The following is a 67,964-nucleotide window of genomic DNA, read 5'->3' as shown; positions in this document are numbered from 1 at the left end:
CCTCTGGTAGCCCAGTCATCGGCATTCCAAAGGCTAGAGTAGATCCTCATGGGCTGGTTCTTAGGAAAAGCAATACCTCTGGATTCCAGGTTTTTGAAGTCTCTAATTGGTGTTCCATCAACCATGAAGCTGCGATGATCAAAAGAACCATGATGAGAAAGAGACCAGGGCATAGATTTTGTATCAGTAAAGCTCTGCTCGGTATGATGTTAGAAGTACTTACATGACGTGTCTTGGATTCCACAGGATGGAGTAGGTGTGAAAGTCCTTGGTCGGATCAAACCACAGCTTGAACTGCATCTCCCGGTTGCCCTTCCCCTGTGCGAAAACGTTGGTATGAAGAGTGTACGGGTCTCCACTGAGATTCCCCAAAAACTCGAAGTCGATTTCATCATGCGTTGGTCCTTGCGAAGATAACTGCAGCAATGCAACAAACACGCCTGGTTAGCTTCTGTATGCTGCAAGAATCGGAAACTATTTTGTTGCGGCTTAGCTTGTGACAAAAACTTACATAGTAGGCAGTGACAGTGCCTGCAGAGTTGCCAGGAACTAGCTTCACCTGCATGTCAATCTTACCGAAGAGGTACTCATTCTTGGACTGAAAGCCAGATCCTGAAGTTTTGTCAAGTGACAAAGTAAGGAGCCGGCCATTGTCGAGGATCTTTGCTCGGCCATCACCCCAAATGATGTCGAAGTCCTGGTAAAAACTGCCGGCAGAAGCAATGTTGAGAAAAGAACAAGCGAGGATAGCAAACAGAAAGCCCTTCATCGGAATAGATGAAGGTGGAGAAGCAGAAGTGGATTGTGATATCTGTAAAACTTTGAGCTGTGAGACAAGGAATGGACTGGAACTGAGTGAGGGAGGCGGATGAACCGATGACACTTTATAGCTGATGAGAATGGCGCTGAATGCAGAGAGTGGGGATTTAGTGATCGCATTGGATGCTTCCCAGCTGAGCTGGCTACAGTTTGCAATCAGAGACATACTGCACGGATCGCCATGGCAACGCGATTTTGAATTTAGTGTGCATGGATGAGGAAGACAGAGCTTAGCTGTCTCCTCCGGGAGCATCTACGTGCCAGCTTGAGCTTTGGGTTACGCGTCGCCATATTTGATTCTCACAAACCTACTTCCTGCTGGGTTCGCCGTACCCGGAAAACGAGTCGCCGGCCGGGTACATTTAAAAATACCCGCAGTGCGGGCTATGGCGCTTGTGATGCTCATGATCTCAGTCATTGATTAATACTTGCGGCGCCCCGATTTCTTAAGTGAAGGAGGTGTCTTTTGTTTTTTAATTTTAGACAAAAATAAAAAAGACATCCAAAATTTTATAAATCATGAAAGGATAATTAAAAATAAATAAATTAAAAGGAACCTCTTTATTAGGCAATTATTACTATATATTTAGAATGAATTTAAAATTTATAATTTACGATATGTAAAAATTATCGGGTAATTGCTACAACAAATTTAGAATGAATTTAGAGTTTAGAATTTAGAATTTACATTGTGTAAAAATTATTCAGTAGCAATTATAATGTATTGCTAGTATAATGTGTTTAGAGTAAATTTAGGATTTAACATTTCTGAATATTATTATATTTAGGATGAGTTCAAAGTTTAGAATTTAGCATTTATACTGTGTAAAAGTTATTTAGTAGCAGTTACAGTGTAGAACCTATTCAATTGATGCTACAATGTGTTTAGGATAAATTTAAGATTTAGTATTTTTGAACACTATTATATTAAAATATTATTTATTAATTTGATAAAAAAAATTAAATTTAATTAAAATTACTTTAAATGGTTGTAGAAGTTATTATATAGTTGGTACAATACTAAATTTTAAATTCTAAATCTTAAACTTACTTTAAATATGTTGTAGTAATGCACATTATAATAGCTACTTGATAGTTTTTACATGATATAAATCATAAATCTTAAATTCACATTAATACATTATAGTAGTTGCTGGGCAAATTCTACATATTGAAACAACTACTTGATAATTTTTATACTTTATAGTAGCTGTTTAATAATTTTTATATATTATAGTAGTAATAGGTAGCTGTTACAATAGAACTAGATCAATAGAGTATTTTTAGATAAAATCCCTATTTATTTATTTTTTTTTTTTTGTAAAATAAGTGTCCATTTGAGGTACCCTTTTTATTTTTGTCCATTAATTTTTGCCCAAGAGAGATTGCTCAGAGAAGGAAAAAAATTCCACAAAACCTTAATTATGTCCCTCGGCCTCAAAAAGTATTTTTTGTTCTGTTCAACAAAAAAAAATTCTTAAAAAAAATATTTATAAATATAATACTTTACGTGAAATAAATAAATCCTAATATTTTACATGATTCATAGATGTTTCACTATTTATTTATATAAAAGAATTAATTTTTTGGTTTATAAATTTCAATCATTTTTTTAATATTTTTGTTGGCGGATCCGGCTTAACTAACCAAAGCTGATTAATCCTGGGATAATTTACTCGACTTAAAAAAAAAAAAGTTTCACACTTATTATCAGACTAAATCGTAAAATACAAGTATACAAATTAACGTTTTCAAGTTAACTATCTATTAAAAAAAATATCTATTAATTTATCACATCTAAAACTCAAATCTTATATCCTTAAAATCTTCCTTAGAAGATGGCCATTGAATCGAAAGACTCACATCATATGTGACATTGGTAAGAATCTTTTCTTAAAATTCTACATGACAAAATGTTTAAGCATCTTGTCAATATATGTACTCTGACTTAGACCAATCAATCGCTTAGATTTATCATATACGTCATATTTTGTATTCACTCAGATGTCTCATATGCATTGAGCATGGTGAATAGATATCAGTCAGATCCATGTGAAGGTCATTGTAAGAAGAAGAATAGAGAGAGAGGAAGGAATAAGATGAAAATAATAAAATCTATTATTCATTGATATTTGCCCTAAGGACAATACAATATATAATGTTCAAAAGTACTTGGTCAAATAACTAATTAATAAATAACAGAATTATTATAAGAATAATTCTGAGAATAATTATAACAGAATTATTAGAATAATTCTGAGAATAATTATAACAGAATTATTAGAATAATCCAAATACTAATATGATTTGATTTGGTAATTTGATCCGGTCAATTTGGATAATTCTGTTATATCTCTTTTACCCCCCGACAAACTCAACGGGAGATCTCTGACGTTGAGTTTGCTTGCTAACTTGTTGAAGTGTTGTCTGGATAGTGGCTTGGTAAAGATATCAGCGATTTGATCTTCAGTAGAAATATAAGAGACGGATAACTGCTGAGTTGCCACACGTTCACGAACAAAATGAAAATCAATTTCCACATGTTTTGTACGAGCATGAAAGACTAGATTTGCTGTGAGATATGTTGTTCCAATATTGTCGCACCAAATTTTTGGTGCAATATTTGATGCAAGATGAAGTTCGGAGAGAAGTGATTGAAGCCAAATAATTTCTGACGTTGTATTTGCTATAGCTTTATATTCTGCCTCAGTGCTTGAACGAGATACCGTAGGTTGCTTTTTCGAATTCCATGAAATAAGATTCCGTCCAAGAAATATTGCATATCCACTAGTAGAGCGTCTATCTTCAGGAGAACTTGCCCAATCCGCATCACTATATGCATGTAAATCTCGAGACGATTGGCGATATAAAAGAAGACCATGTAAAATAGTACCTTTGAGATAGCGCAGTATTCTTTTTACATTATCCCAATTTTGTTCAGTTGGAGCATGCATGAATTGACAAGCACGATTTACCGCAAAAGTAATATCAGGGCGTGTGATAGTGACATATTGTAAGGCCCCAACAATACTTCGATAAATTTGTGGATCAGATAGAGCAGGAGAGGATGAAGTTGGAGAGTTGTTTATAGCAATTGGTGTAGAGACCGGACGTGCTCCATCCATTTTGGCTTTTTGAAGAAGTCCAGTAATGTATTTGCTCTGAGAGAGAAGATAGTCATCCTCATGTGGAATAAGCTCAATACCAAGAAAAAAACGAGCAATACCCAAATCTCTAGTAGGAAATTCTTGATTGAGAAGACTTAATAAAGTCGTGATACCCTTGTGATCATTGCCGGTTATCAGAATGTCATCCACATAAATAAGAAAAAATATCATATTTTCATCATTATATTTGTGAAATAGAGACGAGTCAGTCTTTGATCCAGAAAATCCTTGAGCTTGTAACCATTTAGATAGTCGATGAAACCATGCACGAGGAGCTTGTCGAAGACCATATAAGGATTTCTTGAGTTAGCAAACATGAGATGGAAATTGTGGATGAATGAAACCAGGTGGTTGCTCCATAAATATAGTTTCCTCAAGATGACCATGGAGAAATGCATTTTAAATATCCAATTGTCGTACAAGCCAATTAGAACTAACAGCTATTGATAATAATAGTCTGACAGATGTAATTTTGATGACTGGGCTGAAAGTGTCATTAAAGTCAATACCTGGCTGTTGACTAAATCCTTTAGCTACAAGTCGATCTTTGTATCTTTCAAGAGAACCATCAGCTCGATGCTTAAGACGGAATACCCATTTAGAGCCCACAACATTCATTGAGGGAGTGCGCGGAACTAGAGTCCATGTTCCATTGCGAAGAAGTGCATCAAATTATGTAGCCATTGCACTACGCCAGTTTGGATCCTTATTTGCTTGTGTAAAACAGGTTGGTTCAATAGATTTGGAAGAACCCACTAGAGCTCGTGGAAGGGGATATCGAGTTGCATTTGGTGGGCAACGCTCATAAATATCACTAATGGGAAGCATGCGACGAGGAGCATTATTATCTGAATCACTTGTTGATGACGACGAGGAAGTAGGCTGACATGGTGATGTAGATGACGGACTTGCATTATCCGAGGAACCAGAGAGCATATTATCTTCGATCGGCGAGACTTCTAAGATTGGAGCAGCAACCGGAGGTGATTCTGATGGTATAGGAGAGTTATTAGAGAGCTCCGGAGCATGACCTAGAATTCCATCACTTCTGATAATATTAGGTGGCATTAAGAAGGTGCCACTTGTATCTGGAGGAGAGATTGAAGAAGCTACCGAAAAAGGGAATAAAGACTCATCAAAAGTAACATGTCGTGAAATATAAATTCGTCCTGTTGGTATATGCAAGCAACGATAACCATGGTGCAAATTGCTATAACTAAGAAAAACACATTGTAGTGAACGAGAGTCAAGTTTGTGTTTAGAATAGGGGCGTAACCATGGATAACATGCGTAACCAAAAATTTGAAGGAAAGTGTAATCAGGAGTTTGATTATAAAGTTTTTCAAAAGGACATTTATGATTGAGCAATGGTGTAGGAAGTAGATTTATGAGATATACTGCAGTGCTAACAGCTTCATCCCAAAATTTGCGCGGAACTGATGCATGATGAAGAAGAGCTAAGGCAGTTTCAATTATATGTCTATGTTTTCTCTCAGCAGAGCCATTTTGTTCTGGAGTGTGAGGACAAGAAACTCGATGAACAATTCCACAAGAGACAAAATGACGATGGAGAGCTTGATATTCGCCTCCCCAATCAGAATGAAAAGAGAGTATTTTACGATTAAAAGATCGTTCAACTTGAATTTGAAAATTACAAAATATATCAAATAAATCAGATTTCCTTCTCATAGGATAAAGCCAAGTATATTTACTAAAATGATCAATGAATGTAACATAATATTGGAAACCTTGATTAGACAAAATAGGTGCAGGGCCCCAAACATCAGAATGGATTATTTCAAGTGGAAAATTAGAAACATGATCAGATAAAGAGAAAGGTAGCTTATGACTTTTAGATTCCATGCAGGCCCTACATGAATAAGATGGAGAGGAGGTAATAGAAGTAGGTAAACCATACCTATTGATGATTGACTGAACAATACAAAGGGAAGGATGACCAAGTCGAGCATGCCAAGCTGGTTTATTTGTGCGTTCACCAACAAAAGCTTTGATCGAAGAACTCTGAAGACAATAGAGGCCATTTTTGATTCTCCCATAAAACACAATAGCATTTGTTCCTCTATCCTTTATAAGATAATGATTATGATGAAATTCAAAAATGACATTGTTATCAAGATAAAATTGGCGTGTAGAAAGTAAATTTTTAGTGATAGATGGAACATGAAAGACATTGCGTATGTGAAAAGTTCGATTAGATAAATGAACATATGTGTTTCCAAGATTAGCAATTTGCAAACCTGAACCATCGCCTACTTGCACCGTATCTGAGCCATAATATGGCATTACGTCTGCAAGGATATTATAATCTGATGTGACATGATGAGTTGCTCCAATGTCAATATACCAATCAGTAGATGAGAACTCTGTGTTTTTACCACAAGTAGGCACAGACGAAAGAACTTTAGGATATACTTGTGAAATAGATGGTTGTCTTGAGGCTGTAGGACCACCAATGAAATTTGAATCAAATGGACTAGGACATTGAATATCAAAATGTCCAATTCCAAGACAAATTTGACATTTTACCCTACACCAATCAAGTCTTTTAGGGCATATATTTCCAGTATGACCAACGATGTGACAAATTTGACATCGGTCTGGACTTTGCTTTTGTCCTCTTTGATGTCGTCGAGTATTTGACATTTAAAGTAAAAAATAACTTGTCCGGTGGTAGTGAAAAAAAAAAGAGATTAAGGAAGAAGAAAGAGAAGCAAAGGGGTTGGCAGCGGAAGAAAATAAGTATTTTTCGTTTGTTCTGAAAAATAGAGAAGAATAAGAAAATTAAAACAGGTAGGAGAAAATAAGAGGCTTGAGGGAAAAATTTAAAAATTCGCCGTTTATACGATTTCCGCCTCAAGAAGTTGAGGGAAGATAAAAAAGAGAGATGACTCTGATACCATGTAAGAAGAAGAATAGAGAGAGAGGAAGGAATAAGATGAGAATAATAAAATCTATTGTTCATTGATATTTGCCCTAAGGACAATATAATATATAATGTTCAAAAGTACTTGGTCAAATAACTAATTAATAAATAACAGAATTATTATAAGAATAATTTTGAGAATAATTATAACAGAATTATTAGAATAATTCTGAGAATAATTATAACAGAATTATTAGAATAATCCAAATACTAATATGATTTGATTTGGTAATTTGATCCGGTCAATTTGGATAATTCTGTTATATCTCTTTTAGTCATTGGACAACAGTAAAAAATATTCTTAAGTACTTGAGAAGAACTTAAGATTATTTCTTAATTTTTAGACGTGATAAAGAACTTGTTGTAAAGGGTTACACCAATACTAGCTTCCAAATAGATAAAGATGATTACAAATAGCATTCAAGGTATATATTTTGTTTAAATGGTGATGCTAAGTATTGATACTACAGCGGTTTCATCTTATTCGAGAGATCGTCGATAGATGAGATGTGAGGATATGCATAGTATCGACCAATACTAACATTTCGGATCCCTTGACCAAGACTTTGGTACAGAGGAAGCACAATGGTCATACTAAGTCACTCGGTATTAGATATTTCAGTGATTGGTACTAGTACTAGTGGGAGATTGTTAGTAATAGTCCTAGTACTAATTATGAGATGATTATAAAGGGCAGACTCTATTTGATATGCATAATAGGATAGGATTAGGTTGATTAGGATAGGATTAAAGGTAAGATAAATAATTACTCTTGAGGCCAAAAAATTATGAATCCTATCCTTAATCATCCATAATCCTACCCTTAATCAACTCTATCAAACACTATATTAAAAACTTTTTAAAAACATAATCCTATCCTATCATACATATCAAATATCAAATATCAAATATCAAATATCAAATGGAGCCAAACAAACGTTTTATCACCGCAACCTTGTCAGACCATCAGCCATCAATTTCAATCATCGATCCAAACATGTAAGCTTAGACTAATAATATTGGTCATCTAAAATATAATGTCGTGACCACGTCATATACAACTTTCCACCCAGATTAAATTAGGTGTTACTTAATTTTTAACGTTCTCTTTAATATCTAATTTCTATTTAGAGCGTGCATGGAGTTATCTCGACAGTAAAAGGTGACAGACACCTCAGGACTCCTCCAGATTGGTCCTTTGATAGTGAGACAAGGGAGGTAAATTATTCGGGAGCTTCATCTAGTAATAATAGTGTATGTAAAAAAAAAGATTAAGATAATTAACTAGGTATTTCATACTCATTATTAGTTAGAAATTGAGACAAGACCTATTGACAATACACTCTGGTATCAACTAACTACATTGATACCACATTAGCCCGTGAGGGCTGTGGAGTTATCTCTAATTGATAGTATAGCTAAATGGCATACCATACTTTAGTAATTATTAAAGGACTTGTTAATTTATCTGGTCTTTCCGTTCTACCTCTTCTATCAAGTATCAATCTCATGCAATCTCAATATCTCTCTCCTTGCTCTTTGCACTTCCTCCCTCCCTTCCTCTTTACTCGTGGAAAGCAAATCTTTCTCCATCTCCCTAACATATCAATTTATTTGACTCAAATTCATTTTATTAAAATATCACTATCAAGGAAGACCAAAAATAATAATGGATGATATATTTAAATTCCTTATAATCTAAAAGATTCATAGGACCTCAAATTGGTACAATCGAAAATGCATTGATTGACCTAGAGACCTTCGATTATACCAATTTCAAGTCTTATTGATTTTAATATTGTAAAAAGTTCAAATATGTTATCCATTATTTATTTTTGACTATTTGAAAATATTAAAATATTATTGAAAGAATCAGTTGTTTCATATCAGGTCCAACGTGAGATTTCAACCGATTCTTTCAATAATATTTTAACACATTTGGAGAAATCGAAATAAACAATGGATAACATATTTGAACTCCTTGCTATCTCAGAAATTCACAGAACCTAAAATGGGTACAATTAAAACTCTCTAGGTCAATTAGTGAGTTTCAGTTGAAATCTATTAATTACTTATAGAATTCCGATTGTACTCATTTTAAGTCTTATAAATTTTTAAGTTGTAAAAAGTTCAAATAAATTATTCATTATTTATTCTAATTTCTTTGGAAATATTAAAATATTATTAAAATAATTAATATTAGGTCTATGTTGAACCTAATATAAACTCAACCAGAGCTCTTTTTTGATTGGTTATTTGGATAAAGGAAGAGAGAAAAGGGTGAGAAAAAGGGTAGAAAAGGGACCTCAGTGGAAGATTCAATTTATTATTTTTCCCAAATAATAATTATCCAAATTTAAATAATAGAATGGATAAATGTCTTGATCAAATCACAAAAGATATATGTGGTAAACAAAAAAATGGAAATAAGAACGGACACATGTTTCTATCAACTGTATGTTCTCCCAGGTAGATGCAGCTATTAGCTGTACTGCATAGGTAATATACTCTTCATGTGGTTCCAACACTCACTTAAATGACAAATTGAGCAGGCAAAGTCTTCAATTGGTTCCCTCAAACCATATATGACAATTTAACTTATTTGAGTGAAGTAAGTTCTATAGAATCCCCAACTAAAAGCAAAGTTCACACAATTGCTTAGTCATGAAAAATGTAACTTTTGATGGCTAATGTTGACAAAAAAAAGTAGGTTTAACATCTCTAGTTTAGTGCATTTACTACTGTATTAAATAACTGAATAAAGAAGTCTGACCTCTATTGAATAAAACTTAATTGTTAAATAAGATGTCAAGAACTCAAAGACGATACTAGAGAGCATAAGCATACAATGTCATAGTTGTTTGAAAAGAAAACTGATTTTTGGAGTTTAATGAGGTTATTCAGTTTTGAATAACATTCCTACAAACACAACCCAGGATAGAATTTTGATTTTTTTTTTTTTTCCAATTTGCCAGTTATTTAGACACATTATTTTATTTTCTATCCATGTTTTCTAAGTCTTCTCTCTTACTCTATAATCATGGTACACTTTCATCCATTTAGAGTTTAAAAGCAATTCCAAATCTATAATTTAATTTGTCCAACACAAATTATCATATCTATGGTAGATGGTAAGTTAACCTCACCTCAGTGTTTCTTCAATATACAATCATTGGTATAGGCAAGTCTATTTTTGAAATCATCAGCATGCTTTCTATACATGTACTATTTTTTTTTATTTTTTTTGCTAAAGTATTTTTCATCCCTGAATGTAGGAAGCCTGCCACCAGAACCAATGTTTTAAAAATTGAACTGGACAGCTGGTTCAATTGGGTCAGATAGGAATTGGGGACGAATCAGACCATCACAGTAATATCCAACTTAAAAGAATCAACTAATGAAAACCACTCAAAAGCACAACGGGATTTGTTGGACTTTATCGGAGTTCATATTAGCTTCAATACAAGATTTTAAAATAAACAATGGATAATATATTTGAATTTTTTATAATCTCATAAATGTATACGACCTGAAATAAGTATAATCAAAACTCTATAAGTCAATTAGTGAGTTTTGACCGAAACTTATTGATTGACCTAGAAAGCTTCGATTATATTTATTTTAGATTCCGTTGATTTTTAAGATTATAAAAAGTTCAAATATGTCATCCATTATTATTTTCAGACTTCCATGATGATAGTGTTTTGATAAAATAAATTTGAATTGAATAAATTAATAAGTGAGAGGAATATGCTTTTTGATCAATTTAGAAAGCTGGTGTGCCCTGGTAAATTGTCGAAAAAAATAAAAAAAACTCTAGAATCAAGCTTGAGGGAATCGCTGGAGGTCACTGTAAGGTCACTATAAAAGTTATGGATCATATAATGTTGTTGAACTCCATCTTCTCTTTGACTATGTTCAACCCTCTGTTGTTGTTGGAAGCTGCATTAGAGCATCTCCCATTCAACATTTTTCGAGCAATTTCTCAAATCAAAAGATTGAATAAAAGAGTTCGAATCATTGTGAATTTGATTTTTTGCATCATTTTTCTAGCGATTTAAGGTTTTCAGTTCAAGAATGAAGCCCATAATTAATTAACAATAAAGTTTGAGGTTTGCAAGCAATTTTTATAATTATGGAGAGAGTGGCGCATTTTTATGTAATGATACGAAATATTAAAAATTATATAAAAAAATTATTTAGAACTCTAATAAGACGTCCTTAGGAGCACTGGATGCTCCAACTCAAGCGTCGGCCTTGAAATTTTGATATCATGCCATCAACGATGCATTCGGCCAATCGGTCCACTAGCCCAGTCGTCAGTGCCCCATAGGCTGAATTAGATCCTCACGGGGTTTGCTCTTAGGAAAAGCGAGGCCTCTTATTAAGAGTTCTTGAAGTCTTTAAGGGCATCTTGAGTTGTTAAATCTCTCAATAAATTTTTTTATATTCTCAATATATCACATCATCAATATCAATATCATATTATAAGTATATAATTAAAAAACCTCAATACAATTTTTTATATATTTTACATTACAAATCACATATATTTATTTATTATTATTTTAATTTAGTATCTCTATATAATTTTTATTTAATATTTTAATTAATTATGACCTTTCATTTATGATATATATATATATATATATATATATATATATATATATATATATATGTATTCAAAACAAATACTTTAATTATTACTAACAATTTATGCAAATAAAGTATTATAACCAGTAGAAAAGAAAGTAGTTTTGAAAAAAAAAAATCAAATCGGCTCTAAAACTAAAATCCCTAAACCTCATCTATACAATTATAAAAGCTTTTTAGTTAAGATTTTTTAATTTTACAAACCTTTGATAAAGCTCCCATTGGTCTTAATAAAAAAAATTTAAACTATGGTAGAAAGAAGGTTTGAGATTTATAGTTAAAGAGTAGTATTGAAAACTCAAATATAATTTTTTTCCTTTTGAAGATGGAGATTATGATTAATGATAAAATAGTCTTACATTATGATTTATAATATAGAGAGTTAATTTATAGTGTGGGATCCATAAAAAAGTCATAGAGATTTTTCTCATTGTAGAGAAAAAGTAGAGTTTTTATTTTTGATATGATATATTGGGAGTTAAAAAAAAAATCTCTTTTAAAGATTCATGGTAAGCAAAAGATAATGGAATTAACGATCATGAGATGAAATCTAGTAGCGTGTTGGACCAAACTCACATGTATTGGATTCCAGAGGATGGTATAGGTGTGGAAGTCCTTGGTGGGGTCAAACCTGAGCTCGAACTGCATTTCCCTGTTGCCTTTGCTCTGCGTGAACACATTGGTAGGAAGAGTGTAAGGGAGGCTGCTGAGTAACTCAAAGTCGATCACATCGTACGTGTGTTGGCCCTTGTGAAGAACTGCATTCAAAACTAATTATGATCCCTTAGCATATATCCCTTCGTTCATCTTGGTTTGTTAACATTCCATTTAGCGTTGCGTCAGGTAAAACGCCGTTCCTGATTGTTTATGTTGTGAACTTCAAATGGAGCAACGGCAGAGGAAGGGCCACTCATACGAATATACCCACCCAATTTATCAAATCCGCCGTTAACATCTAGTAACCCAGAAGATCGACGGTGGATACAATGTTACCGCACCATATCGACGTGCGCAGTCGGAAGCATGGGGTCGCGGCCGCTTCGACCTTTGGGTGCCCTTCGCCACCCACTCACCCCATCGAACCCCAAAACCCTACAGAAATTGGATCGTGATTCTGTCGCAGTGTTGGGGATGGATTGAATCGCTTTTTCCATCGTGATTCCGTCGTAGTAATCGAAATCCTAACTGGACTCTAAGGGTATCCACAGTGGTTAGAGTCCATTGAGAGCTCTTTCGTTGCCACGTCTGCGCCACATCAAAAGTTAAAAATCTCATACCTCTTTCCACTATCAAAAAACCTCTCAACAACTCCTTCATGAGTCCAACATTTTTCATTATATATAATTCTCATTTCTCCTTCATATTTTACATTATACACCATTAAATTTTTATAAAATTTAAATTTATAAATTGCTAACATGAAATAACATTAATAATTTTAAAAAATACATAAATATTACAGTGCATCAAAGAAAAAGACATAAATTATAATAATATATAAAAATAAACATAAACTTATCTACACCAAGCCATGTCTCTATTTAATTTTTTCCATCATTGTCTCATGTAAATAAAGTTGTCCTGGTGTCATCTCAGTGGTATCCTTCATAAGAATTTCATAATCCTTATGAAAGATCTCGGCTTCCCGCAAAGTCATTTTTTATATTTGATATTCTTTAATATCTTTCCATTCTTTGTTGATGCTATGTTCCATTGTGTCGCCCTCTTTGACTTTAGATTTGCCCTTTCTCTTCGCTGCCTTTTGTCCTATCGGACGAATGCGGACTTCAGAGTCATCTAAATCAACACTTCTATCTGGATTTGATGTTGAAGTATTTCCTCCTGATTCAGATGTCCTTGTCTTCTTGTTAGAGTAATGAGCAACTGATTGTGGAGTATATTTCTCATATTCTTTGAGAACCCTCCACCCATGTATATACTTAAAATCCTTGCCTTTGTTGTTGGCTTTCCACATATTCAGTGCATTCTCCAACACATTCTTGTCACTCCAACCGTTTTGCCGATGAGTATAAAAATTATTATAAGTTACAAAAAATTTATTTACCATCGGTGCAAACCTATAATAATGTGATTTCAACCGTTGATAACTTCTCGTCATAGATCCAGTGGGACGATGTTTGTTGTAGTAATCAGCTATACATTTCCAAAAAGCTTGATCCTTTTGGTCATTACCAATGATTGCATCAGTGCTTATAGTTGCCCATGACTTCACAAGGACCACATCTTTATCGAGAGACCAAAGTCTTCGTTTCGATTCATTTTCCTCCAACTCAACTTCACGCTCTTCTTGTGATGAATGTGGTGGCAACTGAATTGCTGGAACAGATGATGGTGTTAGAGATTCTTTGTCGCTGATAGATGGATCAATAGTTGCCCTTTTTGATTCATTTGAAAGTATGACAGGTGGTTGAGTAGGAGAAAATATGTAAGGATAAGGTATCTCAAATTGGCTACCCATTGCTGACCAATCTTGGGATGAATACATACCAAATGGAGCTGGGGCGACGTTACTTGAATTCCACGTCTGCAAAAAGTTTAGAGAACTTTGTGAATTTAGAAAATTTGGAGAATATTGTGGAACATATGAAATATTTTGAACATTTGGAGGATATTGTGTGTGAGAGAAAATATGAGGATATTGGATATTTGGAGGAGTGCGAGTATTTTGAGAAGATGCATGTATTTCCTTCCACATTTGAAGAATTCAAAAGATTAGTAAAGGAAGTATTGAGATTTTCATCCATCTCGAATACAAATAGGGAATGAAAGAAAGAAATGAGTTGAGAGCAAAGATGACAATGGAATGAATGAAATAGATCTTATATCTATAGATTTTTTTATATATTAAAAAATTAAATTAAAATGTTGAACAACGGCTAAAAACTAGCCATTATTCAACGGCATACAACGGCTAATGTGTTAGTCGTTGTTCTTTTTTTTTTACAATTATTAAAAAAATATAAATAAAAAAAATAAAAACACAAAGAAGCGGCTCTGTACCCACAAAGCCGCTTCTTCGTGAAAAGGGAAAAACCTCCCTCCACTATGGGAGGGAGGAGGTTTTCCCCTACTGCCACGTCATAGTGGGAGCTCTGAATGTGGATGCTCTAAGTTTCTTTATCTCCTAATTACTTATGTCATTTCACTCTGTCGGTGCTAATTTGTTTCTGGAATGGGTTAAGGAGAGATAGAGTTTCGATTCAGATTGGCCGACACGACGATGGAGTGGGACAGCGAGTCTGAGGGCTCGAGCGGAGGCAAGGAAGAGGAGGGTTTCTTGCTGAGTGGCGGCGGTGGGGGACCGTTCTCGTTCACCCTGGAGGGCATACTAGGGCTAGCGTCATCGTGCGAATTGGTGGTCAGCGATGTTCTTTAGCCTGATTACCCTACAATCTACGTCAATCGAGCATTCGAGGAGGCTTGCCAAGGAGGTGCTGGGTAGGAAGTAGGAACTGGTAAGCCGTTTGTTTTAATATGGAAAAATTGTTGAAATTAAACTTAAGTGTGGATAAAATATGATGAGATGACAATTATTGATGAGAGTTCGTAAGATAGAGAGAATATGATGATGTGATATTTCTTGACAAGAATGAGAGTTTGTGATAAGAAGATATAGATAAAATATGATGAGATGAATATTATTGATAAGAATAAGAGTTCGTGGAAATAGAATATAATGAAGTGGCAAAAGAAAAAGTGTCTTAGATTCAATGTATTTGAGATTAGTGCTTATCCAATAAGCCTAAAAATTTGTAACTTTTCCGATGAATGAAGTTTTTATTCTCGTCTTTCAGGTAGAGTATATTTTTTCCCATAATTCTTTTATTTTTCTTCCATAATTCTTTTTCCAACAAGTAGGGATGACAATGGGGCGGGGCGGGGGCGGGTTTGCCATTCCCATCCCCGCCCCGAATTTCATCCCCGTCCTCATCCCCCGCTCCCATCCCCACTTTTTCGGGTTCGGGGAATCCCCGAACCCGAACCATCGGGGATCAAATCCCCATCCCCAGCCCCATCCCCGCTTTCATCCCCAAATTAATTTAATAATATTATTATTTTACTATTAATATTAATATTAATATTAATATTAATATTTCAAAATATTTTTATATTAATATTATTATCAATATTATTATTAATATTTTTTAAAATGATATTATTATATTAATAATAATATTATTATTATTATTTTCGGGGCGGGTTCGGGGATGGGGACAATATCCCCATACCCGCCCCGAACCTGCCCCATCCCCGAAAAAAATCCTCGAACCCGTCCCCATCCCCGAATAAATCGGGGATCCCCGCCCTCATTTTGGGTTTTCCCCGAGGGACCCCGAACCCGTGGGGAAAATTGTCATCCCTATCAACAAGTGGTATCAGAGCTATGAATGTATGACTTCCTTCCCAGTTTCAATACTCAAGGAGAATGATTATGATAATTGGAGTATCAAGATGAAGGCGCTTCTTAGAGTTCAGGATGTTTGGGAGGTTATAGAAAAAGACTACGTTGAGCCGCATGATGGCTTGGCGCTATCTTTGACTAAAAAAGACAGTTTGAGAGATTTAAAAAGGAGAAACAAGAAGACTCTTTTCCTCATTTATCAAGCTTTAGATGAGGATGGTTTCGAGAAAATCTCAAGTGGTACTTCAGCCAAGCAAGCATGGGAAAAGCTTCAAGTCTCATATCAAGGAGAAGAAAAGGTAAAAAAGGTATGATTTAAGATATTAAGAAGTTAATTTGATGCTCTTCACATGAAAGAAGGTGAGTTTGTATTTGATTATTTTTATAAAATCTCTGCCATTTCCAATCAATTAAAGAGAAATGGTAAGAAACGAAAAGTAACTATCATTAAGAAAATTCTTCGATCACTAGATTCAAAATTTGATAGTATTACAACAATTATCCAAGAGACCAAAGATTTACAAGTCATGATCATAGACCAACTCTTGGGTTCATTACAAGCCCATGAAGAAAAGGAGAAGATAAATGAAGATTGCAACTTCTTCCCATATTTTGAAGAAGAAGATGCGGAACAACTAAGGATGGAGTAAACAAGAGAGGAGCCTACTACTCCACTAGTAACACCAGCATTAGCATCAAGTACTCAAGGAAATTCGTCTGCATCAACTTCAAGTGAAAATTCAAGTGAAAGAGTATCATGCTTTAAAAGCTTACGAGATATTTATGAGATAACTAAAAATCAAGATAATATTATTATATTTTGTCTCTTTGGCGATTGTGAGTCTATAGATTTTCAAGAAGTTATAAAGAGAAAAAAGTGGAAAGATGCGATTGGATGAAAAAATCAATGCGATTAAGAAGAATGATACATGGGAGTTAACTCCACTTCCTGAAGGACATAAGGTAATTGGTGTAAAGTGGGTGTACAAAATAAAGAAGAATGCCAAAGGAGAAGTTGAAAGACAAAGCAAGATTGGTGGCAAAAGGCTACAGTTAAAGATATGACATTTACTATGATGAGGTATTCGCTCTCGTTGCTTGATTAGAAATTGTAAGACTAATTATTTTTTAAGCAGCTCAAAATAAGTGGATAATGCATCAAATTGATGTAAAGTCTATTTTTTTAAATGGAATTCTCGAAGAAGAAGTCTATATTTGGCAGCCATCAGGTTATGAAGTCAAAGGATAAGAAGACAAAGTTCTAAAATTGAAGACGGGTCTCTACGGGCTAAAGCAAGCACTAAGGTCATGGAATAGTCAGATAGACAAGTACTTGCAAGAGAAAGACTTCATCAAATGACCTTATGAACATGCACTATACATTCAGAGTAAGGATAAAGATGTTTTGATTGTATGCCTATATGTTAATGACTTGATATTCACAGGAAGCAATCCAAGTATGTTTGGAGAATTTAAAGAAGCAATGACTTTAGAGTTCGAGATGACTGATATTAGGCTCATGACATATTATCTGGGTATCGAAGTGAACTAAAGGGAAGATGAAATCTTTATCTCACAAGCAGGTTATGCAAGAGGGATATTAAAAAAGTTCAAGATGGATAACATTAAGCCCATAAATACCCCAGTAGAGTCAAGCTATCAAAGCACGATGGAGGAGAAAAAGTTGATTCAACATTTTTCAAGAGCTTGGTTGAAAGTTTACGATACTTAACATGCACAAAGCCTGATATCCTTTATGCTTTTGGACTTGTTAGCCACTATATGGAAGCTCTAACTACCATCCACCTTAAGATTGCTAAGAGAATTTTGCGTTATATCAAAGGTACGACAGATTTTGGATTGTTTTATTCAACATCTAGTCATTTCAAACTTGAAGGATATATCAACAGTGATTGGGGTGGAGATATGGATAATAGAAAGAGCACTACAGGTTTTGTGTTCTTTATTGGAGATACGACTTTCACTTAGATGTCAAAGAAACAACCTATTGTCACACTTTCTACTTGTGAAGCGGAGTATATGACTGTGATTTCATGTATTTGTCATGTTATTTGGCTTAGAAATTTGTTGAAAGAGCTAAGTTTACTACAAGAAGAAGCAACCAAAATTTGAGTTGATAACAAGTCTGCAATAACACTAGCAAAAAATCAGTCTTCTATGAAAGAAGCAAGCACATCAATACGCGCTATCATTATATCAGAGAGTACATTACAAGAAAAGAGGTGCTAATGGAATACATACAGTCTTAAGATTAAGTTGCTGATATTTTTACCAAACTTTTCAAATTTGAAGAGTTTATCAAGATGTGAAATTTGATTGGAGTCACAAAATCAAGTTAAGAGGGTGTGTTGGAAATTAAACTTAATTGTGAATAAAATATGATGAGGTGGCAATTATTGATGAGTGTTCATCTCACTTGGTTACCAGGATTCATAAACTCTAATACTTAAGCCTGGAGGTTTAGAGTTCGAATCCTGGGGGAGGCAAAAATCTACTGACCAGGGGTGGAAAGTCCTAGTGAGTAACGACACGGCCAAGGGTCGTCGGTCGACGACATGAGAGGTCGCCAAATGGGCCGACGACATAAGAGCCGACGGTCGACGACCCGAGGGTCGCCACAAGGGCCGCCCAAGAGGCCAAAAGGGTCGGGTCGTTATGTTCGTAAGATAAAGATAGAATATGATTATGTGACATTTCTTGATAAGAATGAGAGTTCGTGATAAGAAGATAGAGATAGAATATGACGAGGTGGCAATTGTTGATAAGAATAAGAGTTCGTGGAGATAGAATATAATGAGATGGTAAAAGAAAAAATGTCTAGATTTATTATATTTGAGATTAGTGTTTATCCAATAAGGCTATAAATATGTAACTTTTCCAATAAATGAAAGTAAGTTGAGTTCTTATTTTTATTCTCCTCTTCCAATTATTTTTCTCCCATAATTCCTTTTCCAACAAAAATGTCTTATTTCTTTTGATTGTTTATATGATTATGTAATTATTGTCTATTTAGTTGTAGTTCTAAATTTATGCCCCCACAGGGTGGTGGATTGCCACATGGGAGCATATATGATCGAATCCCAAGGGAATAATCCCTTAGAGAATAAAATCCCTCCCAACCATAGAGGTCATTTGTCATCGTGATTTATTCCCTTCATCTCCTTGTGGGACAGGCGGTGAAGGGGCACTTAGGGTGAGCGAGTCATTTTCGCCACATGTAGTTCTAAATTCATTATTTGTTGTGCTTTCATCTATATATTTTAAATTAAAGTTGATCGTTCTTGTTTGGCGCATGCAAATCTGAAATTTGACCTTTAAGGTTACATTTATTTCCCTCAAGTAAAATCGCTATTATGATTCTAGCTAAATTGATGCAGTGTTTCAAAATTTTAATTTATGTTTGCAATATTTTTCTATGTAATGACAAAAACAAAGCCTATATCTGAGGCTTGTTGATCTTTTCGAAAGACCATGACCCCTAAATCCTGTGTTTATGATTTTTAGGATTTATTACTATTATAAAATCTGTGAAAATAAAATAATTATCTTTGGCTAAATGGAAAGCTAATATCCTTTGTTAAAATGAAATAACTCAATTCTAGTGTTAAATTACATCTTCAAACACTTAGTTTGAGTAAGTTTTTCACCATGCTTTAGTAGGTGACATGGTAGCGAAATTTGTAGTTCTAGTAATTTGATGTAGTGCTTTTCTACAAGGGACTTAGTTGTCACTTTATTTGAGGTAGGTTTATTAGGTTTACTAGTGTGAAAAGAGGTAAGAGTGAAGATTTTTCATTTGAAATGATATAGAAATCCATTTAATAGTTGATTGAGTAGTGACATTTTTTGCTATAAGGGATTTTAGGACAATTTGCTTAACCATACAATGGTTCTAAATAGTCTACATAGTATTTGTCTTGTTATGAACCAAGCTAGCTAGGTGCGCTTTAGAATTTCTTTAGAACACTTATTTGCCTTTTTATTCTAAATTGGTTGAACCTGTAGTGGCTGTTTATAATTTTGTGTTTTTGCTGGTGGAGTTTTGATCAATTATCATTGTTAAGGATGAATTACCTTGATTTGAAGTTGAAATTTTGATGGGCCTATCAGTCCTGCCGCCGAGGAATCTGCCAGACCTGATCGCTTAACAGCTGATCATATGTTCCGACCTGTTCCATTTGGACATAGTTATATCTGTCGTGAACTTTCTAGTATGCTGGAGTTGAGTGATGAGGTATTGTGTCAGAAAATCTTTTCAAGGCACTCGCCAAGGGATATTGCATCTGTGGGCCAGTATGCAAGAGGTTGTATCAGTTAACAAAAACTGAGGATATCTGGAAGATGGTTTGTCAGAATGCATGGGGCAGTGAAACCACCCGTGCTTTAGAGACTCTGCCTCGAGCTAAAAGATTTGGGTTGGGAAGACTTGCAAGAGAGCTGACCACCCTTGAAGTTGCTGCCTGGCAGGAACTGACAGTTGGGAGGTTCTGTGGAGCCATCCCGTTGCAAGTTTAGTGCTTGTCCTACTGCAAATCGGGTGGTTCTTTTTTGGAGAGGAAGGTGTTAATATGCAACCAATGAATGATGATCTGAATTCCAGTGACCTAGAGTGGAGGCATGCCAAGGTAATTTCTGCACCTCTGGGTAGATGGGGCCACACACTCTAGTTTAAATGGATCCTCATTGGTTGTGTTTGGTGGTTGTGGAACATAGGGTTTGCTCAATGATGTATTCATACTTGACTTGGATGCCCCAATTTCCAAATATCAGGACTTGCACCTCCCATGCCCAGGCACTTCAACATGCCCTGATCATGAGACAAAGGGATGCATTATTTGATACTTGTTTGAAATCTATAAAACGCCAGATAAATTGGTTACCGAGGCCAACTGAACCAGTTTTAATTTGCATTGTAGTAATCGAATTTCTTAAAATGAACAAAGTCATGTGTCCATTTACTGGACAAGGCCATGCAGATCTTGTGCAGGAATCATGATGTCCGCAAGCTCAGGATTGCAACCATTAATGTTCCCATTGCAATGAAATATGCACCTCTGTTATACAAGCAGAATCATCACCTGCTCAAATTTCAATATACATCTGTGATCTGTCGCTCAAAGATTACCAAACAAGAAACTCAAAAAAAAAATATACTCTAAATTAATGGCCTTTCTAGAACTGAAGACGAATTGCTATCATCAATCCCTGTGCTATCGGTAACTGCCGTGCCGCTCGTGATCCCTGAAACAGAACTCGCAGAGACGGAAGTCATATAGTGAAAAGGGTGTGTAGGCGGCACAATTTCTTGCTCCCCTTCAAGCATCCTCACCACACTGTTCATCGCCGGCCTCTCCTCCGGCTTATACTGAACGCACCACAAGGCCACCTGACACATCCTCTCTGCTTTCTCCCTATCCTTCTCCCCAATCCCACAAGACGATATGATACTCTCCATATTCCCCTCCTCAAACTTTGTCCACACCAACAGCGGGAACCATTCCAATTCCTGGCTCTGCTCCGTTCCCAGAACCGACAGGTTCCTCCTCCTCCCCAGGATCTCAAACAGCAGCATCCCGAAGCTGTAGACGTCGCATTTATGCGTCACGGGAATCGGCATCCATAGTTCAGGCGCTGCGTACCCTGGCGTCCCCCGAGCTCCGGTCAGCGTCGTCACCGAGCTGATCCCCTCCCGGTCGCAGAACTTGGCCAGGCCGAAGTCCGCCACCTTGGGCGTGAAGTTTGCGGTGAGCAGGACGTTGGCCGGTTTTATGTCGTAGTGCACGATCTTGTGTTGGCATTCCTCGTGCAGGTATCGGATTCCCTTCGCCGTGCCCACCGCGATCTCGTGCAGCTTCCCCCACTCGATCCTTTGGTCGTCGTTGAACAAAAACTTGTCCAGCGATCCGTTTTCCATGTACTCGTACACCAGCGCTTTCACTGACGTGTCGAAGCAGAAGCCGTAAAGTTTGACCAAGTTGATGTGGTAAGTTCTGCCAATGGTACCGATTTCCGCCACGAACTGCTCCTCCGCCCGCTTGCTCATGGCGGAGTTGAGGAGCTTGACTGCCATGGGTAGGCCGTTGAGGAACTGACCTTTATAGACGACTCCGAAGCCGCCGGAGCCCAATACTTGGCCGTAGTTCTGGGTGAAATTTTCGAGGTCCTGCGGGGTAAACCTCATGGGTTTCTCCTTCAAGATGTCTTTGAGAAACTTTTCTACTGGTTCGGTTCCGATTCTGGAGTCCAGAGTGGTGGCAGGGACTGTCGCAGTAGGTTGCTCTGGATCTCCCGATGCTCGCCGTCCATCCTCGTATCTCAATCTCATCCTGATCAGCATGCATCTCACGATGAAGTAAGTTACTGCGATCACTACTATGGCACCAACGATTGATGTTACTGAAATAAGCATGTCAAAACAGAGAATTATAGTCCAGAACTCAAGTATTTATGGTAATTAGAAAATGCTAGCTTTCAAAGAAAAAAATGGGGATTTTTAGCTTACCTATAGCCACGGCTGGTGATGAGTCTCCATTTGAGCTAGGACTAGGAGTGCTCGACATACCTGCCAATTTTGAGAAATATGATTTGGTGTTCGTGGAACAAAAATACTTATAAATCTAGTGAGGTTTCTTTAAGGTTAATTTAATGGCCAGTGTAGCATGAATAACATAAAGATTTACGCAGGTGATCATTATTGTGATCTGATGCAGCTTCTGTATCTCTGTTTAAAGATTCAAAAAAAAGAACAAACAAAAAAGATTCATTTCTTAAATCTAAACTCTCCTTTTTAATCTCAAGAAATATCACAATTCCTTCGGCTCTCTCTTTTTCATCCGTACTAGCTTAAGCAAATACGTGCAGAGCTTAAAAAAAACCAGAGGAAAGAGAAACCATCTGGTAGAGGAGGAGGAAAGCAAGAATAATCTGTTACTTTTTCTTTAACCTCTGCTTTAAATATTGCTCAAGTTTTCCTATCGCCCCAACATAAAACTAATTTTTGATGCTTTCAGGAAGCAGAAAATTTGTTGTTTGTGGGGAAAATTCTAAAGAGAAAGCAAAAGTTGCTGAAAATTTCAAGAAAACATTAGAAGATCGCTTAAAGCCTTGGAGTAGGGAGGAGGAATACCTGTTTTTTTCTCCTCGGTTCTCAATCCAACTCAAATGCTTCTGACAGCTTCATAGCGCCAGAGTCAATTCTCCAATTTCTAGGAAGATGGTGATGATTAAACTTATTAACCATTCTTTTGCCTGTAGTAGAGAATTAGTTAAATCTCCCTCAGGAAGGAAGGTGCGATGATTAAATCAAAGGCTATTATCATATAAAATCTTAGGTTGAAACTAAACGTGTAATAAAAACTTATCCCATGTGCCTGTTTTAACCGCATACTTGTCAACTATAAGCGAAAGGCCAATCACCTTTTTTATATAAAGAATTCATAAATGCCACCTAAACTCTCGTTTATTTATTTTTTATAAATTAACAAATTTATTACTAATTTGTCTATTTTTAACAAATATCCGATGTGCTTTTAAAATTAACAAATATTTCTTATAAAATTCATAATAAATTTATCACATATCATATCACCAATTCCTGTACCACATATTTTACATCACCTCCTAAATCAATTATATTATTTTTATTATATATATTTTTATTTTATTTGTATTCACAGCAAATAAATCCTTACAAAGTTATGTATTAACCTAATTTCATAATACATTGCTATATATTTGTGATTAATAATTGCGTCTTACATTAATTTTATGCATAAATTATTTTTTCAAGGTAAACCTATTAAACAAAATACAATAAATTTATCCCAAAGTTGATAAAACGTCTTGCAATATCATAAATAAAATTCTTAGATTAGACAAAGTTTTTCAATAGGTTTGTGCAGATTTCATCCAATAAAAAGATAATTTTCTGACGTAACTTTTACAACTCTGGTTAAGTATTTACAAGAAAGAGCTTCACCAAATATTTGCAGTTAAAGCCGAAGAAAGAAGATCGAAAGTCAACTAATCGAGAGCAGTAGATCTAAAGCAACTAATAAAATTAAAATTGAAAAAGATGTAAATTACATGATTAAAAATATAAATTTTTCGAAAAAAATAATCTAAAAGCTTAAAACGACCCTTTTACTTTTGACACGTGGTCAAACACGATTCACTCGTTTCAATCCATCTCTACTCTCTAGAACACCCCTTTACTTCTAACAGCTACAGCTTCAGATGCGGAGGCAATTCTCCAGAGGACTGCGATGATGATGCGAACAAATTAATCATTCTTGTCGTGATGTCATTTTGATTTTTCTTGTGAAAGGTCTATCACCTTTGCCACATGTTCTTGTGAAATTCGCATCTGCCACGGGACCAGTCGTTCATTTTCAGTTTTCGCAACCGAGACTTGGTTTTAAGCTCTCCGTTAAGTCATACGACAGCCAGGACGCCTGTATGATGCTGCAGCACACCAACTTTGACTTTAATCCTTTGTTTATTATTTTTTTAAAAAAAAACAACTATAAATTGATGAATCTTGGCCTACACATGATTTTCAACTGTTCTGATCTAAGACCGTCCAATAAGTCATTGAACAGCACAGCTGTCTACGATGGAGTCACCAAATACTAATGGAAGGCCGAACTCACAATGAACCCTGGAAAACCTGTGAGAGAGAGAGTTAATATGGAAGAGTATCGTGGCTCAATTACTCTGACCCTTAACATTATAATAAAAATGGCTTTATGTAATGTGTAAATTTATTTTTCGTAGTGCCCATTAGCATAATTAAAAATTATTAAAAGATCTAGATTATTGACAATATATATTTACACACCATGTAAAATACATTGACAATATATATTTACACACTATGTAAAATACATTTTGCAGTGCACAATGCATGTTACGAAAAACACATTCTGCAACATGCATTGCACACTACAAATACATTATGGAATATATTTTGCGTAGCATGTAAATATATACTATTAATATTTTAATTCGCAACATGCAAAGTAAGCTATTAATGCTTTTATATATATTAAAAAATATTTAATTCCATTGATGGAAATGATAAACCAAATTTTTACAATAAATTTAATATAAATTTAAGTCTAATCCACACACAAAATTAATAAAAGTCATTATTTTTCATTATACATCTGAAAATCCAAAATAATATATGAAATCGATAACAAATTAGCTAGTACATATATAATAACAATTAAACTTTCAATCCACATAAATCAGTAAAATATATATTAATCACACAATACTATAAATCAGTTGACTTCTCTTTGACCGAACTTCTACTTTTGGCACTTGTGTATCATTGTTCTTTTCGACAAGAACACAATTGAAGTATCCTTATTGGCTATCTCATCTGATGGTGTTACATGAGTGTCAGTAGGAGCAGACTTAGAGATAACAACTTTGGTCTCAGGAGTCACTATATCACCTCCTTTAGCAATGAACTATCAATTATATAAAAATTAAATGATATTAAGTTCCATGAGAAAAATGTGAAAATATAAACTAAGTATAAATTAAAAATAGATCCTCTAACCTTCTGAATAATTCCAGCTTCAGGACTAGCAACATCAATAGTTTTCTGAAACATATACAAATATAAAATTATAAGAATTGACTAAAGAATTATGGATAAAAACTTAAGTAAAAAAAAAATATCTTAAATAAGATAGAAATAACACTTGAAACCTGGTCAGTTTCAATCTGGGCAATAGATAGATTCATCAACTTCAACTTTATTACCAAATTTTGTTTCCAATACCAATAATATAAGACATAGATTTGACTTAAGTTTCACAAAATAATCCGCAATCACTAATTGTATAGGTATTTGTGTCATAAGTTGATGTCCACCTTTTACATTGCTCCATTAGTATGTTTTTTCTGTTGGTCCAGTAATGACCATTCATGTTATGTGAAAATACACGAGAAGATACTTTTTTCTAGAGATGGTCCACCTTTTATATCCTAAATGCTTCGGTTTCTTCTTATTTTTTTTAGATTTTGATGAAATTTCACCATCAAATGGACTGACTGTCAAAGTCTGTAATAGTTTCAACTCCCATGTTTTTCTTGACCATAGATCCACCATGTAATGAACTCTGATCATCTAGGAAATAACTCGTGTGTTCACTTGATGCATTAGTTTTACTAGTCACTTACAATGGTACAAGAGCTCCAGAAGGATAAGGACTGACAAATCACTGTCTACTAGCTGTCCTCACACATTTTGTTGGAAATAAACCCACATGAACGGTACTTGAATTTCTTTTCCCAGTCGATATAAAAGGTTGATTTCCCAATCTGTGTTCTGAGCAAGGTTCGTAAGAAAAATAAGTACCATCTCCATTGTGTCTTGTGGCACTAGATTTTTGCCTCATATGCTTTCTTTTCTTGTGAACAAGCCTTGATGACAGGCCATCTTCAAATTTTACAAGTAGAAGATAAGTGTCAGTTTCACCTTCCTCTTCTTCATATACATCCTCTCCATGTTCACCTATATCGAAATAACAATAAGGGTTTCTTCACCATAATATCAAAATTGCAATGCTTGAAAGTAATAATAGTCACCTGCAATTGAATTATAAAGAGATGTCTCACACTCTTCCTGATGCACAGAATTAGCAAGTTGCTAGGAAAGATCAAGTAAAATATTTATGTTAGTCAAGTATTTCTGAAGTTTGATGACGGTGAGATAAAAGAAAATTGTTAGTGACCTTGTTAGCCAAGCCTCATAGCATACTTAAGTTAAAACTATGCAATTTATGAGCATTCACATAATAAACTAGTGAAAATGATTTTAACTTGCTATAGTTATCCATTTGAGAACTTAAATTTCAGAAACAAATATTCCTAAAAAAAATTGTCAGGATACAAGCACTAAAAGATGTTTTTATTGCTAGTGTCATCAAGTATCGTTCTCCAAGAAAAATGAAATGGCTGCATACAGCTCAACAGATTCGGTGCATTTGAGAGACAAGAAGCTATGGAAGAGTACACTGGTAGACGAGAAGAAACATGCGCAGCGTGTTAGAGGGATGAGAAGCCGGGGAGGAAGTCTGCTCAAGGAGAAGGCTGGAGTTGGGTTCGGGAGAGCTCAATTTCGGATGGTCATAGCATCATCCAAGGAAGCACAGGAAAAGGATGGTTCAAATTAACAGTGATCGATGTGGCTTCAGTGGCGTTGGAGGCGCCTCGAGCTTCGACAGTGAAGCTATCGCATTCAGGACCCCAGGTACCTCTAATGTGCATGAGGCACCTTGGATGAAAAGGCGTGAAGGCTCCTTGAACAAGCACGAAGACGCCTTAGGAACAAGTACGAAGGCACCTTCAATCACACATTGAAGGTGCCTCCAACTAGTCAGAGCTGTTGGTTAACTGTTGGAATATAGATAAAGCTTTATCCACTTGGTGGTGCCCTAGATGACTTTAGAGGTACCTCCAAGGAACGGTAACTTTTACCAAGAGGATATAAAAATCCCCGTAGAGCTAAGAATTATTTAACAATCACTATATTAATTTTTCTAGCTTTTTCTGAGAATTCAAAGTCTGTAAAAGGCTACTCCATCTTCATAAAAGAGTTTTTTTAGTAGAGCTATTCAACTGTTTTGGATTAACAACCGTCTAGACTGTAACCAAGTAAATTTATGAGCCTTCTTACCTCTTTTAAGTTATTTCTTTTATATTAATTATTTATTTTTACTAATATTGTGTCCTTGCTTAGTTCAAATAGCAAGAGATTTTTCTAACTCATTTTTAGGGTTATTCACCTCCTATAGCCCGCCTACATGAGACCTACAACTTCTATAAAGAACATAGGGATAGGGAAGTGTAGCCCGGTTAGCATGTGGCTTCGAAAGAAGGTTACAAATTAAGCCTAGAAGAGGACGGCCTGGCCGATCGTTGTTATTTAAAGCCTCAACAGATGAGCGACTAGAACTCCATAAGTCATCCTCAATCAATCTTGGGATGCATTAGTAAAGCTCAAAGAGGTAGATCTATACTAGAGAGTGGAAGAAGATTCTTTAGCCATAGAATGTGCTACTAAGTGACTAATGAAAAAAAATATATATAAAGATGGACAAAAATAACTTACTGGGAATAGAAGAAAACTCGCAGATGAATGAAACTAAGAAGATGGAGACAAAGAAGATGAAGAAGACGAAGAAACGACGAGTGAAGAATCAGCAAGTGCATCTAGAAATGCTCTTATCTGACTTAATATAGCCTAACTCGTTCCATTATTTTTAAAATGAAAGATCTTGATGAAACATCATTTGTCTTAGGCATACAGATATGTCATGATCGTTCAAACAGTATTTTTAGACTTTTACAACAAACCTATATTGAATAATTACTTATAAGGTATAATATGTCAAATTGTGCACCTGGTGACACTCCTGTGTCTAGAGGTGACAGATCCAGTTTGCAGTAGTGTCCACAACTTAAAAATGAAATTAAGGAGATAGAACAATTTCCTTACGCGTCAACTGTGGGAAGTCCCATATATATATATACACACAAGTTTACAAATTCAGTGGCATATCCATACGAAAGTCCAATGCTGTTCAACACTTGTCCAATCAGTCCGGCTAAGAGAAGAGTAAGAGCTTCAGTAGTCAGTCCCACATAGGGTCAAAAGGAGTGCGCTTCGGAGAGCAGGTTCTTTTTGCAACAATTTCTATCTCTGTAAGGGTCAAAGGAGTGCACCTCTATGATGGTGTGCTTTTGAACTAAAAATTCTATCTCCTTATGGCCAAAAACCAGTGCAACATTTGATCTCTCATAGGCTCAAAACCACTCTCCCTCTGAGACGGTGTGATTTTTTGCACAAATGTGATCTCTTAATGGGCCCAAAGTAGTGCGCCTCTAAGATGAGGTCACTTTTTCTAAAATTTCAGTCTCCTTATGGCCAAAAAGCAGGGCAACTATAGAGTTGGGTGAATTGAACTATAAATGATATCTCATAGATACACCAGGGATAGGGCAGGGGCACTAGGAATGGGATGCGCAAGAGCACTCCTATCCGAGAGAGGGTTGTGCTACGTGGGCAAAAAGGGACAAATGAATTGTTGGGTCATTCAAACGAACTTACTTCGATGGTTCTTTTCCTTATACAGCCACCTCCCATATTCTCTTAATCTCATAGCGAGCCAGCCAATGACGAGAGAAGGCTTAGAATCAGAGTTCTCGGCTGAAGTAAAGTTGGTGTCACTATCATTGAAGGATCATCTTACTTCAACACCAGTATTAGGTTGTGTGTTGATACAACATGCATCAAAGTTGTTTTATATACTTCTAGACAGAAAAAAAGACAAATTCAAAAAGGACCCCACTAATGACTGAGAGATTGCCCTTATATGGTATGGGGAGTGTTCACATTCCAAATTGAGAGGCATTGCCTCTTTGGAGAGCAGTTTGAGATTGATTTGACATCCCCACTAGATATATGGAGAGCAGTTTGAGATTGATTTGACATCCCCACTAGATAGATCGTTCATAGTGGAGATGTTAGACAGATATGTAAGCAACGTAGGACCATCACACTGAAAAATGGTAAAGAAAGTGATGCGGTATTTGCAAAGAACTAAAAGATAAATGCTCATATATTGGATATCAAATCACCTAGAGGTGATTGAATATTTAGACTCTGATTTTGCTGGATGCTTGGATAGCAGGAGGTCCACCTTATATTATATTATTCATACTTGTTGGAGGCCTATATCTTGGAAGAGCGTCAAACAGACATTAATAGACACTTCTACCATGGAGGCAGAGTTGATAGCATGCTATGAAACATCCAATCATGAGATTTGGCTACGGAATTTTATCACAACATTGGAGATTGTTGATGAAATTGATAGGACATTGAGAACCAACTATGATAATAAAATCACAGATCTTTATGCCACGAATAACCGTAGTTTATTGAAATCAAAGCACATCGATATCAAGTTTCTGACAATTAAAGAAAGAGTTCAAAGTTATCAGGTCATAATAGAGCACGTCATCATAGATTCCATATTGGCATATCTACGCACTAAGAACTTGGTTTCATGTGCATATTATGGATATGAGAATTCTTCTTATGAAAAAAAGTAATCATCAGGTAGGAGTCTGTATTTTTTCTTTATTGCTCTATGTTAATAAAAACAAACATTGTATTTTAATTATTATACGTACTTAAAGTTTAAAACATTAATAGAAATTTTATCTGTTTGTTTGGCACTATGAAATAAAGTATCATGATTTACTACTATTATTCAGTATTTTGTGTTGGTAAATATGATAAATATTTCATTTGGAATCATAAAGTTTGGAGCATGATTTGCAATTGTAGTTTAGCATAAAAGTATTTGCAAATATGATCATACCCTTTTGGGTCACTTAGGACTAGTTAGAAATTGACATGTGTAAATCACATTTCATGTAATTTGCATACTACACATTCACATCTTGATTGATATCATTAATAACATTGATATTGTGATTACTATTGGGGCTTGTTACTAGCATACATATAGTAGCTATGACTTCTTTAATTCAATACCAATGAAGTTAATAGACCAGATTGTTTAAATGAGTATTCTATACCTATAAAGATTAATATCAACTAAAGTTATATTCGTATGTCATATGCACATCACATATAACACAAATGGGAGATTATTGGATATTATTTCTTTTAAGTTAACTTATTTGTAATTTGTATATGTGGATATGAATCGAACTTATCTAAAGTAATTTGCATATGGGGATATGAATCAAACTTATCTAAAGTGATCTCCCTTAAGTTTATTGGATTTTGGATTATTAGATGTACATTGAATGTGTAGAACTTTTTAGATTGATCCGCTATCATCTATGGGTTAGCTATAACGAATTGGATTCCTATAAAAAGGATTGGTCTAAAAGGATTTAGGGTATTTTGACAGAACTCTCGTTCTCTATTAATGCGTGTTTTTACGGTATCATCACACTAATTTCCTTGAAAGGCCATCTTTTTGCTTCCGCTTCATTTTCTTTCTTGGGGATTGAGAAGAGATGTTATAGAATAAGTATAATGACTTTTCAATCATATTCCTTATCATTATTTTATACAATTATTTTATTATGTCATATTTTGACGAAAGTAGATCATACTTAGGATAATTTATTTTCTTTATTAGAATTCTATTTTTGGTTTCTAGAATTCGTGGATTAGGGATTATGAATTTCCAACGAGTACAATTTGAAAGGATGCATACAAGTATTTAGATAATCTCTCGATTAATAGTAGTCACTATGTTTCTCAGACTAAAACCAGCTCATTTTTCCTCCGACGGCTAACCTTCGATGGAACTATCCTAATCCGCTTAGCCACACGAACAAAATCCCTGCAAGTATCGGAAATTAGAGTTAGCAACGAACGAACTCAGGTAACGGACGCAGAGAAGGTTCATGTCGATGAATTAAAGATATGCAGACTCACTTCCAATTTAAATCGCCAGCGAGCAGCAAGTCATCCTCCATGTCTTCATAGGCCACCACGTAACCCGGCACCGCATTGGCCAGGGCCAGATCCGTCTGCCCCTCCTCCCCACCCTCTTCCGCGTCCACGAACATGCGGCGCAGGGCCTTGGCCAAGCTCTCGTAGCTCGTGAGCTCGTCGAGGCAGACACGATGGCAGATGGCGCGCCCCTCGAAGACGACAGTTACCGGAGGGACCACCGACGCCACCGTGCAGTCGTCCACCACGGAAAGATTCAACAGCTTGAACGTGGACGTAGGTCTCGGCTGCAGCGGCGGCAATGGTGGAGGCCCAGGGCAAGGGCGGTAGGAGGGGTACAGGGCACTGCTCCCTTTCTCGTCGACCCACGGCCGCTTGAGAGCGCCGTGATGCAACTCGATCCCGTTCATTGTCTCCACCGCTTGTCCCTAGCTTCCACCTCTCTCTAAATTGCCTCGGGAGATCGATAGGACACCGTTAAGTCAGAATTGAGTGCAACTACAGCTGTGTCTGGAGCAGAGTAAATGTGGATAGAGCATGCTTAGCAGAAAGGCTGTGAGTTTATATAAAACAAGGAGTGAGTGAGGTGGGTTTGCTTGAAAGCGCGAAAGGTGTTTGTGCGTTGTCCTCCTCGGAATTTGAGGGAAAGCGTAGAAGAGACGTCGGTGCGTGCTTTCCTTGTTGTAATCCGTGGAGGGGTGGTGGGGTCACGACCGACGCCGCTGCAGCCGGCGACCGCCTCGCCGTTTGACTCTCTCATGGTCCTCGGAGTCGGCACTTGTTCCTCGCTACCTCTGCTATCTTCATGTGATCTTGTCTCCTTTTTTTGGCATAAAGAAACTGCGACCGTGTTGTTGTTCACACCGTAGTTTTGATGGAGTCTTAAGAATTTAATTGCATCTAGCAAAGGACAATAATTGGGAGTATTCAATTCTGCAGTCGAGTGTTTTAGCGGCAAGGGTGTTGTGCTCATTCAAGTGATCGCATGTGTTTGATGTGCTCCTACGACTCCACGTGTTTGATTTGTTGTAGGACCTGTCGCTGTTTTTATTCGGTTTATCTCGAATGATCCTATTCGGAATCTGAATCAGACGAATGTCGGATAAGTTGTTATTGGTGTTGACGGGAAAACGATTATGACACTCTTATCGTATGTGCCCAAGAGAACGGATCCTCACGTGACACTGACGAACGGTGGTCCCTGAGCCAGTGGTACTTCGGTACTTTAAGCTCTGCGCACACTCAGACAAGCACAAAATGTTAGATATCAGATACCAGGGAAAAAGTTCTCCGGCTCAGGCCCTCCGACGCTTAAGTCAGGTACTTTTTCTCCGGAAGAACAGTATACGAAGGAAAAAGAACGGTAGAAGATAAGTGCGAATGTGCGAAAGAGCGTACCTGCTCAAGGGAAAGGACCTCCCTTTTTATATGACCGTGTGTACCTCTGGAGACTGACCGATGTCAGAGAATGTATGGTGTCAGGACCTGTCGGGAAATGGAGGACGCGTGGCACCCTCCCATGGACCGGAAGAAGGTTCCATTTGCAGATGACCACAGACCATTGGAATATTCCCTGACATACAGCAGTTATTCTTTGACAGACAGTTACTATTCCCTGATCTTGTTGTCGTCTAGCGCTTTCTATCTCGTTCGGGTTTAACTAGAGGCAGCTCAGGATGATCTGTCAGATATAACACCTGACTTGAGTCTTCATGAGAGGGACGAGTTGTGCTGAGAGTCTCATCTTCCCTTTTGGATTGTCCAAGAGCTGATCGGGGGTCGACTTACCGAGAGTACCAGGTCTAGATATGTAACCCGAGCTGAGAAACCCCGACCAATCAAGTCAGGTCAGGCATTACCCTCGGTCATACCCCATATCTCAGATTTGGGATCCTAATCTATAAGCACCTGACTGAGAATCATGCAGTTGATGACGTTAGGCAGTCTCACTTTTTCTTTCTCTAGCTATTAATTGTCATGCCCCCTTGACCTTCGACTGGCACGCCCCCTTAACTTCTTACTGACACGCCCCCTTAACTTATGACTGTCATGTCCCCTTGACTTCTGACTGCCTGGCCTTATTGGACCCTACCATTATGCACTGTATCACAAACCTTCCCTCCAAGTCTAGTCGAAGGAGGCTCAGGTCCAACTGACTAGACCCAGACCCTGGTTTCATTTATTTCGTCATTATGACTCTAAATGCTACTCCTTTTCCCAAATCCTCGGTTATGTAATCTGTTTAATTACTCAATCAACCTAGGAGGAAGGGTCACTTTAACTTCTGCATAAGTTGCCTTCTCTGTCCCCTCTTCTTTATAAGGAGGCTGATCACTATCCTTAGAGTCATACTTTCTTTCTACTGACATCCCTTAATCATGAATTTGAATTCTGAGTCGAATGAACTACAGTGTCTCCGTCAACAATTGGATCAGATTGTTAGGGTCGATTTGTAACTAGAGGGGGTGTGAATAGCTTGTCGCGTTCGTTGTCTTGATGCTTCGTGATGATGTGCAGCGGAAAAGAACTCGAAGTAAACACTCACAGCATTAACAAGAGGATTTACTTGGTATCCACCTCAAGAAGAGGTGACTAATCCAAGGATCCACACATGATGCACTCTCCACTAAGAAAAACACTCCTTCTCGGTAACTACCGGAGGTGGAGAAACCTTGTACAAACTCACACAAGCATACAACTCGAAACAAGAAGTAAATACAAGATAATACAATTGAAAAACCTTCTTGCTTGACCCTTGTAGCTTGTAAATGCCTCTGGACCCTTTGGAAAGTGCAACAACACTTTTCTTCCAAGCTCTTACTCCGACAATGAGTCATAGTGAAGAATCATGTAAGCGCTGCAGAGAAGAAAACTTGCCATGACTTTATACTCGTTGCTTCTAGAATCGATTGCCACATAAGATCCCAGCGATCTCAGTCATCCAAAACTTACATCCTGCGTAATGGTCATTTCCCAATCGATTGGGGAGGCTTGAATCGATCGGCTGATCGATTTAACTTCCCTCGCGTCCACGCGTGAGAAACAGCCTCCAATCGATCGCTTAATCGATTAGCGTTGGCCAATCGATCGCCTGATCGATTGGTGTTGCCCAATCGATCGACCGATCGATTGGGGAGCATTCTGTGCTCACAATTGCACTTCCCAATCGATCGTGGGACCGATTGGGCCAGCCTTCTTCGCAGCACACCCTCAATCAATCGATTGATCGATTGAACCACGGTTCAATCGATCGGTTGATTTATTAACCTCCCTTTAACTTGCTTAACTCAAGTCCAAGGTTCCCAAACCCAACATCTGGTCAACCTTGACCTGTTGGGACTACTTGTACCTAGCATCCGATCAACCTTGATCTGCTAGGACTTCTTCACCAAGTGTCTGATCAATCCTTTGACCCACTTGAACTTTTCTCCTCTTGCCAAGTGTTCGGTCAATCTTGACCACCCACTTGGACTTACCGTCTTGTGCCAAGTGTTCGGTCCTCAATGACCCAATTGGATTTCCTTCCACCAGATGTCCGGTCACCCTTGACCCATCTAGATTTCCTCGTGCCAAGTATCCAGCCAATCCTTTGACCTACTTGGGCTTCCCAACACCAAGTGTCTGGTCAACCTTGACCCACCTAGATTTCCACGTGCCTGGCTTCACTCACCAGGTCTTTCCATTTGCCTAGCTTCACTCACTAGGACTTTTCATCTGCATGGTTTCACTCACTAGGACTTTCCATCTGCTTGGCTTCACTCACTAGGGCTTTCACCTAGTTCACTCACTAGGATTTTCCCACTGCCCGACTTCACTCACCGGTACTTTCACTTGTCTAGCTTCACTCACTAGATCTTTCACCTAGCTTCACTCACCAGGATTTTCCTACTGCCTAGCTTCACTCATTAGGCCTTTCACCCGCCTTCACTCACCGGGATTTCTAACTGCCTAACCTCCAGTTAGGACTTTCCTAATCATGTATCCGGTCAACCCTTTGACTTACTTGACTCTTCTTCACATCAGACTAGTCAAACCTTGACCAAAGAAAAATTGCTCCAACAATCTCCCCAATCGGGCGATTGCTCCTGCAATCTCCATATATTGTCAAACATCGAAACCCAAACATCAAGACTCAAGCTTGAGCCAACTCAAGCTCAGTCAACTTGGTCAACCTTGACCCAGGGATATTACACCAACACAGATGACTCAACTGCTTGCCCAAAGGGGTATGGCCTTAGCCAAGGTGACGCGGGATATAGATCTTCAATCTTCTCTTCGCCGAGAAATCGAGGAACTTTGGTTAGCTGCTGAATCTCGGGCCCGGGCTGAGGTGGCGTTAAAACACAAAGCATATTCAGACTTGGAAAGCCAAGATCAATTCATGATCTATTTGAAAGAGAAATAGGCCTCTTCCATATCCCTTCTTCAAGAAGAGAACCGGATCAAAGATGAAATCATTACTTAGCAACGTCGCATTATTCAGTCGACTAAGGCTGAGCTGACACAGGCTTGAATCCATCTGGAGCAGGTAGGTCAAGCATAACACTTTTTCTCAAAGTGTCGATCGACTGTTGATACTAGAAGAGAGCTTTGATCACTTAGATGTCTTAAATACAAAAAATGAGCTTTTGAGGAGTGTCTTCTGTATTTTATCAAATAAATGCAAATCTAGTTGGGTTTTGGTCTTTATTCATGTTTCTTTTTTCCTTTCCTCGCTGGCACTTTCTTACTTTATGCAGACCTTGAGGGGGTTAGCGAAGGCCCTTCTTGCTGATAACCCGCTAGGGAGTAAGAGTGTAGAAAGCTGGCCCATGAGTTGTTAAGTGTGAAAGTATGCTTGTTTATAACTCGCGTTGCGGCGAGAGTTTGGAATCCCGACCTGGAGGTCGTTGGGTCGTGAGAGCATGCTCACTTATAACTAACGCTGGGGCGAGAGTCTGGAGACGTGAGAGCATGCTCACTTATAACTCGCACTGGGGTGAGAGTCTGGAATCCCAATCTGGAGGTCGTTGGTCGTGGGAGCATGCTCACTTATAACTTGCGCTGGGGCGAGAGTCTGGAATCCCAACAGGGAGGTCGTTGGTCGTGAGAACATGCTAATTAATAACTCGCGCTGAAGCGAGAGTCTGGAGGCGTGAGAGCATGCTCACTTATAACTCACGCTGGGGCGAGAGTCTGGAATCCCGACCGGAAGGTCATTGGTCTTGAGAGCATGTTCACTTATAACTCGTGCTAGGGCGAGAGTCTGGAATCCTGACCGGGAGGTCGTTGGTCGTAAGAGCATGCTCACTTATAATTCACGCTGAGGCAAGAGTCTGGAGGCGTGAGAATATGCTCACTTATAACTTGCGCTGGGGCGAGAGTCTGGAATCCCGACTGGGAAGTCGTTGGTTGTGAGAGCATGCTCACTTATAACTCGCGCTAGAGCGAGAGTCTGGAGGCGTGAAAGCATGCTCACTTATAACTCACACTGGAGCGAGAGTCTGGAATCCTGATCGGAAGGTCGTTGTTGGTCGTGAAAGCATGCTCACTTATAACTCGCGCTGAGGCGATAGTCTGGAATCTCGATCGGGAGATCGTTGGTCGTGAGAGTATGCTCACTTATAACTCGTGCTGAGATGAGAGTCTGGAATCCTGACCGAGAGGTCGTTAGGTAGTCCTACTATGAATGAATCTGGCGGGCCGGCAGGGAATTGGTTTGGAAGGGCAGCATTTGTGGCTTGAAGGAGTTATGCTCATAGACTTAACCTAATGCTCTTGTAATCACAGTGCACATTACATAAGACTTTAGTTAAATTTGAATCTTACTCTGATTCCGAGGATGGGTGGAGGCGTCAAATATTGATCAACGCTTCCCGTTGCCTCTTGCTTCATTTCCCGAGGCCGTCGCCTGGAATTTTCGATCCTGAAGGCATGATCTTCATGAGGTAGAGTGCTCCTGTTTGCATATCACCTCCATGATTTCCCTATCACTTCCATCATAAATGTCACTTCATATGGAGTGGGCACATGCCCCACGAACTGTCTTATGATGTCTGACGCATGCTTTTTGCACACGGCCCCAGGGTGCTTCTCCTCTAGATATGACGGTTGACGTGTGCTTTGCCGTTTCGATTGTCCAACTCGCATCCCGATATTCCCTAAGGGTTTTAATTTAAAAACCCTAAAGGTCGTCCACCATTGCTCATTAGCTCTTCGCCTTCCTTAGACCCTTCCTTCTCTACTTGCTTTGGCTCGCTCGCCTTCCTTTTCGTGCATCTTTTCTGTAAGTACTTCTCCTCCTTCATCTTCTACTCCCTCCTTTTTCGACCTTACAATGGTCGGTGAGATGGTAGCATGATTTTTGCCCAATTTTGTCGCGAATTGGGTATCAAACAATGAAGTATCAAACCTCTCCTACGCAAATGTAGCATAGCAATGACTCGGGTCGTCCGCCAACGAAAGTAACGATAGGATGGTAAACTTAGGATCATATGTTATTTCTATTTTTTGGGGTTTTCAATATGGAAATGGGGTTTTGGATTTTAATTCTAAATCTAAGAAATGAAAAGCAAAACAAGAAAGAAACTAATCTAATGCTGGAATGAAATCTAATTAGGTGTGAATAATTAATCCACAACGCATTATCACTCTACGCTATGAGTTAATCATCAACACGATTAAACTAAGGATCGAAATAGCGAAGCATCAAATGAAACCTAATCTAGTAAATGAAAGACAATGCAAGTAAAGAAAACTATGTCTACCCTAACTAACTATTGAAGATTTTCCTACATCGTATTGTCACACTATGATACAAGATTATCTATCAATGGACATAACATGAAGTAAAGCATTAACGAAACTAAGAATGTAATGAAGCCTAAAGCATGTAATGAAAGCCTAAACTAATCTATCCAAATTGTATTCAATCAAAACTAGAACTTAACGAAATTGAAAGAACAAGACAAAAATAAGAATTAAACAAAATAAAATACATCAAATTGAACCTAACTACTTAAAGAAACATTTCATCGAACACATGATATGCATGAAACAAATTAAATGGACTACATGCAATTCAAACATGGAAATCAAGTTCAATACAACTATTCAATAATAATTCAACACAAACAAGTAAACATGAGCAATAAGCAGAATTAAACTAACTAAACCAAACGCAATCCACACTTCTTCTTCGAATACCAATGACTATCCTCGTAGTCACACGAAGACCCGGCTCCGGAACCTCCAAAGCCGGTGGACAGTAGCTCACCGTCGGTTGCTGCTTGCTTAGACAACGAAGATGATGTGAATCTTCCACCGAGGAATCCCCTCGGATGGAAGTTGACCAGACTGTGATGGAGATCCTGCCGTGCTGCCTTCTTCTTGTTGCCGCCTGAACCCCAGAAGGAAAGAGTGAAGGAAGAATGTCAGGAGGTGAAGGTTCTTGCCGGAGAACCCCTCCGGCGAGGTGGAGTTGGTCGGAAATCGCTGCCAAAGCTCATCGCTCCCTACCGAGTTGTTGCTGCCGCTCGCCTCTGGAATATGAGAAGTATGGGCTATGGATGGTCGGCCGACGACAGTGAAGAGATGAGGAGAAGCCGCCGGCTGGAGGTGAGGAAGAAGAATAAGGGAGGTGTTGTGTGGGGAAGGGTTGACGCGAACCCTAGCTACGCCGAGAAGAAACGCGCGAGGAGCCCCCTTCGGTTCTGTTCATCCGCGTGAAGAGAAGAGGTAAGTGGAATGGGTCGGATCCAGATTTTGGGTTTTTGGGTTCAAAGATTGGATCCGGATTTGATATGAGATTGAAATTGTTTTTTTTTTTTAAATTGGGCTTAGAAGTGTGGGTTTTAGGAATGGGCTTAAGATTTGGGTTTTAAAAGTGGACTTTTGGATCAAATTTAAATTGGAGTTCTAAATGAACCTTGGATGACTTGAGCTCTAAATCAACGGTCCAGATTGCTTTAAATCATGATGAAGGGCTGGATCACTTGATCTGATTGAAGGGGCAGGATCTCACTGGATCTTGATCAACGGTCCACATTAATTCAGCTTGATCTTCCTCATTTGGCCTCCAAATCAAGCCAAATTCGATCCGGTTCGACCCTAATCCACAGCTCTTTGAATTTCCTACAAAATCACATAAAATATGAAATTAAATTTCACAATTTATAGGAAATTTATATTTAAGTCCAAAATATATTCAACCCACAAAATTAGCATGTGAGAAGATAAAAATACTAAGTAATAAGAGCCAAAATAATGCACAAAAATACATGTTATCATAGCACCCTGGTATGTATATTTCCATTCTGATTTGGATAGGAGTGACCTTAGGGCTATTCAGTCTAGCTTGCAACTTTCGGAGGCATACAAGCTCCCCCCCCCCCCCCCCCCCCTCCGGGGTCTGATGACCATCCTTATCCTCCTTCCGCCGGCATCATGACTTTCTTCAAAGATCAGTTTTTCAGCGGTCTTCGCTTTCCTATCCCTACCTTCTTTTCTTCTTTGAGCTAGTATTTTGGTATTCCCCTATCTCAAATCACCCCCAATGTCTTCCACGCTATAGGTGGAATGGTGATTCTTTGTCTCCTGTATCAAATCCCTTTGACTCCCCGTCTATTCCACTGCTTCTTCACCCCTTGTCGCCATAGTGAGGAGCTTTTTCATCTCCAAGCTCATACTCGTACTACCTTCTTTGCTCCCCTTCCATCCTCAGAATCAGAATGGAAGGATAAATATTTTTTCATAAATTTCTCTATCGCCGTGGAGTGACCTACCCAGTGGCGATCATCCCTTCCTTCGGTGCCCTATCTGGGGGATTATCAGACAGACCCCAACTTTATGGAGGCATCCGCGTAACTGGAAGGTTGGCGCTTCGACTTACTCATGCTTCTGATGGAAGATGTGTTGTTTCTGTTCAGGTTGAGTTGCATGTCTTCAGAGCTACTGCATTCTCTAGGTAAGGATTACCTTGCCCTGACCTGCCTTCACCATCTTATTTTGATTCTGGTGCTCTCTTGCAGCGAATACTCTGACTTGAGTATTCATGATCAGGCCTCTCCCACTAAGCGATTTGGAAATAAATCGCCAAGGATGCATAATTTTGGATAGGCGGGGTCTTTCACATTCTGCTCAGCCCGCTCTAGGGGCGGCTGCCCCAACTACTTCTCGTCCCGCCGCTCAGGCAACATCACATGTTCATTCTGTTCCTGAACCTATAAGGCGCACTCCTCTAATTCCTCCTGCTCGTCGGCCCCTGACTCCATCAGAGGAGTCAGACTCAGATGAATAACCGCTTTCTCGGCGACCTAGACGTAGAGTTGCAGAGTCGCGTCTGGTAACCGAAAGCCCCAATACGACTCAAGCGCCCAGGTCAACTCTGTCTCCCGCTTCAGCTTCCCGAGTCCCGGTCAGCACTACCGCTCCCTTAGAAGGCCAACGCCGGGACCCTCGAGGAAAAAACCCGATCGTTAAGGAAGAGATTGCTACAGAAAGGCCTTCTGCACTAGCATCCAAGCTACCCCAACTGCCCAGGCCGGGTCTTTTGCGCTAGCATCCCAGGCTACCCCTACTGCCCAGGTCAGGCATTCCTCCTCTCGATCGTCCACCTCTACTCAACCTGACCCCAGCGAGATCACTATTGGGCCATCACAATCTCAACCTTCTTCTCATCACTGTTTCTGAGCCACTAAGCCCTCAGAATGGGGATTATGCCGTCACCCAGCTACAAAGGCTTGCAGTATCCTACAGCGGGGACAACTAGCGACTCATTGGGAGGAGAGTTTGCATCCAATGTATACTCTTTACCTGCCAGCTCAGTTGGACTGATCCTCCGAAAGAGCTACTGCGGTAAGCCCTCACTCTCTCTTATTGCTCCTCTTCTCTTCTAACTTCTAGCTTATCTGCACAAGCGTTTGCCGATTCATTATTACTGAGTCAGACGTTCTCCCACATACATCGGCAGAATATGATCTTAAAGGATTGTGTTGCCGACCTGGAGTCGCAACTATCTGACCCTTCCTCGATTGTCTCCCAGTTAAAAGCAGAGGTAGAAACTTTAAGAAAAGCAAATGCATCTCGGGAACAACTCCTAGGTGAAGCCTTAATGGAGGCTAACCGACTACAGGATGATAAGAAAAGACTAGAGACTCTGCAACAGTCAACTGAGACTAAACACCAAGAGGAGTTGACCCTCAAGGAGAAGGCATAATCAGAGCTGATTCAACAAACTGCAGCCCTGGAGGAATTCAAGTTTATGCATAAGCATGATATGGATCGCCTGACCAAGGAGCTGAACTCTAAGGATATGCTCCTTATAGACCATAGAAGGGATCTGGAGTCTCAAACGATAGAGTTGGGCTCTTTGCAGGCAGAGTTGTCTCAAGTCCAGTCTACCCTATCTAGATCCATTACTGCCTTAAAGACTTATAAGGCCGAGGAGAGCGATCATCTACAAGCGAGTCAGGAATAATACTTGCGTTCTTTAGAGTTTGGCTCTCAAGTGGGGGATCATTTCGTTTGGTCTGTGGCCTATGGTGCAGTAGGAGCGATCCAACAACTCAAGGAGGGAGGGTATCTGTCCCCCGACACTCCCGTGGACTTTCTAAACTATCATCGGATCCTCAAAGAGATGTCTGCCGATGTAGTTTCTGAATTTAAATAATCCTTTATATTGTATATGGTACATCCGCCCGACCTACTTATAAAAATTAATTTTCATTATTTACTGCTACCTCTTTAGATTTTATACCTTTCATTTGTCCTTACCCAATTGAGCTCGAGCTTCTTAGCACTAGCACGAGGACCCGAGTAAATCTTTAAAGAAGATTCGATCATATTCTAGATCGAGTTACCCTGACCGGGCATTTTATGCCCGGACAAGTCATGCTGTCTCGATCTTAAATCTTACAAAGGAGTGACTTACTCAGGTACGATAAGATTGGAGGTAGTTAGCACTCCATGGGTGATCCAGCCCCCTACCCCGAGTATCAGGTAATAGGCACCTAACACTAACCTTTTAACAACTTTATACGACCCGTCCCACCGAGGTGCTAACTTGGTCACCTCTCCTACAGGCTTGGTCCTTTTCCATACTAAGTCCCCTTCTCTGAAGAACCAGGGCATCACCCTCCTATCGTAATTTTGACGCATCCGTTACTGATATGCAGTCAATCGAGCATTTGTTCATTCTCGGGTTTCACTAATAAAGTCCAATTTTGAAAGTCACCTCTCTACATTTTCCGCGTCATACAACAACCTTCTGACGGATGGCACCCCAACTTCTATGGGTACAACTGCCTCACTACCGTAGACCAAGTGAAACGAGGTGAGCCCGGTGCTTTCTCGTGGAGTCGTGCGGTATGCCCAGACGATTCTAGGAAGCTCTTCCACCTAATCACCGCCTACATGATCCAGCTTAATCTTCAACCCCTGAACTATCTCTCTATTGGTGACCTTCGTCTGCCCATTACTTTGAGGATAAACCATGGAAGTGAAGGTCTGGGTTATTCCAAATCCTTGACACCATTCCTAGATCTTGCATCATTGGAACTGTCTCCCATAATCTGAGACCATCTTGTGCGGTATTCCAAATCGGCACAGGATGTTCTTCCATAGAAATTGAATAATGACTCCCTTAGTAATCTTGGCTAGAGCTTCTGCTTCCACTCATTTGAAAAATTAGTCCACTGCTACGAGCAAGAATCGTCTTTGACCAGTTGCCATTAGGAATGAGCCTACAATGTCCATGCCCCATTGATCAAAGGAGCATGAGAATATTGACGTTTTCAGTATATCGATCGACCAATTGGTCAGGTTCTGATGCTTTTGGCAAGATAGGCAGATATTCACCAATCGCTGAGCGTCTCTCTACAGAGTGGGCCAAAAATACCCAACCAGTAATACTTTTCGAGCCAGCATCCTTCCTCCAACGCAGTTACTGCAACACCCCTGATGTACTTCCTACAAGGCATACTCCGCCTCATCTGTACCTAAGCATTTGAGCAGTGGTTTGGAAAATGTCCGCTTGTATAGTTGATCCCCGATTAAAGTGTATACGTGAGCTCTCCTCCTGATCAATATTGCTTCTTCAGGATCAGCAGGTAGGACGCCTTGCTGAAGATAAATGATCATTGGGGCTCTCCAATCGATCGGCTCTTCTATGTTGTTCTATAGGTCTATCTGAGCTATTAGGAAGCTTTGGGCTATCGACCAATCCATCACCCATCTGGTCATAGAGCTAGCCATTTTGGTCAATTCATCAGCTCTCTGATTTTCTGCTCGAGGAATTTTGATCACTGTAACTTCCTTAAAGCCTCCACTTCATTGTTGGTGGCTCTGAAGTTTAATCTAACAGCCAGTTGCATGATATCTTTTTGAGGAGATATGAGGAGCACCCCTACTCCACTTCCCTGCTGAGTGGATGACCCATCCACATGCACTTTCCATGTTTCCTTCAAATCAAGCTGATGGACCTTCGTCAAAAAATCTACCAAGGCTTGTGCTTTAATCACCGTTCGGGGCTGATATTGTATATCATATTCTCCTAACTCAATTGCCCATTTGATGAGACGGTCGACCGCCTCTATGTTGGTAAGGGCCTTCCCCGTGGTACTATTGGTCAGGACCATGATCGAGTGTGCTAAGAAATAAGGCCGCATGCTACAGGCCATGAGAACCAATCCGTAAACTAACTTTTCCAGGGCCATATACCGAGACTCGACCCATTTCAATAGATGACTGAAGAAATACATTGTTCGTTGTACATCATCTTGTTTTTTCACCAACACCGCCCCCACGACCCCAGGGGTAGCTGATAGATAGACCCAGAGCGGCTCTCCCGCAATAAGTTTAAACAATGAGGGCAAGGTCTCCAGGTGCTTTTTCAACTCTTCGAAGGCTTGATTGTATTCTTCATCCCATTGAAACTTGGCCGCTCTCCTAAGCACCTTGAAGAAAGGCAGTGCTTGATCTGCAGACCGAGATATAAATCTAGATAGCGCAATTATTCTACCCACCAACTTCTATGCTTCTTTCAGATTCTGAGGTGCTTTCATGTCTCGAAGTACTTGAACTTTCTCTGAGTTAGCCTCAATTCCCCGCTCAGTAACGAGGTATCCCAAGAATATTTCCCCTCGAGCTCCAAACAGACACTTTAATGGATTTAATTTTAGCCCATATTGCCATAGTGTGCCACAAGTCTCTTCTATGTCAGAAATCAAATTTATAGCCAAGGTGGATTTGATGAGAATGTTGTCTACATAGACCTCCATGTTCCATCCTATCTTCTCTCAAAAGATCTTATCCATCATTTTGTGGTAGGTGGCTCCTGTATTTCGCAATCCAAAAGGCATGACGGTGTAATAGAAAGTACCATCTACCGTGATGAAGCTGACATTCTCCTAATCTTCCAGCGCTAGAGGGATTTGGTGGTATCTCTGCTAAGCGTCGAGCATGCAGATCCTTTCGCAACCCAAGGTTGAGTCTACCATTTGATCAATCCTCGGCAGCGGGTAACAGTCCTTAGGCTTAGCACTCTTAAGGTCTCAGAAGTCGATGTCGATTCTCCATTTATTGTTGGGTTTAAATACCAGGACCACATTAGAGAGTCAAGGGAGAAATTGTACTTCTCTAATGTGTCCTACCTTCAAGAGCTGATCCACCTCAGCTCGGATGATCTTATCTTGCTCAACCAAGAAGTTCCGTTTCTTCTGCTTGACTGACCAGGAATCAGGCAAAAGATGTAGTTTGTATTCAGCTACCTCGGGCTTGATGCTGGGTAGCTCTTCGGGGGACCAAGCGAAGACGCCCCTATTGCATGTCAAGCATGTGACCAGATCTATCTTGATCTCGATTGGCAGGTCACTAGATATGTGGGTGAGGCTTTCCGGACACTCTCGTGATAGAGTTGGACCTATTCCCAAGGGATGAGTTCCTCTACTATGGGTAGAGGCTCTTCTTGGATGACGTGGATCCTGCCATCCTGAGTTCTTTGAGCCTTACGGCATCCACTTTCACCATGTTGATGTAACATTTGCGAGAGACTAGTTGCTCTCCTCTGACTTCCCTGACCTAATCTCCCACAGGGAATTTAATTTTCTGATGAAAGGTGGAGACTACCGCTCGAAATTCGTGCAATGCTGGTCTTCCTAGGATGACGTTGTAGGAGGATGGTGAATCCACCACAATGAAAGTATTTCTTCACATCCTCAATAGGGGTTCGATACCTAGAGATATGGCTAACTTAATTTGGTCCATGGGTCTTACTTCATTGCCGGTGAAGCCATATATATTGAAGTGGTCATGGGCTGGAGCTCACTAGCATCGATCTGCATGCCCTCGAATGCATTCCTAAACAGCACGTTGACAGAGCTTCCAGTATCAACGAAAACCCTAGCCACGCGACTGTTGGCTATGATGGCTCTGATTATAAGGGCATCATCATGAGAGAGCTCCAACCCCTCTAGGTCTTGTGGCCCAAAACTGATTATGAGTTCAGCAGATTGTTCCTGACTGTATCCTACGGCATGTATCTCTAAGCGACGTTCATGAGATTTCCGAGCCCTAACAGAATCTCTGTCCATGGGCCCTCCGGAGATCATGCCGATCTCTCGGAATGCCACATTTCCCTTGTTCTCCTCTTCCGGGGATTCCCCTGGCTCCTTGCCCTAGCCCGGCTGTTGGCTTCCCTGACCTATATTTTTAGGCAGGGATTTACTTGACTGACTTGCTGCAGTAGGCTGGCTAGCCAGCAGCTTCTAAAGCTTGGGTGCGATCATAGGTGGAGGCAGACCCAGTTCAGCTGCGCGCCGAGAGTCACAGGTAAACTGGATGCAATCCCCAATGGCATGGGTGTGAGACCGGTGGTAAGTGCAATAGCGAGGTCCCCACTGACCAGGTCTTGGGGTTTGGACAGCTTCTACCCTTTAGGCCATCCAAGCCCTGCCTGGGCGAGAATCCCGGTCGAGAATCCCTAGCACGCGGAAGAGGCTGAGCTGGCGATTGGGGCGACCTCTTCTCCGGTTTGTTGGCAAGAGCAAGTGGCTTGTCCACTTTCTGCTAACCCTCTTGGGCTTCTTCTAAATTGATGTAACTGGCGGCCTTCCCCAATATCTCATCGAAGTTCTTCACAGACTTTCGGATGAGGGCTTGGAAGAACTCCCCCTCTACCAGACCATGGGAGAAGACGCTCATCAGTATTTTAGAGGTGGCGGATGGGACATCCTGAGCTGCCTGGTTGAAATGTTTGATATAGCCTCTCAAGGGTTCGGTAGATCATTGCTTGAGGGCAAAGAAACAATGGTCTGTCTTCTGGCACTTCCTGCTACTAGCAAAATGGCGTAGGAAAACAGTCTTAAAGTCATGGAAGTAGGTGATGAACCCATTCGGCAGCCTATCGAATCATTTTTTTGTCGAGCCAGACAAAGTGTTTAAGAACACTCGGCACTTGATGGCGTCACTATATTGGTGTAGCAGTGCAGCATTCCGAACCTTTCGAAGATGATCCTCCGGGTCATTGCTACTGTCATACTCTCTAATAGTTGGGGGTTTGTACCCCTTCGGTAGCTACTCCTCAAGTACCCTTAGAAAGAAGGACACTTGCTCCTCAGGCTCCCCCGAGGCTCTTCCCTGAGGACTATGGCTTTCCCTTTCTTTGAATCTCTTGGCGGGGAGCTCTCCGCGATAAAAGCCTGTGGTTGCTCTTTCTTATTGTAACAGTTCGGGCCCTTGTGTTAATAGTCCAGGCCAGACTCCCGATAGAAGGCTGGAGGGAAATCCTCGGGTTGTTTTCTCTTAGATCCCCTATCCGAGACACGAGTCGGGTCCTTGAAAATCGCAAGCATCTTGTACGGCCATGAAGTAGTGGTTTGTTTTTCAGAAGCCGCCTGCCTCTTAGCCTCCTTGAACAGTTCGTACTCCCCTGTTGTCATGGTGACGTTGATTCTTCCGGTCTCCTCCATCTTCACGCTCTAGAACAGGTGAAGGAAGTTCCCACAGACAACGCCAAATTGATCATGTTCGAAATCTGAGTCAGACGAAGGTCGGATGAGCTGTTACTGGTGTTGACGGAGAGACGATTATGACAGTCTTATTGTATGTGCCCAAGAGAATGGACGCTCATGTGGCACTGACGAACGGTGGTCTCTGAGCCGACAATATTTCGGTACTTTAAGCTCTGCGCACACTCAGACAAGCACACGGAACATCAAAGACCAGACACCAGGGAAAAAGTCTCCAACCACTACAACAAAAACTGCAAACGACAACACCCCTACGACAACGATTTTAAGAGAAAGCGTTGCGTATTTGCTCAAGGACAACGGTTTTAGCAAAAACCGTTGTCTTTGAACTCCCCATTAAATATAAAAGACAACGGTTTTAGCAAAACTGTTGTCATTGAGCGACTTTTTTTTAAAACGACAACACTTTTTACAACGGTTTTATAAACCGTTGTCTTTATCCGCGTTTTTAGCGGCTACGACAACAGTTTTGAAAAAATCGTTGTAATTGAATTTGGTCATTTCCCCCTCCCTGTTTTGTTTTCCCTCGCTGTTTTCTTTTCGGCGCCGTGTTTTCCCCTTCGCGCTCCCAAACCTAAGCTATTTTTCTTTCCCTCTCCTCATACAATCTCTGCACGCCTCCCCTAGATCTTCCTCCATGACGGTGTGCTCCTCTCGTTTCCTGGTGAGCGAGTTTCTGAGTTCGATGAGGCCCTTTGATCTTCCACTGCTGCTTCTTTCGCTCATGGAACCTTTTGATCAGACGAGATGTATTTCTTCGCCAAAGGTGGCACTCCTACTCCGTCGATTCATAACCTAGGTCTTGTCTTCTTTGGATTTGTGCTAGAGCCATAGTCAAGGTAGATTCATAACCTAGGTCTTGTCTTCGTTCATAAATTTTGTCTCAAAAATGAAACCTACTTTTGATTCCACTATGCTTGTATTTGCAAGCGCAACATTCTCTTTTCTTCTTCTTTTTAGCTTTAGATTTGTTTCATCGTACCCTTTGCCTGCTTATATGTCAACGTTTGTGGTGTTTGATCTCTGAAGGCGTCGGTTTTAAGCATAGATTTTTGTTTGTTATTCACTTTTATTGGTCGAAATAGTGTGTTCGGATAGGTTTTCTAGGTCTTGCACGGCTCGCCACTTGATGGAGGGAGATGGAATTTGGGGGAACAGAAAATTGGTAGAAGGGAAATGAAGAAAGTCTTTCCTTTTAATGGGCGGACGCATAGCTCCCTCGCTGACACTGCCGTCTCGTGCCCTTTTCACAAGCCCTTTTCGTCTCGCTGCCATGGGTACACCTTCGATCCCCTTTGCTCTTCATCTCTTTTATGTTTCTGTGATCTCGATTTTGACTCCTGGTTTCCTCTTTTGTTTTCGTTTGGTGGTTTTTGTTGCAGCTAAGATCAAGATCGGCATCAACGGTAGGCCTCCTCCTTAGTTGTTGTATGATTTCCTATGAGTCAAGACCTCGATCGAGGTTCCACAGGCCTTTACTTTTGTTTTGGTACCACTTATTAGGTTTCGGAAGAATTGGGAGGTTGGTCGCTAGAGTCACGCTTTAGAGCGATGATGTGGAGCTCGTCGCCGTCAATGATCTGTTCATCACAACCGACTACATGGTACTCTGCTTGTAGTGTGCATATTAGTTTAGTTCTTTGGTTTCGATTTTGGTGGCTTGATTTGATATTTTTTAAGCATCCGTGCAGAGTGGGTTCGTGCCCTATTGTTGCTACATTATGATTAACTATATGATTAGTTTTTCCTTGAATCTTGAATCTGACACTATACCGTGGCTAATGAATTTTAGACATACATGTTTAAATATGATACCGTGCATGGACAATGGAAGCATCATGAGATAAAAGTGAAGGATTCCAAGACCCTTCTTTTTGGAGAGAACGAAGTTACTGTCTTTGGCATCAGGTCTTTAAACTCATGTTATCTGTGTCATACTGATAGAAGAAGTTGCTTTCCATGTTTCAATTTTGATGAAAGTTGTTTATAGAGATTGTGGTTTGTGTTTAGAAACCCTGAGGAGATTCCTTGGGCCGAGACTGGAGCTGAGTTCGTTGTGGAGTCGACTGGTGTCTTCACAGACAAGGACAAGGCTGCTGCTCACTTAAAGGTAGGTGAGAATTACTGCATCGTAGGTTGCATTTCTCCACTGGATCTTCTTGCTTTGATGAAGAGGAATCTAGTTTTGCAAATCAAGGAATGAGATTAATGTTACGGACTAGTTTTATGTTGTTTGTGTCTGATGCTTGTACATGTGGATTTAATGTAATTAATGATCAGGTGGGTCACCTTAGTTACAAAAATACATACCGCGTACAACTAATATACATTCGATTTTAGGAACTTCATTCTAGATTATTTTACTTTCCACCATTTCACATTTTTGTTCCTATCTTGATTCTTGAGTCATGGTCAGATTAGAGACCCAAATCTGCTGACCATTACATGTGGATTCACTGGCCTTGAAGTTCCTTAAAATTGTGAATGAAAATATATGAATTGCATTGACTCAAAAAATTTATGACATAAGAAGGTACGTGTTGATAAATCTGATTTTGTGAAGCAGTTTGAAGCACAAGTTCATATGTTGGTGCTAGCATATGAAGGTGTTGTTGATTTTGTCTTTTCAAAGGTGACAAATCTAAATATTGACTTCATATTTGTTAGCTTGCATAGAAATTTTTTTGCCTATAATGATATTCTGCATGTTGCTGTCTATAGTAATAATCTTGTTCAATGTCTCATTATTTTTATAAGACAGCTGGATGATTTTGATAAAATTCAAGCCTATGTTATATTGGAAGATTGTTTAGACATTATCGCTGTTGATGACATGTATAAATGACATTGGAAGACAAGGATGAGAATCCCTATTTTTCTGAATACCAGGGTGGTGCCAAGAAAGTCATCATTTCTGCTCCAAGCAAGGATGCACCTATGTTTGTGGTGGGAGTGAATGAGCATACATACACATCTGACATCAATATTGTCTCCAATGCCAGCTGCACCACCAACTGCCTTGCCCCTCTTGCAAAGGTTGTTAAACTTGAGACAGAGCATTTTAGCTTTGTGATGAAATTGGTGATAGGTGATTGATTTCTTTGATATGATAGGTCATTCATGATAGATTTGGAATTGCGGAAGGTTTGATGACGATTGTGCATTCCATCACTGGTAATGTGTCTTTCAAGTTTAAAATCGCATCTTTACATATATAGTTGGTATATATGTATTTAATTGTGGATACTTAATATTATTTGCAATAATGAGTGCATCAATGTATGACATGATTGATTGTCTTCTAGGATATGCCAGTTGCACTGTCACTGAAATCAAAGTCCAATATTGTGGCCTATGGTATAGTTGTTCATGTCAATGGGGATGAAAAATTACTTCAAGGTGTCCCGTTACGCATGAATTGCATGCGCGTCTCGATTGATGAGGTTGTGGAGAATTCAGCAAGGTTGTCATTTCCCATTCCAAATGAATGTGACACCATTGGTGACGCTATAGGGACCCATGTTGCTTGGCCTGCACGTTGGGTAGTGATGAAAAATGAGGTAAATTTCCTACTCAGTCGGGCACCACACTGTGAGTACATATTTAATTCTTCATTGAGAATATTTGAGGACTCGTTTCAGCAACCATAAATTTCTAGCTTCTGATTTGGTCAGTGTATGTTTTTCTGGTTTTTTTCTCATTTGCTTGGCATATTCGACATATTCTCAATTTTCTCAAATAATTTCTTTTATTTGACTTTGATTCTTCATTACTGATTTTTTTACTAAATTAATCTGGGTTTGTTAACAGTTCAAGAAAACAATTTACTCTAACGAAGAAATTGACGAAGTGCGATCCGAATGGGCGGATTGCGTACTAGACTATATTCATTACTAGGTATAAATTACTAGACTTCAAAAGATGGTTGAACACTTTGTTTGTGACTCCATGACTTATTGATTTTGATTCCTTACTATCAATAATTTATTTGTTCACAGCTAGCTATTTCCTTTGCTCAATACTTCATTCTTGCATTTCTACCATGAGCAGAATTAGCTGACATTTCCCTTATTTATTGCCTCTCTTTGTGGTCCCAAATTAATAATGGCTGGGTTGTGTGAGTAGCTTATTTAGTTGTTTCCGAATTATGCAAGGACTGACAATGTGGAAGTTATCTCTTTGTGAATTGTTAGATGATGACCTTTTGTATCTTATGAGTTGCTCTACAAATTTCTTGTTTGTACTCTCCTTATGGTTTTCATCTATATGCCATGACTTAATCTTGTTTTTCCTCCTATCTCAAAGTCTCCATGTATACATCTTTAACGTTTTACCTAGCATTTTTCTACCATCCAAGGAATATCTGATATCTGTTGGGATGTCCTAAATTTTGTACCTGTGTTTGTTTCATTTACTAGTTTAATTTCCTTGTCTAATCCTATAATTTATTATTTTTTCTTTTTACAATCGCATTTAAATTTTTACTATGTTGAACTACATACTTTGTTGATGACTCCTTGAGCATAATTCTACTATGGCAAAAGTACAATCGAAATTCATTGTTGATGACAAATTTTTATTTCCTACTTCCATCTTGTTGGACCTTGCATGTATCATCGCGAATGACAATTATGATGCTTCATCAAGCACAACTATGTTAATCTATATGCATGTTAGTGATTGCTTGAGAATAATGAAATGAAGAGCTTGTAAAGTCATTTCATGTATGATCCATAGTATATTGATATACAAAACATCTATATACTGCAGTTTGATTTCTTAATAGTTTGCTCTATATACTTTTGCTTGGACGAGCAGTGCAAATTACCCGTGAATTGCACGTGCATTGCAGCTAAATTTGTTAGATTTTCTCTTTGTATTGATGAAATGGGAATGAAAAATCTATTTTTCCAGCTGGAATGTAGTGAATGTTATAGCTCTTAATCTGCACTTATTTGATTGACACTTTGGTTCTTTTAGGTGTCCTATGTAATTATTAAAGCTGTGCGTATGTGATTTCTATTTTGAGGAATTTGTGAAATTGTTTTTAGCTCTACAAACAATTCACCCTACCATAACTCATCATGATGATCCAATTCTTTTGGTTCAAGTTTTAATTGGAAGATTTTGAACCCATGTTTTTTTACTTTCACTTATGCTTTTGTGATGGGTCTGTTTATTGCAGATCAATTTGCAACTCCTGGCAACTTGTTACCTGCAAAATGGAAAAACATATTGTGCCTACCAGGTCTCAAAGGTAATGTAGTCTAGAAAATGGCACAGAAAATTACATGAATATTTTGTTTCAAGATGTTAATGGATGTAATGTGTTTTGCATGGATTCTATTGATCTTGGATGATAGTTCACTTAAATAATGTTAGCTACATGCAGTGCTAATTATTTAGTAAACTATGCTAAACTAGGTATCACTGCTCCTAGTAGATTCCATGTACTGTTATTCTCTAATAAACACATCTTTTTGTTTCCTTCATTTGGTTTGTTTTTGCCTTCTATGCACTACAGATTGGTTAATTACATTCTCCTTTTGGAATTCTAGAATTTGATAAGTTTTGTTAAATTTTTTCTCTTGCAGGTCGGGCAATTCGTGAGGCTTGAGTTTTTTTGATGCAAGAAGTGAGCTTTGTTAGGATGTAGCTTGCCTTGCTAATTTGTAAATTAAAAGCCATATGGAGAACAACAAATGGAAAACATGTGATTTAATGTATATGGAGAGTAATGGAAAATATATGTATTTTGATGAGTAACAACTCGTTTTGTATTTTTTTTGTATATGTGGCTACAAAATGAATTATATATGGATGTTTATTTTGGATTTAATGTAGTAAATATTTAGTTTTGTATTGGTGGTTTACTTATAGTAAAATAAGATTAGTTGTTTGGTATTAATGAACATTAAAGACAACAGTTAAAAATGTTGTAAAAACTAGGTAAATCACAACGAATTTTTTTTGTAAAAAGTGATAAAAGACAACGGTTTTATCCGTTGTAAAATATATTAAACTGTTGTAAAAAAAATAAAACGTATCAAATATTATCTACCACAACAGTTTATATTTGTTGTAAAAAATATCTACCACAACGGTTTATTTCTGTTGTTAAAATTGTCTACCACAACGGTTTTAAAACGTTGTCGTATCCTTCGTAGCCAAAATTTTGGGCATATAAACAACAACGGATAAAAACCGTTGTCAAATGTCTACAAAGACAACGGATTCAAAACCGTTGTCGTAGAGCAATACATTCTACAACACCCTCAGTTACAACGGTTTTTTGACCCTACGACAACGGATAATATCCGTTGTCGTTTGCAGTTTTTGTTGTAGTGAACGCTGACCCTTCGACTCTCAAGTCAAGTACTTTTTCTCCGAAAGAATAGTGTACGAAGGAAAAAAGAACTGTAGAAGATAAATGCGAATGTGTGAGAGAGTGTACCTGCTCAAAGGAGAGGATCTCCCTTTTTATATGACCATACATACCTCTGGAGACTGACCGATGTCAGAGAATATCGGGTGTCAAGACATGTCGGGTGATGGAGGACGCGTGACACCCTCCCATAGACCGGAAGAAGGTTCTACTTGTAGATGACTGCAGACCATTGGAATATTCTCTGACATACAGCAGTTATTCTCTGACGGGAAGTTACGATTTTCGGACCTTGTTGTCGTCTAGCCTTTTATCTCGCCCGGGTTTGACTAGGGACAGCTTGGGATGATCTGTCAGATATAACACCTGGCTTGAGTCTTGATGAGAGGGAAGATCTATGGCGAGAACCTCATCTTTCCTTTTGGATTGCCCAAGAGCCGACCGGGGGTCGGCCTACCGAGAGTACCAGGTCAAGATATGAAACCCGAGCTGAGAAACCCTGACCAGTCAGGTCAGGTCAGGCATTACCCCCGGTCACACCCCATGTCTCAAATATGGGATCATGAAATGTAAGAACCCGATCGAGAATCATGCGGTTGATGACTTCATGCAGTCTCATTTTTTCTTTCTCTAGTTGTTGATTGTCACATCCTTTTGATTGATAACTATTATGTCCCTTTGACTTCTGATTGATATGCCTCCTTAACTTTTAACTATCACATTTTCTTGACTTCTGATTATCTGACTTAATCATTATGCATCGTATCATGGGACTATAATTAGTACAACTCTTATGAGGGAAAATTTACCCGGGCGAAGGACAATCCGGAACTACCTATTTTGCCAGTACAAAAAGCGGGGGGAAATCTCCTTTTTTCTGGTTTCTGTCGCCGAGATCGGCGAGAGTCTTCTGTTTTATTTATGAAAACCTTGGTAATGCCCAAAGTTCGATACGTCTCGTGATCCGGAAGGGTTGACAATTTGGTACATAGCGTTTAGTGCCTAGTGCGGATTTAAGTATTGCTGGTTCAAGAACCAAAAAGGTTGTCAAAGGTTGCTTTTGCAGAGTAGTATTGTTGTTTGCAGACTATTTTGCAAGCCTTTGTAGAATCAACTCCCTGCCATTTCACAATGCTGTAAAATCGAAGTAGCGCCTTCCACATCAAACACCATAGTATCACCGAGTGAGAGAGGTCCAAAGATATCGCCCAGCGCTTGGCACAGCGGTAGGGCGCAGTGGTTGCACATCAGAGAACCATAATTTGATCTTCTATTAGGCATGCACCGACATTGAATTTGAAGAAAAACTTGGGATGAAATGGCCGTTGACCGAAGTATTCATGGGCGAAAAAGTGCGTTTGCCATCACAAACGAAATATCCATTTCAGCGTTGGAATGGTTTTATATGGACGGCGAAGACGGTGGTGGTCAATTGTACATACGTGACATTTCCAAATTTTATTCGTTGTGATTGATGAAACTGATAGAAAAATAATTTGATGAGAATTAGTTGAATTTAAATTTATAGAATTAAATTTATTTCTCTTTCAAAATGATATGAGTTGATAATTTCATATTGTCAGTGGAAGCTAATTTTACTGTCAACTACTGAACGCAGATTATAGATTAGCATAGTGGTTAGATTGACCGAGTGGGTTGTGAAGTAGAGCCGACACATAGTAGAATTGGTAGATCGATCAAGTGGTGGAGACGGTTGAACCGGCAAAGCGGTCGACCGGACAATACGGTCAAGCAAGCAGAACAGCAGAACAGACCGATCAGGTAGAGTGACCAACTAACAGAACAGTCAACTGGGTAGTGTGGTCGAGCAGGAAGAGAGGCCGAGCGAATGAAGAAATCGAGTCAGTGAGCGGCCGAGTGAGTGAGCGGCCAAGCGAGTGAATGGTCAAGCGAGTGAGCGGCCGAACAAGTGAGCAGCAGAGCGAATGAGCGATCGAGCTTGTGAGCAGCCGAGCGAATGTGCGGTCGAGCAAGTGAAAAATCGAGCGAATGAGTGGTCGAGCGAACGAAGAGGCCGAGTGGGTGAGCGGCCTAGCGAGTGTGCAGCCGAGCGAACGAAGAGGTCAAGCGAATGAGCGGTCGAGTGAACGAAGTGGTCGCGAGCGAGTGAGAGACCAACCGAGCGTGTGGTCGAATGGGCGTGCAGCTGAGCTGGCGAAGCGAACTGAGGCCTGCGAGGCTGCGATGGACACAATTTCCTTAAAAGAGATTCGCCCCACCTCTGACCATGCTTTAAGGTTTTTTCTGGTCGTCTATTTCTCAAGATTCAACGGTTATCTATGATGCACATCAAGCACTGATGGTCACGGCAAACTAAGAAGTACCTGACTGCTATCACGGGTAATCCACCGAGTAAGAGATGCACGATAGAGGAGAAGGAGAACGGATGTGAAGAGCTTCTGCTTGTGTGTATATTGCTTGTGATCGTAGCCTCTTTATATAGGAGCTCAAACAAGTAGGTAGCGTTAAAGATCGATTACTGATCATTATTCGCCAAGCAGTGAAACGCCAATATTTCACTCAGGCGTTTACATTCTGTATTAATCCTCAATTTAATGCATCTGTTACACACTTAAATAAGCAGCAAAAAAATTTATGTGGTAAAATATTGATTGTACCATTCGACACGCACCGATCATGCTCATACATAGGTTAACTTAGTTCAGTATAATTTAAGCCCTGGATTTATAGTCTCTTCCTGTATACCTATGCGTAAAAAAAAATCTCTCTATATATTTATTCACATCATTAATATATATATATATAAATCAATATAAATCAACTAATATACTTTGAAATTTTGGAACTAAAATCCTATTTTCTTCCGTCTCTCGTTTTTATTCACATATATCTTTTTTTTTTTAAAAAAATAAATTGTTTATAAGACCGCATCGATGGTAATTGGGTCAACTGAAACTTAGATTATTAAAAAAACCAAAAATATAAGTTCAAAGTGAGACCCGTGATGGTGGACACAAATTTTTAATAAAATTATTAATTATTGCAAGTTAAAAGAAAATACATATTTTCTCTCTAATCAGATCTTCTGGATCTTAACATCTTATCTACTCTTAAATAAGATGTTACTAATAGATAAGATCTCATAAATTCTATCTATATAACATATAAAATTCCTGAGATCCCACCTATAAATAAAATAATTTATTCTTTAGATTATATTTTACGGCCTAGAAGATTTTATCTCATGCTACAGTGGGGCAGTTGGAATCATATCTTGATAAAAAAAAAACAAAAAAAATTATAGTCAAAGTAAAGATAAACATGATCTAAAGGAATTGAAATCAAATCCGGTTCGAATTTGATTTAAACATCTCCATACATTTACCTCAAATATTTGACTTTAAACAAGGACTAGTTATTATACACCTTAGTTATCGTTTCAGCACCAGATCTCGACATCGCCCCAGTTTAGTCTCAGATCCAGAGATCTCTTCTGACTTGACCTTCGTCATCGATATCTTCCTTGCCTTAGCCTCAGTCGCCGACATCATCCCTGACTCAATCTTAGATCTTGACATTATCTATGCTTCAATCTCGGATCCAGACATCCTCCTTGACTCGACCTTGGTTGCCGACATCCCCTACGTCGGTCTCCATTGTCGACATCCTCCCTACCTAGATCTCAGTCGACGACATCCTCTCTGCCTCAGTCTCAAATTGTTGACATCCTCCCTGCCTCAGCCTCAAATCTCAGCATCATGTATACCTCAGCCTCAGATCCAAGCATCCTCCTTGACTCGACCTCGGTCATCGACATCCTCCTGCCTCGGCCTTAGTCACCGACATCTTTCCTGCCTCAGCCTCAAATCACGACATCATTCATTTCTCATATTCAAATCCTAACATTAACCATGTATCACCCTTATATCCCAACATTCTTCATACCTCAGACTCAGTCACCAACATTGTCTCGGTCTCGACCTCAGTTGTCAACACTGTCTTAGTCTCAACCTAGATCCCAACATGTTGGTACAATTTACATTAATGATCTAACTCAGGTTTTGATGAATGATAATTAAGTGGATTAGAGTTAAAGTGTTTGTGGTCTAATTATTTTACCAAGTGTGCAGGAGTTGATGGATCTGGAGGATCTGACACAAGGTTGAAATCCAGCTAGATCTGCGGGACCCGATAGTTAGTGAGAAGTTCAGATAAGTCCATGGGACTCGATATCTGGTTGGGTCTGCGGGACTTGACAATCGGCCAAAATCCAGTTGGGTCCACGAGACCTAACAACTGGTGGGAAGACCTGGTGGGTCAAAGGCAAGTCAAGCGACTATAGTTGGTAATAAAAGGTAAGCAACTGAAGGAGAGATCCAGTGAAGACACATTCCCGGTTGAGGGAACAGTAGGCGTCGGTCCAACTTAGGTCAATTTGGGAAACCTAAGCTGAGACCTTGACTAGATTCTGGTTTCAAGGAGATAGAATCTAATTACTACTACTACCTTATTGTGCTAACTTTGTTTTGCGGGATAAACATATTTTGGTTGCCTGGACTAACTCTTTTTTGCAAGAAATAGAATGCTGAAAAAGAGTGGTCCGAGCACTCAGAAGGGATCTGGGTACCCCCGACAAGCTTCGCCGAGCGGGTGCCTAGCCAAGCACCTGGACAGTCTGAGTGCCCGGAGCCAGTCCAAGTGCTAGAATCAAAAAATTCATCCAGAAGTTATGTTGGAGTGCGACAATTGGCCAAACCTAGGGCAACGGTCCAAGCGCCTGGACGTGGATAAACTTCACGGATGAAGTTTCAACGAGAGCTCGCCATGTCAGCACAAGTCCATGCACCCGAGAGGGGATCTAGGCACCCGAATAGGGCTATAAAAGCGGCCTTCGACCAGCAACTTCAGAACATCAAGTGCTACAACTTTCATTCCTACGCATTGCCCCCAAAAAACTCCTACGATGCTGAAACGCTCCTTTGACAACCGACAATCAAGTTCTATTCATTTTCTCTATTGTTGGTAACATTTTCTTATAGTTCTTGTACATCAATTTTGTAACATTTTGAACTATTAGTGGATTGCCCAATCAAAGCATTCAATGAGTGTGAGCCTAGGAGTAGGAGACATCGAAGGTTTTGAACCAAGTAAAAAATTACTTGTGTTAGCACGTGCTTGTCTTTTTCTTTCTAGCATCTTTCTCTTTATCTTTTTATCCGCTGCATACTCTCGACTTTCGAAAAAAGTGAAAAATGTTATGCTCTGAATTGGTGTAACCACCAATCAAGCAAGAAGTTGTTGGTGCAGTTTGCACTAACGGTCAAACTCGGGTTTTGATGAATGACAAGTAAGTTAAGTTAGATTTTGTTGTGGTCTAACCACATGATTAAGTGTAAAGTATGAAGTCCAGATAGGTCGACGAGCCGACTGGATATCTAGCAGGAATCTCATCTAGGTCAATGGTCTGATTGGATACCTGGTATGAAATTCAGATAGGTCGACGGGATGACCGGATATCTGGTAAGAAATCTAGCTAGGTCAACGGGCTGACCGGATAGCTGGTGTGAAGTCCAGACAGGTGGTTTAACCTTGTGTCTAAGTGTGCAGGAACTTAGGAGCACAGGAAGTCGAGAAAAAGATTCAACTAGCGAGAAGGACTACACGGGAGAGAGCCGACAAGCTCGGTGTATCTGAGGGACAAGGTGTTGCGGAAGAGTACACCGGCGGACAAGAAGGGAGTGTGCGGTGTTTCCGTGGGACGAGAAGACAGAGCGGAAGATTGCTCGAGGAGCAAAAGACGTATCTAGCGAGAAGGTCGGCACGGGAGAGAGCCGATGGGCTCGGTGGGTCCAAGGGACGAAGAGCTGCAGAAGAGTACGCTGGCGGACGAGAAGGAAGCACGCAGCGATTCCGAGGAACGAGAAATCGGAACGGAAGCTTGCTCGAGAAGGCCGGAAGTGGAGTTCGGGTGAGCCATATTCCGGATGGCCAAAATCACCCAAGCGAGCGGAAATACCCAGACCGAAGCAAGCGGAACCGAAGCTGGAGGCCTGGAGAGAAAGTCAACAAAATGTTGACTTTCCCCTTTGGGGAGCTCGGAATTGGGCGCCTAGAGCAGTCCGGGCGCCTGGAACAGTCCAAGCGCTCGGAACCCAAGTTTTAACCATTTCGACGTGGTCTTTAACCGTTGCGTCGGGGATAAGTTTTTATCCCACACCAAGCGCCTGGAACCCTTCCAGGCGCCCCGACCAAGGCTATAAATACAACATTGGCCCCAAAAGCTATCAACAACAAGAATTTTGAGAAACAACACTTGTATGCTTCCAGTTTTTAAAGCTTTCTATTTTTGTGTGATCATTGCTGTAAAGAGGCTTCTTAATATGTGTAGATTTTATACACTTGTTTAGCATGTTTTGACGCACATTCTTATATTTTATACATGTTTTAGCTATGCACTTTCATGCTCCTTACTTTACTTTTGGCATAAATACTTTTCTTTGTTCGGAGATATGCTCTTATGTGTTTTATGCTTTCAGGAGTCGAATTTGGAGAAGAATTGATGTTCATAGCCAATTCTACGATCAAACGGAGGAAAACGACTTTGGCAATGTGTGCCACACGGCCTTGCAAAGGGGAATGGCCCTGGCCATGTGGTGATGACAGGGCCGTGTAGCATCAACAGCAAGGGAGAGTGCCTTGGTCGTGTGAGATTACACGACCGTGCCACCTTTTCTAGCCAGCAAGTACACGGCCGTGCAGCCTTTCCAGAGCCGAAAAATGGCAAGGTCGTGTGTGCCACACGGCCGTGCAACACTTCCAGAGATAAGAATTAGCCAGGTCGTGTGTTTTCACACGACCGTGCAAGTAGGAAGAAGTGGAACATGGCACGGCCGTGTGAGGGTCACACGATAGTGTGACCTTGGCCGAGAGGAGGAATGCCTTGGTTGTGTGGAATCTCACACGGTCGTGTCCTGGGCCGTGCGGTACCCAAATGTCCTCCTCGATATATAGAGCCTCTTCCTCTTTGAAAGGGGGAGGCTCTCCCTTTGGGGAGATCTGTTCTTGGGCGAGTTTCCAGCGTTCGGAAGGCGATTTCTGTCCAAGATTCGACTCCAAGAGCGGAGGATTGATTCCCAAGATCACTCGTCGTATTGAGATAAGCATTCCTTTCTATTTTCTTGATTTGGATCGGAATGTCTTTAACCTTCTTGTCTTCGATTCTTTCCTCACCTTCTATGGAGTAGATCCTTTGTTCTAGAAAGAAGAGAGTATTTGTGATGTAACTTGATATAAGATTCATAGATTTGCCATCTTCTTGATTCAAGGATGTTGTAATGTTTTGTATCAATCAATCTTGTATGAATTGTTGTGTTTTGTGCCTAATTACCATTTTTGATTGGTTGTTTGTATTTCTTGTGGAATCTTATTGAGGAATTCGTTAAATTGTATGACCGAGGAGCGTCGTGATAGGGTTGTCCCGCTAATGGACATTTTAGGGGATCACCTTTAGGGGTAAAGCAAGAGCCTACAAAGAAGTAGGGCGGATTGATTTGCTTAATTATATATCTTAATGTGAATTGATTAATGATGTGTTTCTATGTCGTATGACAGAGGGGTGTCGTGACAGGGCTGCCCCGCTAACGAACTTCATAGGGATCATAACTCTTTGATTACTTAAGGTTTAGATGTGAGTCCTTGGCTGGTGTTTTCTGCAGAAGATAACTGGTGACTTCTTACGAAAACATTGCAATTGAGGACAAGAATTGGTAGATTGCATTATATCGATGAATATCATAAAGAAACCAAAACTCCTAGAACCTTTATAAAACTGAATTTCTGCATTTAACCCTTACTTCTAATCTTTAGTTGTAAATGATCTTTTAATCGTTTGTTTAGCTAATTCGCTTTTGAGACATCTTTAGTGATTATAACCAATCCCTATGGATTCGATATTCTTTTATTACTGACAACGTAACCGTACACTTGCGGTTCGTAACACTTCTCCACCTAAAGGAGATTTTAGTGCGCTCTACTTACTTGGATTAACAACCTCCCCGGTTGTAACCAAGTAAAAACTTTTGTGCCTCTATCTTTTTGATTTCCTTATCAATTTTTATGCAAGTGTTATTTAATTAAGTTAGTTGTCTGAGAAAGGTTATTCTTTTGTTTTATTTGTGCAGGGGCTATTCCCCCCCCCCCCCCCCCCCCTAACCGATCGCCAGTGGTCCTATAATTGATATCAGAGTCAGGACGCCTTAGAAGGACTAATGTTCAAGGGGGAGTTCGCATTTTGGAAGCGACGAATGGAGGTATTTATTAAAATAGATTTTAATATTTTATTAATAATGAAATATGGTTATGAAGCTCCAAAGAACACAAACGGAGAGGAAATTGAAAAACACCTCTGGACCAAAAAGCAGCGCGATGACTTTACGTCAAACGGTAAGGCTGAATATCATCTAATAAGAGTAGTACCGGTGGAGGATCTCGATAGAATCGACAACTACCAAAGTGCGAAAGAACTTTGGGAAAAGTTTTTGAAGCTACACAAAGAACCAATTGAAGCCAAATCCAACTCCTCGATGGACACCGAGTCGTTGTCAGAAGAATCCGAGAACAAAGAAATTGTCGGGACAGCCCTTATAGTCGAATTCCTTCCTGAAGACATAGAAAGCTCATCCCAAATGAGCATCGATGAAGGGGGAGAGTTTTCGGAGGAAAGTAGCTCTACAAGGGGAGCATCATAAGTCGACAAGGTAAGTCAGGTACGGTCTCTACCTCCTGACCAAATGTTTAAACTTATAAAAATATTATCGAAAGATGATTGTAAATTAGAAATTGAAAATAAAGAATTAATAATAGAGAATACTGAGTTAAAAGGAACTCTAGCAAAAACTTATCGATTAGAGGATTTCGACAAACTAAAAATAGAAAATGAAATGTTCAAAGAATAAATACAAATTTTAAAAGTTTCTGCATGTTCAAAATTCTCTGCTACGAATTTTAGAAATTATAATAGACTAAATTAGAAATTTAAATTTCACAATGGAAAAATTAAAAATTTATCAAGAAAGCATGTACCTAACAAATTTCTTGTTAATCTGATAGGAAGAAATCTATTTTGGATTCCAAAATCATGCGTGTATTAATTTTTTTTTTACAATTGATTTTTTTTTGTTTTAACTTGTGTTCAAAATAAATTGTATCCCAATTTTTTAGAAAGAAGAATTCAATATTCATCTTAAGGAAAAATCTCAAAAAAATTTTGTATCATTTGAATTCTTTCAATATTTAATTATTCTGTAAGAGTTATCCCTGCTAAATTTTCTTCATCTAAGAATTTTTTTTTTTGAATTTTCTTTGAGCTATTTAAATACAAATATTCAAATATTAAGAATATTCAAAATTGTAAATTTTGAAAATATATATATGTTTTTTCTAAATAAATGCACAGTGGACTTACTGATAAAATAGTCAACTGCGTTAAATATTTATCAAAAATTCTATTAGATTTTTTTTCACTTAGATAATTATAATTACTTTATATAATTTCTTTAATTGTCTATCTAAATATAATTTTTTATAAATCATGAAAATATATTTTTCTCTGTCAAAATATATGCTCTATTTTTTTAGAAAATATTTCAAGGTTTCCAAAATTGTCTTAAGGCTTCCAATTTCATTTTTTAAAATTATTCACTTAGACTTGTATTTAAGATTCACAAATTTTTCAAGTCATTTCTTGATAAATTCAAAGTTTCTTTTAAAACTTTAAACTTTCTTACTTTTTGAAAAGTTATCCTTAGATTTTTTTTTTTTGGTACCCCATTTTTTATGTGATCAAAGGGGAAGAAGGGAAGATTAAATCTAAGGGGAGGTAGCTTAACTTTTTTAAATTTTTACACTTTATGGTAAAATTTATTACTTTTAATTTATGTTGGTTTACCTTAACTTAACTTGGGTTGTTCACATCAAAAAGGGGGATATTGTTGGTACCCCAAGGTAGTTTTGATGTGATCAAACAAATTAAGTTATGTCCTGTTGTGTTTAACCCTGTGTCTAAGTGTGCAGGAACTCAGGAAGTCGAGCAACAGACGCAACTAGCGAGAAGGACGGCACAGGAGAGAGCCAACGGGCTCGGCGCGTCAGAGGGACAAGGTGTTGCGGAAGTGTACACCGGCGAACGAGAAGGGAGCGTGCGGTGTTTCTGAGGGATGAGAAGCTGGAGCGGAAGATCGCTCGAGAAGCAAAAGGCACAGCTAGCGAGAAGGTTGGCACGGGAGAGAGCCGACGGGCTCGACGGGTCCGAGGGATGGAGAGCTGCGGAAGAGTACGTTGGCGAATGAGAATGAAGCATGCGGCGATTCCGAGGGATGAGAAGCCGGAGCGGAAGCTTGCTCGAGAAGGCCGGAAGTTGGGTTCGGGTGAGCCCTATTATGGATGCCCGAAATCACCCAAGTGAGCGGAAATACCCTGCCCGAAGCAAGCGGTGTCGAAGCTGGAGGCCGGAGAGAAAGTCAACAAAATGTTGACTTTCCCCTTCGGGGCGCCCGGAACGATTCTGGGCACACGGAGCAGTTCTGGCGCTCGGAACTCAAGTTTTAGCCATTTCGACGTGGTCTTTGACCGTTACGTTGGGGATAAGTTTTTATCCCACTCCAGGCACCAGGAACCCTTTCAGGAACTCCGACCAAGGCTATAAATACAGCGTTGGTCCCAAAAGCTATCAACAACAAGCATTTTGAGAAACAACACTTATACGCTTCTAGTTTTCCATTTAGCTTTCTATTTTTGTGCGATTATTGCTGTAAAGAGGTTTCTCCGCCTGAAGGAGATATTAGTGCTCTCTACTTCCTTGGATTAACAACCTCCCCTGTTGTAACTAAGTAAAAACTTCTGTGCCTCTACCTTTTGATTTCCTTATCATTTCTTATGCAAGTGTTCTTTAATTAAGTTAGTTGTCTGAGAAAGGTTGTTCTTTTGTTTTATTTGTGCATGGGCTATTCCCCCCCCCCCCCCCCCCTCTAGCTGGCCACCAACGGTCCTACAAACGTAAGTCACTAGAGGAGAGTGACCTTGTGAGGACGCATCTCGGTTTGTGGGACAGTAGATGTCGGTCCAGTTTAGGTCCATTTAGGATCCCTAAGCTGTGACCTTGACTAGTTCCTGGTTCTGAGAGGACAAAAACTAATTACTACTCTTTATTATTAAATTATTATTGTCCTAATACTTGTTTTGCAGGTTATTTGGACTAACGTTGTTTTGCAGGACAAAAGGAGAAAAGTTGCCTTCGAATGAATAGTGTCCGAAGGCGTCTTCAAGCAATGAAGGCGCCTTCGTATTGTTCATAGAAGGCACCTTCCGTAGGATAAATTTTGGCCGAAGTCGTGGATAAGTGTCGAGCTATTCCAGATCGAATTTGCCTCATTGGAGACGCCTTCCATGGCTATAGAAGGCACCTTCCATGCATTATATAAGGCTGTCTCAAGAAGGCATTGAGACAACACTGACATACGAGCTTCTGCGTATCCTTTTAAGCTTCCAACTGCTCCAGGCTTCTACTACGACTCTGCTTCAAAGCTACTACGCCCAATGATTGTTCCGATGACTTCTGATCACGACCGGTAGATCGACAACAACACACGAACTTTCTCATGCTTGATCCTACGTGTCAGTAACAAGTTCTATTTGTGTACTTATTTACTGCAAAAGGACAACAAAATCAGTAACAAGTATCATCATCCATAATAGTTGAGATGCACATTCCCCTAAGGCTATGTACTCAGCTTCAGTGGTAGATAAGGCAACACAATGTTACTTTCTGCTTGACCAACTTACTAGGCACTGACCTAGAAATTGACAGCTACCACTTGTGCTTTTTCTATCTAATTTGCACCCGACATAGTCTGAGTCAGAATAGCAATTAGGTCAAAGGTGCAAGTTGTTGGTGCGGTTAGCACTAACGGTCTAACTCAGGTTTTGATGAATAACAAATCAGGTTAAGTTAGGTGTGTTGTGATCTAACACTCTGACCGAGTGTGCAGACGAAGTCCAGACAGGTCGACGGGCTGACCAGATGTCTGACACGAAGTCCAAGCGGGTCGACGGGCTGATCGGACGCTTGGCGAGAAGTCCAGCTAGGTCGACAGGCTGACCGGATAGCTGGCGAGAAGTCCAAGCAGGTCGACGGGCTGACCGGACGCTTGGCAAGAAGTCCAGACGGGTCGAAGGGCTGACCAGACGTCTGGCAGGTAAGTAAGGTAAGTCACTGGAGGGGAGTGACTGTGAGGACGCGTTCCCGGGAAGGGAACATTAGGCGTCGATCCGGCTTAGATCCATTTCAGATATCTAAGTCGAGATCGTGACTAGATTCTGGTCTCGCAAAGACGGAATCTAAGTCATATTTTTTATATTGAACCTATAAACTGTGCTAACACTTTGTTTTGCAGGATATACCTTATCTATTTGCCTCGGACTAACCTTGTCTTACAATAAAGCTATCTTCTAGAGAAAGGTGGTCCGGGCGCCCAGGAGGTAAATTTTATCCAGGTCGTGTGTCGTCACATGGAGCTCGTTGGTTGGACCTGCCACGTCTCACCAGGGCGCCCGGAAGGGATCCGGGGCGCCCCGAGCCTCATATAAAAGGAGGGTCAGAGGGGAGCTTCAAGAACAACAACTGAAAGAAAGTCTTCTACTGATTGCTCTGCTGCTCTGCGCTCTTGCGACGCTAACAAAGCTCCGACAACATGCTCCTTCCCTTTTTTGATTAAATTCTTGTCGGTATTTGCTTTATTTCCATTAGCATTCCTGTACTTTAATTTGTAACAATTTTTGAACTGCTAGTGATTGCCCACCGAAAGCACCTTTGTGTGCGGGCCTTGGAGTAGGAGTCGACACAGGCTCCGAACCAAGTAAAACCAGCTTGTGTTAGCATTGTCCTTTTTATTTCCACTGCGTTTATACTTGAACGATTTTGTTTATCGATATTCACCCCCCCTCTATCGAATCTCACGGTCTAACAAGTGGTATCAGAGCCGGTACTGCTCTGATTTGGTGCAACCACCAATCAGACAAGAGGGGATTTATTTTTTATTTTTTATTTCCTTTCTTCGGATTTCAATTTTTCGTAAAATTCCAAACTGGTATAATTACCTTTTTGGAAATTTCTTTCCGTCGTAAATACATCTAAATTGGTGTAACACCAATTTAGCTATTTTTTCCCGCACTACTAATCCAAGACCAAGTCTTGGAATCTCTCTACTTGTTTTTGTTGTGCAGATCAAAAAATGTCCCAATTGGAAGGCTTCAGCACAGTACGTCCTCCCCTATTCAACGGGGATGACTTCTCGTACTGGAAGAAAAGAATGGAAGTCTACCTAAAGACGGACTACGATCAATGGTTCAGCGTCATAAAAGCCTATCGAGCTCCAGTCAACAACTCTGGAATTCCACTAGACCCGGAACAGTGGACTCCGGACATGAGAAAGAAGGCATTAACAGAGAACAAGGCGATTAACACACTACACTGTGGATTAACAAGGGAAGAGCTGAACCGGGTAGGACCACATCAGAATGCAAAAGAGCTGTGGGACAAATTGATCGAGCTTCACGAAGGAACTAGCGACGCCAAGGTAACGAAAAGGGATTTACTATTAAATAGAATATTTAATATAAAAATGCAGGAAGGAGAAACGGCGAGTCAGCTACACATAAGGATCAAGGGCATCCTCAACGGACTCCACGCGATAGGCCACCAGATGGAAAATAGGGATCTGATAAGGTACGCCCTAAACGCCTTTCCGCGTAATTCCTTGTGGGCGTCCATCGTGGATGCCTACAAAATTTCTAAAAATTTATCAAAATTAAAACTAGATGAACTCTTCTGTGAATTAGAACTGCATGAGCAAACTAACGCCGAGGTCGAGAAAGGTGTAGCCTTATTTGCAGGTTCCTCAAAAGAAAAGAAGAACAAGACTGAACCTGAAGAAGACTCTGATCAGAACTCTGAAGACGAAGAACACCTGGTGAACCTGGTAAGGAAGA

At 39.5% G+C, this 67,964-nt stretch overlaps 4 protein-coding genes and 1 pseudogene across 4 annotated transcripts in view; 1 reads left to right on the top strand and 4 right to left on the bottom strand.

The window, feature by feature from the left end:
* LOC122051349 (probable xyloglucan endotransglucosylase/hydrolase protein 23) overlaps window positions 1–851 on the bottom strand; it is a 1,241-nt gene extending 390 nt beyond the window's left edge. Inside the window, exons 1-3 of the mRNA XM_042612454.1 lie at window positions 512–851; window positions 224–417; window positions 1–129 (exon numbers count right to left, since the gene is read on the bottom strand). The exon at window positions 1–129 is cut by the window's left edge and continues 390 nt beyond it. Of these exons, the coding sequence (XP_042468388.1) occupies window positions 1–129; window positions 224–417; window positions 512–769 (581 nt within the window). The 5' untranslated portion in view covers window positions 770–851. The remainder of the gene's footprint in view (window positions 130–223; window positions 418–511) is intronic.
* A 12,392-nt stretch (window positions 852–13,243) lies between these two features.
* LOC122029425 (glutathione S-transferase T3-like) lies at window positions 13,244–15,853 on the bottom strand. Its single transcript, XM_042588438.1, has 2 exons — window positions 15,845–15,853; window positions 13,244–14,128 (listed from the first exon to the last, which is right to left on the bottom strand). Exons 1-2 carry the CDS (start codon window positions 15,851–15,853, stop codon window positions 13,244–13,246), a joined length of 894 nt encoding a protein of 297 aa, XP_042444372.1.
* A 5,172-nt stretch (window positions 15,854–21,025) lies between these two features.
* Window positions 21,026–23,334, bottom strand: LOC122051340 (rust resistance kinase Lr10-like). The gene is made up of 3 exons (XM_042612442.1): window positions 23,154–23,334; window positions 22,530–22,589; window positions 21,026–22,423 (listed from the first exon to the last, which is right to left on the bottom strand). Exons 2-3 carry the CDS (start codon window positions 22,585–22,587, stop codon window positions 21,183–21,185), a joined length of 1,299 nt encoding a protein of 432 aa, XP_042468376.1. The 5' UTR covers window positions 22,588–22,589; window positions 23,154–23,334; the 3' UTR covers window positions 21,026–21,182.
* A 7,943-nt stretch (window positions 23,335–31,277) lies between these two features.
* LOC122042104 (auxin-responsive protein IAA33-like) lies at window positions 31,278–33,285 on the bottom strand. The gene is made up of 2 exons (XM_042602085.1): window positions 31,533–33,285; window positions 31,278–31,437 (listed from the first exon to the last, which is right to left on the bottom strand). The coding sequence occupies exons 1-2, from the start codon at window positions 31,958–31,960 to the stop codon at window positions 31,353–31,355; spliced, it is 513 nt and encodes a 170-aa protein (XP_042458019.1). The 5' UTR covers window positions 31,961–33,285; the 3' UTR covers window positions 31,278–31,352.
* Window positions 33,286–48,703: 15,418 nt separating this feature from the next.
* Window positions 48,704–52,815, top strand: LOC122029349 (annotated as a pseudogene).
* Window positions 52,816–67,964: the final 15,149 nt, after the last annotated feature.

Source organism: Zingiber officinale, chromosome 1B (genome assembly GCF_018446385.1).
Source record: "Zingiber officinale cultivar Zhangliang chromosome 1B, Zo_v1.1, whole genome shotgun sequence".
Lineage (NCBI taxonomy): Eukaryota > Viridiplantae > Streptophyta > Magnoliopsida > Zingiberales > Zingiberaceae > Zingiber > Zingiber officinale.
This window is presented reverse-complemented; position numbering and strand designations above follow the sequence as displayed.

Bases quoted from the DNA above. Each gene is read 5' to 3' on its own strand.
- LOC122051340 (XM_042612442.1), bottom strand. From the start codon at position 22,587: ATGTCGAGCACTCCTAGTCCTAGCTCAAATGGAGACTCATCACCAGCC. The intron at 22,424-22,529 runs GTAAGCTAAAAA...TGCTTATTTCAG, and splicing joins ATCACCAGCCGTGGCTATAG to TAACATCAATCGTTGGTGCC.
- LOC122042104 (XM_042602085.1), bottom strand. From the start codon at position 31,960: ATGAACGGGATCGAGTTGCATCACGGCGCTCTCAAGCGGCCGTGGGTC. The intron at 31,438-31,532 runs GTGAGTCTGCAT...CGATACTTGCAG, and splicing joins GCTGGCGATTTAAATTGGAA to GGATTTTGTTCGTGTGGCTA.